At 40.6% G+C, this 70,518-nt stretch overlaps 2 protein-coding genes across 5 annotated transcripts; both read left to right on the top strand.

The window, feature by feature from the left end:
- The first annotated feature begins 11,676 nt into the window (after positions 1–11,676).
- TEX30 (testis expressed 30) lies at positions 11,677–18,981 on the top strand. 4 transcript variants are annotated; one of them, XM_047868465.1, is made up of 7 exons: positions 11,677–11,792; positions 12,513–12,820; positions 15,125–15,198; positions 15,671–15,901; positions 16,663–16,714; positions 17,705–17,910; positions 18,521–18,981. In XM_047868465.1, the coding sequence occupies exons 3-7, from the start codon at positions 15,184–15,186 to the stop codon at positions 18,692–18,694; spliced, it is 678 nt and encodes a 225-aa protein (XP_047724421.1). In that variant the 5' UTR covers positions 11,677–11,792; positions 12,513–12,820; positions 15,125–15,183; the 3' UTR covers positions 18,695–18,981. The 4 variants fall into 4 exon arrangements, with proteins under 4 accessions (XP_047724421.1, XP_047724428.1, XP_047724410.1 ...); XM_047868472.1 differs by lacking the exon at positions 12,513–12,820 and having other exon boundaries at positions 11,687–11,792; XM_047868454.1 differs by lacking the exon at positions 11,677–11,792 and having other exon boundaries at positions 12,171–12,820.
- A 4,670-nt stretch (positions 18,982–23,651) lies between these two features.
- CCDC168 (coiled-coil domain containing 168) lies at positions 23,652–53,047 on the top strand. The gene is made up of 8 exons (XM_047855896.1): positions 23,652–24,085; positions 24,213–24,246; positions 24,350–24,389; positions 31,311–35,689; positions 36,281–37,436; positions 39,930–46,168; positions 46,217–50,455; positions 50,570–53,047. Exons 1-8 carry the CDS (start codon positions 23,660–23,662, stop codon positions 52,972–52,974), a joined length of 18,918 nt encoding a protein of 6,305 aa, XP_047711852.1. The 5' UTR covers positions 23,652–23,659; the 3' UTR covers positions 52,975–53,047.
- Positions 53,048–70,518: the final 17,471 nt, after the last annotated feature.

The following is a 70,518-nucleotide window of genomic DNA, read 5'->3' as shown; positions in this document are numbered from 1 at the left end:
AGTAAAAACTTTAGTGGCTGAAATGGCTGAAGAATTATTATTCCTTCACTTTGTGGCTCTGATGAATAAAGCCTTAGGAGTTATTACTAAAAAATACCAACCCTAGAAGTTTCTGGAACATGTCTTTCTCATTGTACAAATCTTTTTTCCCCTCAGTCTGAGAAGATTGTCATTTCAATCTATCACAATGGCACTGCCACAGATGACCTGTGTGTGTTCCCTGGGCCTCCAATGACACATCAGCATAGCAGGGATTCCCCTTCTGAACACCATGTCTGGTTGTAAAAATAAGTGAGAAGTGGGTGCTGACAAGATGGCTTTCATAATATGCCTCTGCTTGCCTTATAAATCTTTTGTTTATGTGTACATGAGGAGAGTTGAGATTACAGTAAGGAATTCAGGAGGAATGACTTGGGTTGATGAACGTGGAATGTGTGACCCGTTGATAGATGGGAAACTTGGCAAGTCTCACGGGCCAGTTCTCTAAACCAGACTTTCAGAGGGAGCCTTTGAATTAGGGTATGAGAAAGTGAATTGAAAGCTTCATATGCTCATATAAATGTGTATACAGTTTTCCTTCTCCAAAAAACATTTTCTGCAACTTACTTTTTCACTCAACAATACAAGGATCATAGGAATATATGCCTGTAGTCATAATGCTTCGTGTAGTGTGAGAGGAGGGAAGTTTGGCGTGTCCCCAGAGTTACCCTGCCCATCAAGGGTTCATAGTAAAATGGCCCTACGGTTGACATCACAAAAAAAGAACAACAACAAAAGAAAGAAAAAGAAAGAAAGAAAGAAAGAAAGAAAGAAAGAAAGAAGAAAACCACAATACACCATGGATCTCTTTCTGAAAGAGGACTTTCGTTACTTCCATTTTGAACTCAAACTTTCTTTAAAAAAAAAAAAGGTTTATTTAGTTATTTTGAGAGAGGAAGAGAGAGAGTGCAAGCATGAATGAGGAGGGGCAGAGAGAGAATCTCAAGCAGGCTCCCCACTGCCAGCATGGAGCCCCATGTAGGGCTTGGATCCATGAACCATGAGATCATGACCTGAGCAGAAATCAAGAGTTGGATGCTCAGCTGATTGAGCCACCCAACCACCCCTGAACTCAAACTTTCTAATTGATTAAGTTCTTCTTTCCAGCTTTCTCTTCACTCTGGAAAAAGACCCTGAGGGCAAAGCACCCCCAGATGGGAACCGAAAGTACTCCCTCAGGCAATAAGGAGTTTCCTTAGCCAGCAAGACCTCATGTCATTGACTCCAAGACAAAGACCCACCAGACCTTCACTGCCCACCTGCATGTACCAGACCTTTGCCCCACATTTCCTCATATAAGCCTGGAAATATTTTTGGCACTTCGGTGACAGCCTTTGAGCCATTAGTCTGTGGTCTTCCAGGTGTCGGCCTCATGGAAATAAATTCCTCTCTTACTTCACCACCACTTGTCTCTGTGCCTTTGGGTTTTGCCGATGGTGAGTGGCTGCGCCTGGTCGGTTTGGGACTCCCCAGAGTCAGTTGCTCTTGCACCCCTGCATGCCAGCTACATTTCCACAGTCTTATGTTACATTTTTCTTAAAAAGGAATCCTGGATATGGAGAAAGGATGTGGCTATAAGAGGTGGTGTGAGGGATGCTTGTGATGCATCGGTCCTGTATCTTGATTATAGTGCTGTTACCCGAACATATCACGTGATCAAGCTACATAGAACTACACACACACAGGCACGCATACACAAACGAGTGACAGAAAAGAGGGCAGTTACCACCTGCCCTAGGCTTGGGGTAGATTTAGTCATTCAAGAAATATATGATCCCACACACAGGAGATTCGAGGCATAACAACAAAACACCCTGCCTTTATGGAGAGTTTACAGTTCTCTGAGGCGACAGCTACATTCACAGTATATTAGGTAATAAGGAGAGAAGGACAGGAAGTGTGGCTGAGGGGATGAGGGAAGGCCACAATGAGAGAATGACTTGTAAGTGAAGAAGCCACCGAGATGCTGGGTTAGCCACTGTGAGGTGGGGAACAAAGGCAAGAAGGAAATGGTAGATAAAGTTAAATTTCCTTATAACCTGCAGCCCATTACTTGACAGAGGCAAAGTAGACCGGTTCTCCAGGAACTCCCTGTGTCTTAATGTTAATGCTTTGCCAGAGGGAAAAGCAACTTTAGCTCAACAGTAGCTAGGCCTCCAGGATCCTGGATCCTATGAGTCTTCTTTAGCATATGAAAACCCTTTTGGAAACTTCCCTGGACTTTACCTCCCCCCATCTGCCCCATATTTAATCAGTCACTCCTCACAATCTGCGGGAAGCTCTTTTTACCCAGGGGTCCTGTCCCTGTGCTTTAATGAAACCACCCTTTTGCCCCAAAGACATGTCAAGAATTGTTTCTTGGCTGATGGCTCCGAACCCCAACACTTCAAACCTCATCAACTGGAGGATGAACAGCCAGGGCAAAAGCCCTATACGGGGGCCCCGTCTGGTGGGTTTGGGGGTGACGATACCAAAGAGGCCTGGGTGCAAGGAGTCAGGGAAGGTGACCAGTGGGAAATAGAAAGGTAAGAAATGATAGGACTGATCATACCGTTAAAAAGAAAACCACAGGCCCCAAATGGAGTCACTCATAATAAAACCCCACGTCAGCAAGCCAAGACTTAACACTAACTTAACTGCAGTTTCGATCCCCGATCACCACCAATGTAGCCTTTAACCAGTCAACATGGAACTTCTTGGTCAGCACTACAGCACTAGGGAGTTTACTGATAGACCCCGTCCATTCCCCTTAGGAGGAGGACCTTGCCTAAAATAATGCATTACTTGCTAATAATTGCCTTCCTCTCCACCCCACCCCCACCTTTAAAAGCCTTTCCTCTTCTGTAGCTTGATGGAGCTCTCTTTCATTTGCTCAATGGGATGCTGTCCAATTCATGAGTCATTCAGTAAGGCCAATTTGGCCTTTTAGGGGCCAAGGACAGACTGCCTTCAGACGTGCCACTTTGGCATATTGATTATTTTAAATAAATTTACTTAATGTGAGAAATAAGCCCACTGACCCAAAGGAGGGATGGGGAGACGCAGAGTGCAGTCAAGGGAGGCCTTAATCAATGCTTTCGCAAGAGCAGGTGTCTGATGGACAGGCACATGCGGGGCAGTTACAGCAGACAATTTGTCGCCTAGCGTGCAAGTCTCCCCGCCCCACCCCCCCCCCCCCCCCCCCCCGTCCCTCATTAGCGGAGCACTGCAGAGGTTACAGCCTTGCCCAGATGTCATCCATGCCCCGTAAGGCAAAAAGTATTCAGATTGGAACAAATGTACGTTCCTTGAGGTGCTGCAGAGACTTCAGTTCTTTGGCGCATGCTCATCGCAAAGCTCGCAAAAAAATAAGTCCCTGGAATGGAGAGGGGAAGGAGAACCTGGACGTGTCTAAGGGTGTGGGACTCCATTGTGGGGGGAGGGTTGGTAGGTATTTGCAATACGTTGTAAACCTATTGTTAACTAGACAGCACAGCTTTCATTTGGTATTTCTGAAAATGAATCATCTCATTTCTCATACTTAAGAGACAGCCAGTACAACCAGGACACTCAGACCCTCCTCTGCCCCCCTGAAAGCAAGAAATGAATTTCCCATGCGAGTGATACCCTCCCTGTACAAGGAGGTAATGAGTCATCCTTATCACCAGAAATGGGAAATTTAGAGCTGAGAAAGTTGTGTAAACAATCCTTGTTACTTTTTACTAACTTACTTCCACACCCAAATTCTGTTTAGAATTCCTTACTAATTGAAGCTCCCAAAGTTTTCTTTGTCCTGTCAGTTCTTCACAGATTTATTGTCTCTTTGTCTAAAAAGGAGACAAACTGGCTGCCTCAGTCACTTCTTCAGGTCTCAATTTCATAATTGAGCCTCTGTGCGTATGTAATAAAATTTGGGTTTTTTTTTTCTCCTGTTGATCTGCCTTATGTAAATTTAATTTTTAGGCCACCTAGAAGATCCTGAAAGACAATTTCTCCTTCACTTCAATCTGTTAAATTAGTCAGTTGAGTTCTTACTGTTTACAACATAAAACTGAGGAGCTAATGGCAGAGTAGTAGGAAGAGCCTAGGCTTGCCTTTTTCCTTGAACACAGCTAGATAAATACCTCATCGTTCTGAACAACCAAGAAATCAACCTGAGGACTGAAATAACAAACTGCACAACTACAGGGAGAGAAGAAGCCACATCGTGGAAGGTAGGAGGTGTGGAGATGTGGTTTGGGGGAGAAGTGGATTGAAGAGGCTGCAGAGGGGAGGGAGCCCTGTTCATGGAGAGAGAGAGAGAGAGAGAGACAGAGAGAGACAGAGAGAGACAGAGAGAGAGAAAGAGAGAGAGAGAGAGGAGCGCACAGGAGATTGCACAAGGAAAACACTTCCCCAAAGCCATTGACTGGGAAAATGAGAGGGGCTGATTTTTGTGAGATTCTACAACCAGCAGGGCTCAAAGACTAGAGTTTTAGAGGTCTGTGGTGTGGCCGGCATGGAGCCTGGAGGGCACTGCAGTGCTCCTGTGGAGAAGGAGGGCAGATAGCCTCATAGTGGACAGCCCGATCTGAGGGTTCCCTGGGATGCACTGGGAGAGATGGTCCCCTCTTCTGAGAGTGCATCTGGGAGAGGAAGCATCGGCTCTCCGGGAACAAAAGAGCCAGTGGGCACCATTTCGCTCCCCCACCCCTCAGGATAGGTGCAGAGACACCTGCTGAGGACAGCTAACCTGGACACTGGCTCTTTGCTGCACTTTACTCCAAACTCCATGCCCCTGTGCTTTGGTGGAAACTGCCCTTCTGGGATGAGCCTGCACCAGCCTCAGAGTGGTGAGATCCTCCCACAGAGGACCAGCATAGGTCTGCACCACATTGGGTCCCTAAAACTTGGAGTTTTAAAACTCAGCCAGCCTGCCTGGGATAGAACACAGGTGCACTGCATTACCGTGTGGGCAGAGGGCCCAGACACAGACAGGGTGGAAACAGGGATGTGAGGGACACCTGAGACACACAAGTGGCGGTTGTTCCCTCTTCCGGAAGGGCCTCCCAGGCAGTGATGGTCACAAACTCCCCTTTCTGGGGAGTGGAAGGGGGCTGGTGCCATTTCTCTCCCCCACCCTTCAGCATAAACTAACTTTAGTAAGCAGCACAATTGCCAATACTGGTGGCCTAAACTGCTTACACCAAACCCTGTCCCCTTGCATTCTGCAGGTGCTGCTTTTCTCTGGTAAGTGTGCCTGAGAACCAGTGCAACAGGCCCCTGCCTCAGAAGACCAGCACAAACACCTCCACATGCACCACATCTACTGACCATAGAGTTCTGCAAAGCTTCAGCTTTAGTGGAAACAGCATCAGGTTGCTTTTAACAAGCAGACCAGAGCACACCTAGTTGAAACTTGCCACACTCTGGCCAAGGTCCTAAAACACTCCCCACTTCAGGCAAGGAGAAGCTCTGCGGAGGACTGACCTGAGGGAAAGAGCAGCCAAAACACAGCAGCAGAGTGCACACAGCATACACCAGAGACACTTCCTGGAGTGCCAGGCCCCGGGGAATATATGACCTCTTCTTTATAAAGCCATTACTCTCAGGAACAGGAAACATAAACAGGCTTTCCTAACACAAAGAAGAAGACAGAGACCTAGACAAAATGCCAAGATGGAGAAATTCATCCCAGACAAGAAAAGGCCACAGCCAGGGATCTAATTGAAACAGAAATAAGTATATGCCTGATCCAGAATTAAAAGCAGTAATCATAAGGATACTAGCTGGGCTTCAGAAAAGCAAAGAAGACATTAGGGAGTCCCTTACTGCAGACTTCTGAGACGTAAAAACTAGGCAGGCCAAGATGAAAAATGCAACAACCAAGATTTGAAACTGACTGGTGTAATGACCACAAGGATGGAAATAGCAGAGGAATGAATAAGTGATGTAGAAGATAAAATTATGGAAAATAATGAAGCTGAAAAGAACAGGGAAAGAAAAATATTAGATCATGAATGTAGACCCAGGGTACTCAGTAACTCCATACATTCATACCATAGGAGCCCCAGAGGAGGAAGAGATGGAAAAGGGGGCAGAAGGTTTACTTGAGGAAATTATAGCTGAAAACTTCTCTAATCTGGGAAAGGAAACAGACATGCAAATCCTGTAGGCATAGAGAACTCCCATCAAAATCAACGAAAGTGGGCCAACACTAAGACATATTGTAGTTAAATTTGCAAAATATAAAAATAAAGAAAAATCCTAAAGAACCAAGACAAAAGTAGTCCTTAACTTACAAGAGAAGACAAATACGGTTAGTAGCAGATATCTCCACAGAAACTTGGCAGGCAAGAAGGGAGTGGCATGATATGTTTAATGTGCTGAATCAGAAAAATATACAGCCAAGCATACACTATCCAGTAAATCTATTCTTCAGAAAGAGAGATAAAGGGTTTCCCAGACAAACAAAAACTAAAGGAGTCCATGACCACTAAACCAGCCCTGCAAGAAATATTAAAGGGGACTCTTTGAGTGGGAAAGGAAGACCAAAAGTTACAAAGACTAGAAAGGAATAGAGAATATCTGCAGAAACAATGACAAACCAAGTAATAAAATGGCACCAAATACATATCTATCAATAATTACTCTGAATGTAAATGGACTAAATACTCCAATCAAAAGCCATAGGGTGCCAGAATGGATTAAAAAAAAAATCTATATGCTGCCTATAGGACACTTGGTTTAGACCTAAAGACACCTGCAGATTGAAAGTGAGGGGATGGAGAACAATCTTTCATGCAAATGGATGTCAAAAGAAAACCAGAGTAGCCATACTTATATCACACAAACTAGATTTTAAACCAAAGACCAGGGGCGCCTGGGTGGCGCAGTCGGTTAGGCGTCTGACTTCAGCCAGGTCACGATCTCGCGGTCCGTGAGTTCGAGCCCCGCGTCGGGCTCTGGGCTGATGGCTCAGAGCCTGGAGCCTGTTTCCGATTCTGTGTCTCCCTCTCTCTCTGACCCACCCCGTTCGTGCTCTGTCTCTCTCTGTCCCAAAAATAATAATAAAAAAAAAAAAAAATTTAAACCAAAGACCATACGAAGAGATGAAGAAAGGAACTATATCATAATAAAAGGGTCTATCCAACAAAAAGATCTAACAACTGTAAATATTTATGCACTCAACGTGAAAGCCCCCAAATATATAAAACAATTAAGAACAAACATAAAGGAATTCATTGATAATACAACAATAGTAGAGGACTTTAACACCCCACTTACATCAATGGACAGATCATCTAAGCAGAAAATCAACAAGGAAACAATGGCTTTGAATGGCATACTGGAACAGATGTACTTAACAGATATATTCAGAACATTTCGTCCTCAAGCAGCAGAGTACACATTCTTTTTGAACGCACATGGGACATTCTCCAGAACAGATCACATACCAGGTCACAACTCAGGCCTCAACAAATACAAAAAGACTGAGATCCTGCCATGCATATTTTCTGATGACAACACTATGAAATGTGAAGTCAACCACAAGAAAAAATTTGGAAAGACCAGAAATACATGGAGGTTAAAGAACATCCTACTAAAGAACGAATGGGTCAATGAGGAAATTAAAGAAGAAATTAAAAAAACACATGGAAACAAAAGGAAATGAAAACACAACAGTCCAAAACCTTTGTGATGCAGCAAAAGCAATCATAATAGGGAAGTATGTAGCAATACAGGCCTACATCAAGAAGCAATAAAAGTCTTGGGGGTGCCTGGGTGACTCAGTCAGTTAAGTGTTCAACTCACGATTTTGACTCAGGTCATGATCTCACCGTTCATGAGTTTGAGCCCCAAATTGAGCTCTACACTGACAGTGTAGAGTCTGCTTCAGATTCTCTCTCTTCCTCTCTCTCTCTGCCCCTCCCCTGCTCTCTCTCTCTCTGAAAAAATAAATTAAAAAAAAAAGAAAAATCTTAAATATACACCCTAACCTTTCACCTAATGAAGCTAGAAAAAGAACAACAAACGAATCCTAAAGCCAGCAGAAGAAGGGAAATAATAAAGATTAGAGCAGAAATAAATGATATGGAAACAACAACAGCAAGAAAAAAACAGCAGAACAGATCAATGAAATAAGGAGCTGGTTCTTGGAAAGAATAAATTGATAAACCCTTAGCCAGACTTATCAAAAGAAAAGAGAAAAAAACGCAAATAAATAAAATCATGAATGAGAAAGGAGAGATCACAGTCACCACTGCAGAAATACAAACACTTATAAGGAGACTATTATGAAAAATTATATGCCAACAAATTGGGCAATCTAGAAGACATGGATAAATTCCTATAAATATATAAGCTACCAGAACTGGAACAGGAAGAAATAGAACACTTGAATAGACAGATAACGAGCAAAGAAATTGAATCAGTAATCAAAAATATCCCAACAAACAAAAGTCCAGGGCCAGATGGCTTCACAGAGGAATTCTACCAAACATTTAAAGAAGAGTCAATACCTATTCTTCTCCAACTGTTCCAAAATATATATATAGAAGGGAAACTTTCAAATTCATGCTACAAGGCCAGCATTACCTTGATTGCAAAACCAAAGACCCAACCAAAAATGAGAATTACGGGTTAATATCCCTGATGAACATGGGTGCAAAAATTTTCAACAAAATACTAGCAAATTGAATCCAACACTACATTAAAAGAATTACTCACCACAATAAAGTGGGATTCATTCCTGGGATTTAAAGTGGTTCAATATTTGCAAATCAATCAACATGTATATGATATTAATAAAAGAAAGGATAAGAACCATACAATCCTCTCTACAGATGCAGATAAAGCATTTGGCAAAGTACAGCATCCATTCATAATAAAAATCCTCAACAAAGTAAGGATAGAGGGAACACACCTCAACCTCATAAAGGCCATATATGAAAGACCCACAGCTAATATCATCTTCAGTGAGAAAAAACTGAGAGCTTTTCCTCTATGGTCAGGAACAAGACAGGGATGTCTACTCTCACCACTGTTTTTTAACATAGTAGTGGAAGTCCTAGCCTCAGCAATCAGACAACAAAAAGAAATAAAAGGCATCCATAGTGGCAAGGAAGAAGTCAAACTTTCACTATTTGCAGACTACTATGTAGAAAACCCAAAAGACTCCACCAAAAAAAATTGCTATAACTGATACACGAATTCAGTAAAGTCACAGGATACAAAATCAACATATAGAAATGGTTGCATTTCCAAACATCAATAATCAAGCAGCAGAAAGAGAAATCAAGGAATAGATCCCATTTACAATTGCACCCCCCCCCCCAAGAAAAAGATAGATAGGAATAAGCCTAACCAAAGAGGTAAAAGATATGAACTCTGAAAACTATAGAACACTTCTGAAAGAAATAGAAGAGGACAAAAAGAAATGGAAAAGCATTCCAGGCTCATGGATTGAAAGAGCAAATATTATTAAAATGTCTATAATACCCAAGGCAATCTGCACATTTAATGCAATCCCTGTCAAAGTACCACCAGAATTTTTCACAGATCCAGAATAAGCTATCCTAAAATTTGTATGGAACCACAAAGACCCTGGATAGCCAAAACAAACTTGAAAAAGAAAAGCAAAGCTGGAGGCTTCACAATCCTAGACTTCAAGTTATATTACAAAGTCATAGCTATCAAGACACTATGGTACTGTCACAAAAAGATACACAGAGCAATGGAACAAGATAGAAAACCCAGAAATGGTCAACTAATATTCGACAAAGCAGGAAAGGATATACAATGGAAAAATGACAGTCTCTTCAATAAGTGGTGTTGGAAAAAATGGACAGCAACATGGAAAAGAATGAAACTGGACTACTTTCCTACACCACACACAAAATAAATTCAAAATGGATGAAAGATTTAAATGTGAGACAGGAAACGATCAAAATCCTAGAGAGTACAGGCAGCAACCTCTCTGACTTTGGTTGTACCAATTTTGTACTAGGCACGTCTCCAGAGGCAAGGGAAACAAAAGCAAATATGAATTAGTGGGACTTCATCAAGATAAAAAGCTTTTGCACAGCAAAAGAAACAATCAGCAAAACTAAAAGACAACCTTTGGAATGGGAGAAAATATTTACAAATGACATTTCGGATAAAGGGTTAGTATCCAAAGCTAATCAAACACAACACCCAAAAAATAAATAATCCAGTTAAGAAATGGGCAAAAGACACAGACAGACATTTTCCCAGAGAAGACAGACATACAGACATCTAACAGACACAGAAAAAGATGCCCAACATCACTCATTATCAGGGAAATACAAATCAAAACTACAATGAAATATCACCTCACACCTGTGAGAATTGCTAAAATTAACAACACAGAAAACAGCAGGTGTTGGCAAGGATATGGAAAAAGGGGAGCCCTCTTGCACTGTTGGTGAAAATACAAACTGATGCAGCCACTCTGGAAAATAGCATGGAGGTGCCTCAGAAAGTTAAAAATAGAACTACCCTTTGATCCAGCAATTGCACTACTAGGTATTTACCCAAAGGATACAAAGATACTGATTCAAAGGGATACATGCACCATGATGTTTATAGCATCATTATGAACAATAGCCAAATTATGGAAATATCCCAAATGTCCATCCACTGATGAATGGATAAAGAAGATGTGGTATGTGTATATACAATGGAATATTACTCAGCCATAAAAAAAATGAAATGTTGACAGTTGCAGTGTGTGGATGGAGCTAGAGTATATTATGCTAAGCGAAATAAGTCAGGACAGAGAAAGACAAATACCATATGGTTTCACTCATTTGTGGAATTTAAGAACAGATAAACATAGGGGGAAAGAGAGAGGCAAACCATAAAACACACTCTTAATTACAGTGCACAAACGGAGCGTTGCTGAAGAGGAAGCGGATGGAAGATGATCTAACGGGTGATGCTCATTAAGGAGGGCACTTGTTATGAATACTGGGTGTTAAGTGCAAGTTATGAATCACTAAATTCTATTTCCGAAACTAATACTACAGTATATGTTAGCTAACTGGAATTTAAATAAAAACTTGAAACAAAAAATATGTGTAAACAATATAAAACCTTAGTGGTCATTGTAAGGCTTTGGCTTTAGTTATGAGACAGATGGGAAGCCTCTGGAAGGTTTGGAGACGGTGTTTACATTTCAACAGGGTCTAGTTGGTTGCTGAATTGTTCAAGTAGCAAAGAGGTGGAAGTAAAGGTGGAAACAAGAGACCATTTAGTAGACTCTTTCTGTAATCCAGGCAGAGTTGATAGGCGTGGGGGGTGGGGGTTCCGACCAGTCTGGCAGAAGTATGAGCAGTGGTTGGATTTTGTATATATTTGCAAATAGAGTCAACAGCATTGGCCGATTGTTTGGTGTGAGAAAATGAATAATCAGAGTTGACTCCACGTTCATTGACCTGTGCCACTGTTGAAATGGAGCGGCTGGGACACGGGGAACGGTCCAGCGTGGAGGGAGTCATTGGGTGAGGCAGGGACTGAAAGTCACTCACCACCCACCACCAGCTTGCTAGCGAGCAACCCCCGCCCCAGTCACCCGGAAGCGGCTGGAAAACTCCCGCTCCCGGCGTGCCCTACGCGCCCGCCCGCGCGCCCGGGGGGGCGGGGTCTGCGCGCGCGTGCGCCGATGCGAAACGGGCTGGCGGGTGCGGCGAGGCGGTCGCTTCGAGCGTGGTAGTTTGTTCCGTGAAGGGAGTGCGGACGGCTAGGCGGTCTCGGCCACCTTCCCGGGCCCGGTAAGTGCGGCGGCGGCGGTTGGCGCCGCTGGGTGGGGGACGGGCTCCAGAGGAAGGTGCTGGCGCGCCTGGCGGCCCCGTCTGAAACATTAGGGCTCGCGGCCGGCGCCCCTCGACGGCTGCTGGTCGCCTCCGTGAGGCGTTGGGTGTAAGTGCGGTGCCCGCGGGCCCGACCGCCGGGGTTTCGCCCTCCTGGCCGCTGGGGAGGCCGCAGTGAGGGGACGGCTCGGGCGGGGAGAGCCAAAGCGGCCGGAGCTGTGAGGGGGTCGCGCCGGGCCCCGGGGGCGGGGGGCGGCCACCGCTCACCCCGCGCACGCGCGCCAGTTGAGTGCACGAGAGGGTTCTCACAGGTGCCTTGGAACCCTAAATTCTTGGCGGGGGGCGGGGGGGGGGTTGCTCCGAATTTCTGCCCTGGTCCCGCGTGCTGTCTGGTGTGCACCCACCCGGCCAGGTCATCGGCCTCCGGAAGACTTGAACTCTTCACGTGTTTGCTCGCCCGTGACCTCCAGCGCACCGCTGTGGACACACTGGACGATGGCCGCGCAGTTTTTCGGTTGGAAGTTGGGGTGGTCGTGGCGTGTCAGGTCCTTGAGCACGAGACGTGATCGCCTCTTGCGCCCCCGGTATTCGTGGTCGTCGTACAAGTCCCTCCGGAATGCTCGCCAAGTACGGAGACTGCAGATTCGTCCTCAGGGTATCCCTGTGGCTCTCCTTTTACAGTTGAAGACCGTGGGGCAGAGCCAGACTGCTGCCCTGCCCTGCCCTGTCCGAATGCGAAACCAGAGGTCGTAACCCAGACTGCGGAGACCGGGTTGCCCCGTATCCCGGAACGGTTTCGTTGGTAACCGAAGTAGCCGGTGGAGAACAAGGGCACCAGCTGTGAGGAGTGGACTGTTCATCCGGAAACCTGGCGGGCCGTAGAGTTTCTCCGAAAGAACCCAAACATCCAGGTGGTTTCGGGAGAGTAGAGCATTCTAGGCCAAGAAAGTGGATTGAATACTGGCTCCTGGAATCTCACTAAAATTACAGTAAAGGGTTTTTTTTTTTTTTTTTTTTAGAAGACTTAAATTCAAACGATGGAGAGAATGGGAAAGGAAACGATAGCAGTAAAGTAGTGGGGTCCGGAAGGCCAATGTTCTTAGCAAACAGTGTAATTCTAAACCTGCAGCAAGGAACAGTGTGGAACAATTGAATACAAGACACACAAACTGGCAGCTGCCAGCGAAGGAAGTGGTGTTGGGGGTGCCGCACCTAGGTGAAATCTGTTGCAGAGGTAATTAGATGTGCGCATCTCCTTCCCGGTTTCACACTGTTGGGTGACTGCCTTCTCCCACTAGAAGGCGGGAGGCTCTTGGGAGAACAGAGGACGGAGCTTTGAACCAGGGGACCTCAGGCACAGTTAACTAGGGGGCTGTGTTTTTGAAGGCAGGGACGCTGAAGCCTGAAGTCCTTTATTCTCCTTCTCCCACCAAAACCCCAGGATTTTTGTAGCCAGACCCATTCCCCTCAGGCTCAAGTCAGAAAACTTTTCTGCACACATAACACACACGTGTGGAAAGATAGTTAAGCGGGTCACAGTGGGGGCGCCTGGGAGGCTCAGTCAGTTAGGCACCTGACTCTTGATTTCGCCGCAGGTCCTGACCTCATGGGATCAGGGGTTGATCGAGCCCTCCCATCAGGCTGTATGCTGAGCATGGAGCCTGCTTGCGATTCTCTCCTCCTCTCTCTGCCCCCTTCCCCCCACCCCTGCAAACAAACCTTAAAAAAAAATAAGTTGGTCATAGTGGTTACTTCTGGGAAAGGAAACTCCATGGCTGGAGGAAAAGAATGTGAGGAGGGTTAACTATTTACATGTTTGTCCTTTAAAAATTTTGTAACATATGCAAATATTGCCTATTCAGAAATCGAATGTATTCCTTAAAAAATATAATTGCAAGTGAATATACCCTTTGATACAGCAGTTCCTCTCCCACAAAGTTATTAAAATTGGTCTACACACGTGAGAAAATAAGGTGCATACCATTCATTGCGGTATTTTAGCAAAAGATTAGAATCAGTGTCAGTGATGGTTGGTGAAATATGCACAACCTTCCCTTGGGATATTCTGCAGCCATAAAACACAATGAAAGAAGCTCATTGTATAGAGAAAAGAGTAAACAAAAGATGTATGTTAGGTGGTGGGGGATTCAGAAAAATATGAGTTTATTAAAAAAAGGAGGGGTGTGTGTGTATATATGTATAAAATATCTGGAAAGATACGGAAGAAGCAGGTAATATTGGTTGACTTTGGAGAAGGGATCTGGGTAGCAAGGCAAAAATGGAATGAGGGACACTTCACTGTATATTTTTGGTACCTTTTGAACTTTGAACTCTGTTATTATCTCTATTCCATGAATGAATGAATAAATGTTAACAGGAAAAAATAGATGGATAATGGAGATCATGGTGTTGGTTATACCTTGAATAATAAGAGATCTCTTCCATAGGAAGGAATGCTGTATAACAGTCCCCAGATCTCAGTGGCCTAACATTTCATGCTCTTGGGTTCTTCAGGCCAGCATTTTTGGTTCTTCAGTGGCTTAGATCTTGGCTGGATGAGGCTGGACTCCAGACTTTACTTTCGGGTTCATATCTGCTGCAGCGTGTTATCTTTGTTCTGGGACCCAGGCTGAAAAAGCAAAAATACCTGGAAGATGCTTTTCTCATGACTGGGGATGGGAGTTCAAGGGGGCTTCTGGAAATTTGCTATGTGCCAGCTCAGAAGTGGCACATTACAACTTTCGCATATATTTCATTAGTTAATGTAGTGTCTCATAGTCAAGGCCTAAATCATTAGGGTGGAGATGTATGTACAGTACATATTGGGACGCTCTGCAAAGTCACCTGACAAAAGGTGTGGATACATACTTCTCTTGCAGGGTAGGAAGAAGAACTGAATGATGATAAGGAAATAAGTTAATGGAAAGATACTGTGAAATTAAGTTAAAGATAGTTGGTTGAAAATAAAGATGCTTAGGGAAAAAATATGCATATATGCCAAGATACAACATTCTACTTTGGTATGAATTTTGTTAAGATTTCCATGTCAAGGTATCATATTGGCTTTTCTTAGATAACATCTGCCATTCCCACACCTGGCCCTGTAACCAATTCTGGGTGCCCATGGTTTTAGGAACCTTGGAAGTAATTGAGTAATGCATATGTAAAGGCACCAGTTCTTAGAGAAGTAGTTCTAAATGTGTTTATTTCAGCTGCTGAATGTGTTCATTCATACTTCTTATGTCATGTCCATGTCTGCCAACCCACCGTTCACAACAGAATCTTCTTTTCAGGGAGATGTCCTTTGCTTCTCAGATGTAATGCACTTTAAGTTTGTTACTCAACAGTGAAAATGAATCATACAGAGGTAATACATATTTTCATATGTTCTGCATCTTCAGGGTTCCTTTTTTTTTTTTTTTTTTTTAAAAGTCATGTGGCTCCAGAGTAATTTTCTTATTTTCAATTTGTACTGTGGTAGACAGTAACATTAGTGGTTAAGAGTAAGGACTTTTGGAGCAAACTACCTGAGTTTGAATCCTAGCTAGTAGCTATGTAACCTGGGCAAATTACTTAACCTGCTGTGCCTCCGTTTTCTCATCTATAAAATGGAGGTGATAATAGTACCTTATAGAATTATTAGGAAGGTTAAATAAGTTAATACATATAAAGCACTTACAGTACTTGACAATAAGTACTTAAATATTAGCTATTGTTAATAGTACTTTTTATTTAGAGGCCATGTGAATCATGGGTCTCACAAAACAAACATATAGTTGTTCAGTTGTCTGAATAGGCAAGGAAGTAATTTTTGATCCCTTTATTCTCTTGAATTCCAGGTTAAATTAAAAATACCTTTTGGAAATAAATTACTAGATGCTGTTTGTTTGGTACCTAACAAGAGCTTAACATATGGAATAATTCTTACACATGGAGCGTCAGGAGATATGAATCTTCCTCATTTGATGTCACTGGCATCCCATCTTGCATCTCATGGGTTTTTTTGCCTGAGATTTACCTGTAAAGGCCTTAATATTGTACATAGAATTAAGGCATATAAATCAGTTTTGGTAAGAAAATTTCTTTATATTTACTTATAACAATTCTGTTGTAAAATTCTTAATACATTTAAGATAAATTCTATTTATTTTAAAAAACTTTTAATGAATATTCTTAGAAACTCAACAGTATCTGAAAGCTGTATAATGGATTTCTCTTTTTTGCTGTCAGTTTCCACGGAGATGAATGCTCACATCATAAATATCTTATGGTACTGCCAAGGGAAGCCATTTGTGATATAATAATTTTCTTACTGGAATGACATAACTTCAGATTATATAGTTCTGAATATTTGCCTACCATACTATGAATGTACAAATAAATATAGCACAGTTTGAAACTAAAATCCCTGGATAAAACAAAGTTGAAATTTTTAAAATCCAGATTATTTGAAACTTGATAGATTTTTCAGGGCTTTAAATTAGACGTTAGTGTTATTACATTCTGTATCAGTTGGAAGCTTTTACTGGCTTTTTTAAATGTAATTCTTAAAAATATTTAAGTACCTGAATCTTGAATTTTTTAGACTGGTGAAGTGATTTTTTTTTTTCTCACTTACTTGCCTGTATTACCCAGGATATGATTTGATAGTGACAGCATGATTGGAAATTCAAAGAACTGGTTACCTCTTTCAAGAAGACTCCCTTAAGATTTTATGGTCGTCTTTACAAAGATTTTCATACATTTCAGTAATGATGGGAAATATATGTTGGTTTTCCAGTCGAATATTTTATAGGAGAAGAATTGATAATTTTTTGGTTGGTTTTTCTAGAATTACCTAAAGACCTTAGGAGAATACAAATTGACAGGTGTTTTCCTTGGCGGTAAGTTATAATACTTGCTTTTAAATTTACTAATATTATGTCCATCAACTGATGAATGGATAAAGAAATTGTGGTTTATATACACAATGGAATATTACGTGGCAATGAGAAAAAATGAAATATGGCCTTTTGTAGCAACGTGGATGGAACTGGAGAGTGTGATGCTAAGTGAAATAAGCCATACAGAGAAAGACAGATACCATATGGTTTCACTCTTATGTGGATCCTGAGAAACTTACCAGGAACCCATGGGGGAGGGGAAGGAAAAAAAAAAAAAAGAGGTTAGAGTGGGAGACAGCCAAAGCATAAGAGACTGTTAAAAACCGAGAACTGAGGGTTGATGGAGAGTGGGAGGGAGGGGAGGGTGGGTGATGGGTATTGAGGAGGGCACCTTTTGGGATGAGCACTGGGTGTTGTATGGAAACCAATTTGTCAATAAATTTCATAAAAAATAAAAAAATAAAAAATAAAAAAAAAATAAAATAATAAAAAAAAAAAATAAATAAATTTACTAATATTAATACAGGAACAGGCAATCAAGAATTAAAATTAATTGATGACAGGAAGCTAATTTAAGGATTTTTTGTTTTGTTTTGGTAAGTCACTTTCTTGTATAATACCAAGGTACTTTATATGTTTAAAGTAGATTTAAACCTCATAGATATGTATTGTAACCCAAAGATCTCTCCTTTTATTTATATCTCTGAGTCACCCTCTGTAAAATGATTCCTTCACAAGGATCTTTAAGTATTCTTCAGAAAAATAATTCCTTTTTTTTTTTTTTTTTGACTTAGGATCATTTTTAGCTCTATATAAGGAAGGTATAGATGTCCATTATGGGTATCACAGCTTGTTAATTGCCACCTTTTGGAGTTAAGTGATGCAGTTATGATGGATGAACAGTAAATGAAATCTAATTTGCCATATTATCACCACTTCTTTATATGAATGTTTATATATCAAACTGAACTTAATTTTAATTGATTTTAGGTCGTTCAATGGGCTCAAGAGCAGCTGCTTCTGTAATGTGCCATATTGAGCCAGATGATGCTGATGCTTTTGTTCGAGGTCTCATTTGTATTTCTTACCCACTGCACCATCCAAAGCAGCAACATAAACTTAGAGATGAAGATCTCTATCGTATAAAAGATCCTGTATTGTTTGTGTCAGGTTCAGCAGATGAAATGTGTGAAAAGGTGATTTACAACTTGATGTTTGTGTAAATGAGAGAGTGAATGAAAGACAGTTATCTTGGGAACAAGATCTTACCTGCAGCTTTCAGTCTCTTTAAAAGGTGCTGATTGGACTAATGCTAGTTTTGTGACTTAGTTACCTGTTGCTTTGGAGAACCGAGAAATATAAGCATACTGACAGAATTCATCTGCCTGGAAAGAGTTGCTAAATGGTTTGACTCTTATTTGGGAATGAAAGATTAATATCTGAATCTTGTGTTTTGGGGATTACTAGACTATACATTTGTTTTTATCATTTCAACATTCAAGCAGCCTCTTCAATTATAAAATTGACTCTTGAGAAAAAGTTAATAACTTGTACATGTTACTATATATTGCCAATAATGAGTACTTGATCTATTTGTGGTATTGCTGTAACTGAGACGTAGACTGCCACTTCTGTGGACATTTCTTTGCATATTCCATTGCCTCGAAAGTTGTCTGTAGAGTAAGTATTTAATAAATATTTAGTGAACGGATGCCAGTATAGGCGGTGCAGGAAAGAGAGAGAGAATCCTTATTAAACACTAAAAGAGCATTATTAGTCTAGTATCTTCTTCTTTTTTTCCTTTAGAACTTGTTGGAGAAAGTGGCACAGAAAATGCAAGCTCCCAATAAAATCCACTGGATTGAGAAGGCAAACCATTCCATGGCAGTGAAAGGACGTTCAACAAATGATGTTTTCAAAGAAATAAATACACAGATTTTGTTTTGGATCCAGGAAATCACTGAAATGGACAAGAAATAATTGTATTTAGCTAAAAGCCATGTTATTTTGGATACAAATACAGTTCATTTGATAAAGAACAGCATACCTCTTGCATTATGAGATATTTCAGATGAATTTAATGTTCCCCCATTTTTAAAACATGTTTTAATTGTGAAATTAATGTTCTCTACAAAATATCTTTTGAAAGCACTGTTATAGTTGTATAAAGATGATGTACAAATACTGAAGGTGGTCTACATATAATTTATTTTCATTAATATAGTTAAGTTTTGAAAAAAATTAAACATTTGAATTTTGTTACAGTAGAACTTTTGTCTTATTTTCTGTGCAACTGAGAAAGTAGTCTAATTTTGCAGAGCAGTGTCTTTAAAAAAGGAAAGTAAGCATTACATTACTGTGCTGAGTGTGGTCAGTTTTATAGAATGTATACACTCATTCACCTAATCTTTTAAATCTCAGTTAAGGGATAGGAGGGAAGATACATTTTCAAATATGGGGACCCTGAACATTGTTTTTGGAAAGAAGTAACAACTTTCATTCAAGAAAGGTTTACCGGGAGCACCTGGGTGGTTTAGTCGGTTAAGCGTCTGATTTCAGCTCGGGTCATGATCTTGTAGTTTGTGAGTTTGAGCCCTGCATTGGGCTCTGTGCTGGCAGCTCAGAGCCTGGAGCCTGCTTCAGAGTCTGTGTCTCCCTCTCTCTCTACCCCTCCACCCACGCTGTCTCTCCCCCTCAAAAATAAATAAACATTAAAAAAGTAAATGTTTACTGAAGGCCTATTACAGGCAAAGCTTGATTGGGTTTGCAAAGATGAGTAAATACTTAGAGCTTAACTATAACAGAGGAACTTGATGTCTCGACCTCTCCGAATAAGAGGAGAATGAAATAAGGACTAACATCTGTGCTGAAATCTAGGTAGACTAGGGCACTTCATTTTGTCTTAGGAAGTTCAGTCAATACCTGGACTGGACTTGGAATGGTGTTGAGTTATATATTAAAAACACAGTGTCCGTGTTTCCTACGACGGGCACAAAATGTGATGGGGCTGATGATGTGTAAGTTTGTAGTGAAGGGTGTTTTTCTACAGTAAGATACTGACTCTTTTTTTCCTGGCCTCTCTACTGCTCTAATATTAGGCCCTTCAGACAGCCTCAAGGTGGATTGGACAGCTTGCTGACTTTTGAGGTCCCTCATTCTCTGGTGGGGTCCATGGATTTTAATTATTTGTTAATTTTTCTTATAGTGCATAAAGAACAGAAACTTGGGTACCAGTGTCCAAATCGTTTATATTAGAGTGAAATTACGTACCACTATGAAATCAAAATGTCAGTGTCACTCAGGATATAATAGTTACTTTTTGACTAAATTTCTTAAACGAGACTTAAAATTTTTTTTTAACATTTATTATTGAAAGAGAGAGAGCATGAGGATGGGAGGAGGGGCAGAGAGAGGAGGAGACACAGAATCCAAAGCAGGCTCCAGGCTCTGAGCTGTCAGCACAGAGCCCGACGCAGGGCTTGAACTCACAAACTGCAAGATCATGACCTGAGCCAAAGTCAAACACTCAACCAACCAACTGAACAACCTAAGCACCCCTGACAAGGCTTAAATTTTAAAAAATAGTACATAGTACATAATCATTGCTTAACATTTGAAACTTTAAAACACTACTGATATCAAGGTATTAGAAACACATAAAACACATCCAGAGCTGACAAATATAATTATGGTCTACAAACAAATACAAATCAATTGGGAAATATTAATATTAAAAGAAATAAAACTAATGGGAAAATAAAAAGGAAAACGTACTATAGAGCAGACCATAACATAAAAAGGACAGTGAAGAAGGTTAAAAGGTTACTAACCAGGCTATGTAGTCATATTTGTTGGCAAATTAAACTATAGGGATAATATAGGTGACCAAAGATACTACATCAAACATAGAGATGACGTAGATGGTCTTTTAAAGTTGATTTTTCCGTGAGTTACTTGTAAGAAACTTCCTGATTGGTGAAATAGCTTGTCATTTGAGAGCTGTGTACCAGGGCAGGGCTGGGGAGTGTACAGCTCCCAGAGAGATGAATGGTATGTCTAGGGCTGGAATGAACACTTGTGAAAAGGGCCCAGCTGCTCCTCACAGATTTGCCATGTCTTGCAGGGAAAAGTTTGAGATTATGGTTAAAGAGCTGTCCTGGCACCACCTCTGGTGGGCACCCTCAATAGCACGACCACCACCTAGACCAGTAGTTCTCCACCAGGAGTGATCTGGCCCCCTAAGGGACGTTGGCAACGTCTGGGAACTTTTGGTGGTTATGGCTGGGGTGGCGGTGCTACTGACATCCCATAGGCGGAGGAAAGGGATTCGGCCAGCAGTCTAATGCGCATGGCAGCCAGCCGTAACAAAGCAGGATCTGATCCACAATGTCCGTGGTTTCCAGGTGGAGAACCTGGGGGTTATCTTGAAATCCTTTCTCCCTCACCATTAGCTTTTCTACCCCCTTCCAAATCCATTTGTTCCTTATAAATACGTTGCCAGATCATGAGTTTCAGTGTCTGATTCTGTCATCTCTCTTGTTTATGCTGCCATTACTCTTAATCCAGGCCTTCACCAGTTCTCTTCTGTGTAACAGCAGTCACCTAACTGATTTTCCTATTTTGTGGTCTCCTTGCTTCAACAAACCAATTGACACCCTCAAGTCAAAAACTATGTTGATGGATCTCCAAAAGTGACTACTAAGGTTGAAGTCCTTGGTTCAAAGCTCTTCACAATAGGCCCTATCAACATTGTAGCCCGATTTCCCCCATACTATGAACCTGGACAACACTGCACAGCCCTGCAGAGCGCTCCGGTTAACCTGGACAACACAAAGTTTTGGAACAAGGCTTTCTGCCTCGTCTTCCTGAAACTTTCTTGTTGGTCCTCACCTGTTATCAAATCCTCCTCATCCTTTAACATGCTTATATTCTCTTTCCCCCTTCACAGCTTTTTTTTGAATTACTCCAACCAAGTAGCCCTCCTTGGAACTCATGTAGTATCTTCCTCTCTGTTCACATGCTGCCTTTTCAGTAAATTATTGGCATATTTGCACATCACAAATACCCCATGTCAGGGAATGATTTTCACTGATCTTTGTATCCATAGAGCCCTTTTTAGTTGTTCAGTGCCTTACATATTCATTACTGAATATTTGTAATTGAACTAAGATATTTATAAAGGGAGAATTTCTAACCACTATGAGCAATCCCTGGTTTTATATTGCTGTTTTATACACCTATTATTGGGACTTTTTCCTGATACATAAAAAAGGAAAAGCCTAGGGGCACCTGGGTGGCTCAGTCGATTAAGTGTCCGACTTCGGCTCAGGTCATGATCTCACGGTTTGTCGGTTCAAGCCCCGCGTCAGGCTCTGTGCTGGCAGCTTGGAGCCTGGAGCCTGCTTCAGATTCTGTGTCTCCCTCCCTCTCTCTGCCCCTCCCCTGCTCATGCTCTGTCTCTCTCTCTCTCGAAAATGGATAATGTAAAAAAATTTTTTTTTAAAAAAGGAAAAGCTTAGTTTCACAATGTCCAAATAGTGTGAAGAATGTGACCTTGGTACATATAATAGATATTTTAAAACTTAAACAGAATTTTTTGGAGTGTTCTCTTGTGTCTATATTTCTATTAGTGATGGAATTTCTCTGGTGTTCATTATTTTTTTATTGTTTTCATAATTTTAAGAAATAAATCCAGTTTAGCACTTTACTTTTTATGCAGTTTACTTGAGATTAACACAGGAAGCGGTTTCTGGTGTAAAGGACATCAGTGTCTACACTCAGAATTAGGTGACTTTTTTTTTTAAGTTTATTTTTGAGAGCAAGTGTGTGAGTAGGAGAAGGGGCAGAGAGAGAGGGAGAGAGAGAATCCCAAGCAGGTTCTGTGCCATCAGTGCAGAGCCCGACACGGGGCTCGAATTCATGAACCCTGAGATCATGACCTGAGCTGAAACCAAGAGTCGGACGCTTAACTGACTGAACCACCCAGGCGCCCCTAGTAGGCAAGCCCATAGGAACAAACATGACAGAGCTCTAAAGGAGGATATTCTTTACCTCTTGCACATTCCCCATCAGCATGAGCGGTTCCTTGTCAGTTCTTACAGAGCTAGTCTGAGGCATACTAATCAGGGATTCACTGCCATAAAGCTCTGCAAGGTCTCAGGAACTATAAAGTGTTAAGACATTGAGTACTGTTTACAGTAGTTCACATTAAATGAGTTAGAGAATGCCTGCTGTCAGGCAAGAGAAATTGAGTATGCCTTCTAGACTTTGAGAGAAAGTGAGCAGTACTTAAACCTGGCTCTTAAATACATGCGAATTCTGACATCAGGAAGCCTCACAAGGAGCCGTTCTTTGGAATCACTAGAGATAGGGCAAAAAGGGAATTCACCACCAGACAATTCCAGAATGTACCTTTGGTTTTCAGCATGTAACAGTAGATTGTTGAGGAACATTGCTAACAGGCCCCTCTGGCAAAAAGAAGTATAAAATGAGATGTTCTATCTTAAGAAAACAAAATCAGGCAGGCCCATAAGAGACAGACAATAATATCTCACCCAGTGACAGTGAGACATACTAAAAAATGATTTGGTATCTGTCTGAAACTCAAACTGCAGCATTTCCTTTAGTTTTTTGTTCTGTTTTTTACTAACTCTGTCAACAGTACATTCATATTTTCCTAACCACAAGCACAAAATGCAGTATTCCTGGTGGTACTAGAAAATGGCTATGTCTAATTCAAGTTTGTTCTGCATTTTTTGAATTACAGGGTAGTAATCAACTGTACGAAGGGATTGTTTATAGAATTATATTTTCTTTTTGTGAAATTAATAAAGGATTATTTACAATTTTTAAATTTAAAAAACTACTAAAGCACCAAACATGTCTCACTAGTGAGCTTTCATTATTGCTAAGGTAAGTTGATATGAGCTCAGTTGAATACCCACTATGACACGTGCTGTGCGTAGGCCCAGACCCGTCACTGCTGCTGCACTTGATCAAGACACTGAGCAGCACTGGACATTTTTTTCTGGCAGAGCATTGCATGGGGTTATGAGATGGGCATACCACCTTTTTGTGTTTTGGAGCATCCAAAATCGAAGACTTCAGAATGAGACCTCAACCTATTTCACATTTTACATAAAAATGTCAATGGAATTTTTTTTCTTTAAAAGAGCGGTGCGGAATAGACTGGAAGATAATACATTTTTGCCATTGTGGGAACTTGTAGAGTCCTGGACTCAAAATGACTGGATGGCAATCTTTTTTATAATTTTCCTAGGAATTATTTTTGAGATAATACTCATAAAGATTTATACATCCTTTCATAAGAAACCTGTACTTCCAGAAAAAGGTAGTTCAGGGGCCCAGGAGGTAAGAACAAATGGTTGATTTCTTTCTCCCCTGTTCTTCAAAATCACACATGAGAATAAATTATAAATTTAACTTTGACATTTGGGTTACTCCTTTAACATTTATCTTATTGTCTCCCTTGAAATAGAAGGAAGACTGTTGCCTGAAAAGCATGAAATTTGGTAAATATTATATCATTTCATATTTTAATATAAAACTTGTTCAACCGGAGTTGCTTCTATTGGTGTCCTGACTTTTTTTTTTTTACTTCCCACTTATCTCTAGATAACTGGTCAATTCGTTCATCTTCACCTTCGGAAGAAAGGTAAGTGATACATTGTGAAATTAAATGAAACAGGTTGGGTTTGTTCTATTCAAAATTGCATTTACATCTGAATTACAGAAAAGCGTTTTCCCATATGTAAAAAAGACCACAGCTCTTCAAAGTCATAATTCAGTCTAACATTGATTTTAATGGTTGCTCTGTTCCAAGCTGTGTTAATGACTTTTCATATGCTATTAAAATTAACCTTCCAAGGAGGTGTATTATTACTGCTTATACAAATGAGGAAAAAGAACATTTACAGAGGTTTAGTAACTTGCTTCCCTATCCAATCTCTTTCCCCCCACACACACAAAGAAGCAGTAACACCAGTTCTGATCATTCAATTGAAAAAAATATCATTTAGCACCTACCGCAAGCCAAGAAACCCTAAGCTGGGTTCTGCAAAAGTGACACTCTGTTTATACAATCCCAAAGCATCCCAAAGGATGCTAGGGATTAAATATGACAGCACTAGTCTTAACTGCTATTAATATTTGAATTGCTCTTATCAAAACCAATTCGACAATTATTAGATATATCGTCTACAATGAACATTGTGTTTGATACTGGGTTACAAACAATGAGACAGTGTCTGTTCTCCACAAGCTCACTTTTTTCCTTTTAATGTTTTTCAATGTTTATTTTTGAGGGAGAGAGACAGAGCATGAGTGGGGGAAAGGCAGAGAGAGGGAGGCAGAGAATCTGAAGCAGGCTCCAGGCTCTGAGCTGTCAGCACAGAGACCAACATGGGGCTCAAACTCATGAACCTCAAGATCATGACCTAAGCCTAAGTCGGACGCTTAACTGACTGAGCCACCCATGCACCCCAAGAAGCTTACTTTCTTGTGGAGGAGACATATACATAAAGGATAATTGCATTGCAGTATGGTAGCATGATGATAGATACATTAAGAGAATATTGAGGAGATACTTAAGCCAGCAGGTGTGTTGGGGATGGCTTCATGAAGAAGGTTATGCTGGAGCTGAATTTTATTTATTTATTTTTGTAAAGTTTATTTATTTATGTTGAGAGAGAGAGAGAGAGAGAGAGAGAGAGAGAGAGAGATTGAGAGAGGCAGGGGCAGAGAGAGGGAGAGAGAATCCCAAGCAGGCTCTGCATTGTTAGTGCAGAGCTTGATGCGGGGCTTGAAGTCACAAACCACAAGATGATGACCTGAGCTGAAGCTGGTACTTTAGCCAACTCAGCCATCGAGGCACCCCTGGAGCTGAATTTTAAAGAATAAATAAAAATCAATCAAAAAAGGACAGCAGGGTGTGCCTGGGTGATTTCTGCTCAGGTTATGATCTCACAGTTCATGGGATCAAGCCATGTGTTGGGCTCTGTGCTGACAGCATGGAGCCTGCTTGGGATTCTTTCTCTCTCTCTCTCTCTCTCTCTCTCTCTCTCTCTCTCTCTGCATCTCTCTCTCTCCTTTGGAATAAATAAATAAATTAAAAAAATACAGCCATTTAGGAGGGTAAGGAGGGTATTCCAGGACACGAGTAGATGGAAGGAAATAAGAAACAGCAGGGCTTGTGCAATCAATTATGATTATTACAGGGAAAAGATATGGCTCCTATGGTGGTGGGCAGCATATTGTAGTGAAAAAACACACATTTTGAATTTTAAAAAGTCTGGGTTTAGATCATAGTTCCTCCTCTTAATGATACTATGATCTTGGTTTAAACTCACTGATACTCCATTTCCTTACTTTTCAAATAGCAGTTAGAAGAATTGCCTCTTAGTTAGAATGATATATGTAACAAAGCAAAAATACTTTGCCCTGGTACCAGAATTATTTTGGGGGGACAGAGCTATGTTTAGGAGAGCATCTTTAATTATTCTGAAGGGAAACTGCTTGAATATTGGTAGAAGCCCATGCATAACACTGGTCAAAGTGCATCGCATCAGAGACTGAGTGAATTCTGTCTTGCTTATGAGATGGGAGAGAAGAGAAGGGTGGAGGGGTGAGCATAGAGGAAGGAGGAGCAGGGGGAAAGAGGTGAGGCTCAGGACTGAATGGCATAATGGACATTGAAGGATGAGACCAGCACTCAGTATCTGAGATCAGGGAGAGCCCTGCTGGCCCAGCGTAGTCTCGCTTATCTTACATTGATCAGGTTTTGGGGGATGGTTTGTTTCGAGATTGACCACAGCCTCAGAAGTGTGTTCCTGGGAGAGTCTGCCACCATTATATGACTGTCACCGACAGGTTATTTTAGAAGTGTATCTCCTAAAGGGAGTTATCATTGATAAAAGGATTTAAAAACAGATTTCGTATTTATTTGTTACTATGACTAGAGGACTGTCCTAGGACTACAGTCCATTGAATGACTTAATGGATTTACAACTATGGATATTTACTTGTTATCATGGCTATAGACCTGTTAGTCTTTTCCTAGGAGTGTGGGGATTTCTTTTTAAAACTTTGAAGGCCAATTCAGATTGCTGGGGAGAGGCCAAAGGGCATTTCAAAAGTGGAGAGACATGTCTAATGTTTAAGTGGGTGCTATTTGTGTTGCTGTAACCAACTTCCCTCCATTTCTGCCTTCAATTCTGAGCCACATTTATGGGTGGTTTGTGTATGTGGATTTCCGTCCCCCACCCCCACTTACTAAACTAAAAGAAAGGGTTCGATTGTATGTCTGGGTCAGCTTGTTGTGGATGAGGGTTAATAATCAGAAACCTACAGGCTGTGAGTGGTCACTTAGCAAATGTTTACCGAGTTCCAACTATGTGCCAGGCATTGCTGTTGGCCCCTGAGATCTATTACTGAATACAAAAGCAATGATTCTTGCCTTACATTTTATTTTTTAGAGTTTATTTTATTTTATTTTTTAAAGTTTACTTATTTTTGAGAGAGAGAGTGAGCACACACAGGAGGGGCAGAGAGAGAGAGAGAGAGAGAGAGAAGGAGAGAGAGAGAATCCCAAGTAGGCTCCACATGCAGGTCTTCAACTAAGGAACCGTGAGATCAGGACCTGAGCAGAAATCATAAATCGGATGCTTGACTGACTTAGCCACCCAGACGCCCCTGTTCTGTCTTCTATGTTAAAAAAAAATTTTTTTTTAAGTTTATTCATTTATCTTGAGGGAGACAGAGACAGCATGAATAGGGGAGGGGCAGAGAGAGAGAGAGAGAGAGTGAGAGAGAATCGCAACCAGGATCTGCACCACCAGCACAGAGCCCAATGTGGGGCTCAAACTCAGGATACAATGAGGTCATCACTTGAGCCGAAACTGAGCGTCGGACGCCCAACTGGCTGAGCCACCCAGGCACCTCTGTCTATCTTTTATTTTTAAAGGATTATTCTGCCGGTTGAGAGTAGACTATATTTAGTCAAGGGTCTAAGCAGATGGGCGGGCTATTGAAAATAATCCAAGTGAGAGATAAAGGTGACTGATACCAGGGTGGCAGCAGTGGGACGTGGTGCAAAGTGGTTGGTTTCAGGATGTGCTTAGAAAAGTAGAGTCAACAGGGTGCGGGTGTGAGAGAGAGAGGGGACAAAAATGAGTCCTGACAGTTTTGGCCTGAGCATGTAGAAAGATGCAGTGGTCAAAAACCCAGATGAAGAAAACTGAGGGGAGCAGGTTTTGATGGGGAGATCAGGAATTTTGTTTTGCATTTGTTGAATTAGAGATACTGAGTTGATATCCAATGGAGATAGTGGATAAGTGTTTTGGAAGAGATGTTTGGTAGAGATACTAAGTCTGGTGGTTGTTGGCATATGGGCAATATTAAAAGTTACAAGAGAGGATGAGATTTCAGAGGGACTGTGTGAAGAGAAAAGGAACAAGGACTGAGCCCTGAGACACTTCAAGGTGATCGGGAAGAAGAGGAGGAGCCATCAAAGGACACTGAGAAGGAGACACCAGGGAGTTAATAGGAAACCAGAATACGATGGCCTGGGAGGTCATCAAATGGACAGTACGTACAGCTGGTGTGCAAGATAGGTATCAGACCCATATCCCTTATAAATATAGAAGCAAAATCCCCAAAAACATACTAGCGACCCAAATCCAGCGGCATATCAAAGGGATTATACACTGTGACCAAGTGAGATTGTTTCTAGGAATGCATGGTTGGCTCAACATATGAGAATTATCTACCATTGTCTTATTATGTTTAAAAACACAGTATTTTTGCTGAAATACATGTCTTGCATTTAAGCTTTCCTCTTTTTCCTGAAACATGCAGACATCAATTTTCTGTATTTCTTATATTCTCACTATTTGTTCAACCTTAAGTGAATAATCACATTCTTGCCCTGATGAAATTTTATCCTAATTATGTCTCGACACTGGTGTAACTTATTGGAGTCACTTGATTCCCCAGAATGCTTATGTATCCTTCCTGTATCTGTTAGGATATTTTCATTCCCAGGGAACAGAAAACCATGATGCACACTGTCATACTAAGAGAATTTATGATATTATATAATGGGAATCCTGAGGCAGAATAGGTTGCAGAATGGATTGATACAGTAGACCAACAAGTTCATTAAGGTCCTGTATCTCTCCCTTTGCCTTTCTCAGTGTTAGTTTTATCTTGGGGCGGGGGGGGGGGGGGGGGGGAAGGTGGCTATCAGAGTTTCAAAATCAGAGCAGCAATGTCCAGAGGAAGTAAAAGGCCATTTTTCTCTGTGTCTTTCTTAGGAACAAGGCAGCTTTCTCCATAAGTCCTTACAAATCTTTGTCTTATTCTAGGATCAGTTCATGTCCGCACCTAACCTAATCACTTGGAAGTGGAAACAAGATTACTATGTTAGACTTAGTCTAATCATTTGATGTAGAATAGATGTTAGAGAGTCCACTTCCATGATCATTATTCCAATCCAAAATTGTGCTGAGAAGCACTGACCTAACATGTAGGCTTTTCTCTCAATCAGAAATAAACAGCTGTTAAAATAATCTGGGTTTATATATAGAAAGCTACAGTTAGTTTATGGTATTGGACATTCTTCTGTTGTATCTAATAAATTTCCACAAGAATATTTAAAGAAATTTTTTTAATATGTATTTATTTTTGAGAGAGAGAGAGAGAGAGAGTGGGGGGGGGGGCAGAGGGGGACGGAGACACAGAATCCAAAGCAGACTCCAGGCTCTGAGCTGTCAGCACAGAGCCCGACGTGGGGCTTGAACTCACAAACTGTGAGATCATGACCTGAGCCAAAGTCAGATGCTTAACTGACTGAGCCACCCAGGCGCCCATCCATAAGAATATTTTTAACCTTTGGGTGCCTGGGTGGCTCAGTTGGTTAAATCCAACTCTTGATTTCAGCTCAGGTCATGATCTCACAGTTCGAGAGATCGAGCCCCACATCAGGCACCTCACTGACAGCATGGAGCCTGCTTGGGATTCTCTCTGTCCCTCACTCTCTGCCCTTCCCCTGCTGTCATGCACACATGCTTTCTGTCTGTTACTCTCTCTCAACATAAATAAATAAACTTAAAAAAAAGAATATTTTTATTCTTGTCAAATTTGCATACAGAGAACAGAAACAAACTGATATTTCTTGTAAAAGGATATGCAATAAAACCTTGGATTGTGAGTAACTTGGTCTGCAAGTGTTCTACAAGATAAGCAAACATTTGATACTTTTTAACTTGATAAATGAGTGATGTTTTGCAATGTGGGTAGTACATGACACCGAATGTCACATGATCACAATGGTTCTTCTCCCTCTCTCTCTCTCTCTTTTTCTCTGCGAGATTGTGGGTGATCATCTCCCATGCTCGGATGCTTGGTCTCAGGCTACAGTGTTTGGCAGAAAGCAGTGATTTTTCAGAACTTTGGAAGGTGCCCACAACTGGCACTAGTGTATTTTTTGTCACTTCAAAGTACCTATGGATAGTCCTTTGTTTTTCCACACAACAGTAAGCTTAGGAATACTTTGCTTCATTCTAGGTCAGGCTGCCTGCAGATACAGACCCTTTCCTCTGCTGTCTTATTTCCAGTTACATTAAATACAGTGTATGACAAGAATTTATTAATACTGTACTGTAGTCAACATCCATGCGAGTATATAAAATGGCCCCCATGCAGAAAAAGAGTCCATTGAGCCAATAGATAGCAGTGAGACTGTCAGTGATAGTGAAAGTTGTTCTACACAATAACCCTTCTCTTGTCTCCCTCATACCAGCCACGAGGGTTTTCAAAGGTAAGTGCAGGTTAATTTATTTTTTTTCATATTTTGTATTTCCTTTATTATTTTCTATTATATTACAGTATTGTAATCATTTTATATGAATATTTTTGGGTTGAAGAATGAATCACTTGAGTTTCCATTATTTCTTAGGGGAAAATTTGCTTTGATATACAAGTGCTTTGGATTACAAGCATGTTTCCAGAACAAATTATGCTCACAAACCAAAGTTTTACTGTAATTTTAACTTGCAACTTTGACTCTTTGCTGTCAAAAGTTGACTTTGAGGGGCACCTGGGTGGCTCAGTTCGTCCAGCTTCCAACTCTTTGTTTCAGTTCAGGTCATGATCTCACAGTTCATGGGATCGAGCCCTGAGTTGGGCTCTGTGTTGACAGTGGAAAGCCCACTTGTGATTCTCTGCCTCTCTCTCTCTCTCTCTCTGCCCCTCCCTCACTTGTTCTCTCTCTCTCTCTCTCTCTCAAAATAAATAAATAATTTTTTAAAATAGACTTTGGGATCGGTTTTTGAGGTAAAAATCCCTCATTCTCTGAGAAATGAGAATAATTTACTTCACTTTGTCAGTGGATTGATTTATTCAATGAGTGGAACTAGGTTATGAGTTATTCTGTAATGTGAATAATGACTTTTCAATTCATCTTTATATTGAGCTGTGTTCTTATACTCTATTGAGTTACCTTAAATCTAGAAGAGAGTTCTTGTTTGAAATATGTCTTAAATGACAACTCATTTACAAACTGTTTTCTTATATTCAGAGTTGATGAGTTTTCAGTAAGAACAATTACTTCATCACTTAAAACTGAAGACAAGGAAGGTAACTTTGAAGATAGAGTTTCACCAACAGATGAAGTAATATGGTCAGGTACTAGTGAAAGTAAATATCAAGTAAGTTACTCTAGTGAAAGTCGTATGCCATCTTCACATGGGACTAGCTCATCTTTGTCACTGTTTCATTCAGAAGTAAAGGAATTTTTTCTTAGCCATAGAGGATATGAAAATGAACATGAAACAGCACAATTTTCATCAAGGACATTATTTGCAATATTGAAAACCAACAAAAATAAAAATCCAGCATTTTCTTCTGACTTTAACTTTTCAAGACGCTCTAGCATCTCTAGAGAAAGTGAAGGTCTAGATATGGCACCATGTCCTCCTGCCCACTTATTTCTTTCCAGAGACCAAGTCAGACTTCTGGAAGAAACTGTGAGAAATCAAATTCCTTTAAAACCCAAAACTATATTAGAGAGTAAAACTACTTCTCCATACGCAAGACCTCAAGAGTCCTTGATTCAAAATCAACATTCTTTTGGAATGCATATTCCTACCCAAGCACAAGATTCTTTTCCAGTACAAAATGCTATTCAGAATCAAGGTTTTTATGAAGCCAGATTTACTAGTCAAGCCCAACAATTTGTTAACAACCAAGAATCAGTCAACAGCCAGCCTGATATCATGGCCAGATATTTTGCTCTGCCTCAAGATTTGATTAGGAAGCCATTTTCCAGCAGCACACAAGACTCCTTCCAGACCCAAGTTATGGGCAGAAGCCAACATTTGGTTAATGTCCCACATTCTGTTGAGACTCAACATTCAATCAAGGGCTTAGAGTCTGATAATAAACACTTACATGAGACCCAATATTCTTCTGTTTGGTTTGAAGATTCAAACCAGATTAAACATTTAACGCAGGGGCAAAATGCTATTTTTAAGAATGCCAGATTTCTAGTTTTAACTGTAAGTCCAAATTCATTTGCAGAAGGGATGCTCCAAATAAGGAGTGTAAAGCCAGAGGGCCAGAAACAAATTGTTTCTTCAGAATTAAACCAGTATTCTGTATATAGCTCAGTGCCTCTTTCACTTACCTTTAAAAGGCAGAAAAACTGGAGAAAAGCATTACACAGTAAAAGTAAACTTAGTCGCAAAGTTTCATCTCAAAAGTCGAAGAAACCACCAACTCCATGGGTATTTCAAATGACAGTATGCCACACTTCAAAACCTGGCAAGTTAGGATGCAAATATAATGCTAAGAAGAAAGAATTACATCCAAGGAAAGGTGTATCAGATATAGCTTTGCATCTTCTTTACTTTTCAAAGCTTGTTCCTCCTTATATTAAGAGGTATTCCAGAAAAAAACTAGTAGAAGTCATGCCAGGTGTAACAGGACATAGACATTCTCTGCTGAAGCAAAACAAGTCACTAGATGCAGAGAATGTCAGTTGTGTGGGGTCTGTTGAGAAAAGAGGAACCTCAGGCAATGCTAAAAATGTAAAGCAGCATGGCAGAGAAAATGAAGGACAAAAAAACATCTCAGCAAAACTTCCATCCTGGCTAGAAGAGTCTTTCATGGTCAATACTTTTCCATTAAAAGCACCTTGTTCTTTATTAATAGAAACAAACTGGAAGAATAAACTGTCTCTTAAAGACCCAATTACACAAGAAAAAGAAATTGGTATTGCAGAGTTCCATGCCCCCAATAGTAAAAAAACATCTGACCTGCATATTCCAAAGCATGAGGCACCTTTAGAAGAAGCTATATCAGAACCTTGGCAAAAATTTGCTTCCTCTCCTGAAATGGAATCAAACAGAAGAATGAAAACACAGGAAGACCTAAAAAGTACAGAGAATTCCCATCTTCCACTTTCAAATGGAGAGGAGTTACCAACTAATTCGCCAGAAACACAAAGGTGCTTTCCAAACAGAAATATACAAAAGGAAAGAGATTTTCTGGAAATTGTTCTGGAGACTTCAGAGGTCAATTTGCTCATTTCACTAGGAACTAAAGAGCATAAAAGCAGTGAGCAAGTAGCAAGTGTAAAAACTCAAGAGAGTACAGAAGATACAGTTATGAAGGAAAAGAAACCATTAATCCTTCATGTGACAGAATGTGATGACCCAAGTGAAAGTGAGAGACTGCAATGTAACACGAGAAGCAACATAAATATGCAAGATAAAAGAATATTTGCAACGTTTCACAATGCCACTGACACTACCATTTCTGGGCCGCCTGTTATGGAAATGCAGAGCAGATTAAAAGCCAAGACAGATACATCAACAACAGGGTTTAGTTATTCAGTGGTAGAGCAAGAGAAATTACCAGATGAAAAGAAAGCATCGGATGCAAAATACATTGAGGAGAGATGTATTAAAAAGCCACAAGAACATGACAGAGAGGAAGAGGAACCAACTTTACAAGAAGCAGTTCCACAGCTGAAACAAGATTTCAGGGTCAGCCTGCAACTAAAGCAGAAGCCTAAATATGTCAGATTTGAAATTAAACAGAGCAGTTCAGGTAGTAGAAAAAACCCAAATAAAGAGCAAGAGGTACAACCACAAACTCTTTCTACAGAAACAATTGTGGGGACTGGTTCATGCCCCACAATGGATCCATTTCAAGTTCAGGTAAAGCAAATCACGGACAGACCTACAGGCAGAGAGACTGCAGATGCGAAGAATCCTCTTACAGTGCTAGAGAACTCACCAGTGGGTGGTGTTTTAACTGATACAACAGAACGTGATGTCCCATTTGGTGGAAGCCCCAGGAAGATACCAGATGATCATATTGCGGAGGAAAAGGAAGACTTAAAACGAGTTTTCCCTGCAGCTGCCCTGGGGTTGTTCATCATCCGCACACTTCCTTTATCATGTTTCAAAAGGCAGAAAATCAGAAGAAAATGGTCAGGAGCAAAAACGGTACTCGGTCCCAAACTTGTCATTATGAAAGTAAAGAAGCCAGCAAATTTACTGATGCCTAATATCAGTAGGAATGGTATACCAAGTCTTAGGAGAAGATTGAGAGGCAATTTTAAGATCATAACTAAACAGATACCCCAAGATAAAATTGTGTCTGATGTGCTTGTGAATGTTACTTACCCCCACATGTCTACTGTGCCTCGTATTAGAACGCACAGCAGACTCAATGTGGAGAATCCCGGCCATACCAAGCCAAACCAAGAGGAATCAGAGGATAAAAGGGAAGAAAAGCATTCCAATTTTATTAACAAAGGAAATGACTCTGGAAACACACTAGAAGAAGCTAAATTGCAAGATGAAGTGAGAGGGGACGAAGCAGCTCGACCAGAAGCAGTCCTTCATGGTCCCTGGCACCTCAGATTGAATGCAAATCCCGAGAAGGAGTTCAAAACAGAGGAAGAAATGCCTCAACCAGTTACATCTGGAGAAAGTCTTGTGGAGTCTGTTGACAACCCAATAATGGATCTATTTCATGTTGAGGATATGAAGAAAAGCCTAGCAACACAAGCAGACTTAAAACGCACTGCAGATGCGGAGATACCTCTTCCAACATCAGGAAAATCAGTGATTGGAGACCCTTTAAACCAAACAAGAGAAAGTGATGTTTTAGATTATGGAAAGGATACAAAGGAAATGGGTTACTTTTTTGCAGACACAAAGGCAGAACTACCAAAAGATTTACCAGCAATGTATTCAGAGACTTTTAATTGCCACATGCCTGTTTTAACTCACTCAAAAGTGAATAAAAACAGAGTACGATTCTCACACACAGAATGTCCAGTGAAGCCCAAGTCTGTACCAACGAATACAGTGAAGCCGTCAGTTTCACAAGTATTTAATAGAACAGGTCATAGAAAGAAATTGGACTCCGAGGCGAAGGCCAAGTTGGAGAAGATCAACCAAGCTAATGGATTGGTATATGACTTTATAAGTAGCCTTTTTTCTCCTATGCATAGCAGATTACAAGGAGAGACAAACAGCTTCTGTCACGCTCAGTTAAAGCAAGGGCAATTAGCAGAGGAAGTGAGACCACGGTATGTTGATTTCTTTGATAAGTGTAGTGCATTCCATGAGCAAGAAGAAAAAGTGAAAGACGGAGAGGAAATGGAGCAGAAAACATTGCTAGAGGCAGCTTCGCAGCATACCCAGCATCTCTGGCCCGATGCATGTCAAGGGAAGGAGACCCACCTTGACGAACAGTACACAGCACTGGGCTGTTTAACAAAGGAGCAAGATGCTCAGCACCAAACATGGTTTGCACAAACTGCCTTGCAGACTAGCCTCCAGATGGCTCCTAGAGAAGGCGAGGAACTCGAGAAACCCAGCCAAACAGAACATGCCATAACAGCCCCTATGGGTGCCGAGAGTCCACCTCCCAAAGCAGAGAACTCATCATTTGATAACATTTTCAACACCATGACAGAGTGTGACTTACCATCTGGTAGAAACCCGAAAAGGGTACTAGATTCTTACTTTGTGGAAAACAATTCAGAGTTACCAAAAGATTTGCAAGTGACGTGCCTGCATTCTTCTGGTTCTGTTGAGCCCTTTGTTTCTAAATCTGAAAGAAAGGAAAACACATTAGAATTAGCAAGGAAGCAAATAACAGCAAATCACAGATATAGAACTATTAGGGGAAAAAAGCCATCAGCTTCACATATGCTTAATGGCACGCAGAGCAAGGGACTGCAGTGCAATTTTAAAACAAAAATGAAAAAGCCACAACAAAATAAAAACGCAGCAGATGCATTTCTCAATATCATTCAGTCCCGGGTGCCTATTTTGCCCAACACCAAAATGAGTAGCAGATTAAATGTAGAGACAGATATGCAGAGGGTAACAGGACTTGATTATATGCAGCTAATGCAAGAGAAATTGCTAAATGGAGGAAAAGTATGTTGCCCGGATCATATCGTGAGTACCTTATCTAACAGTATGAAAGATGGGAAAGAGGAGGAAGGAAAACATGAAGTGTCACCAGCTCCAGAGAATAGCCAAAGCTTCATATTCAATGTGTATCAGAAGGAGAATTTTGACCTTGTCCAATCAGATGAGGAGCTGAAACAACCACGAAGTCGAAATCTTCAGGTACAACCACAAATGCATGGTACACAAACTGTTTTAAGTTATGCTTCATGCCCCATACTGGATCAGCTTCAATTTGGAGAGCTAGAGAGTTACGCTGGGTTTTCACCTCCTAAGTCAGAGGAAGTGAAGAATGATGAGATCGTTTTTTCTGCAAGAGAACATGGTGTCCCATCTGACGCAAATCACCAAAAGGAACAGGCTGGTGGTGTTGAAAAGAAAGACACAGTGACTTTTGATTTCTGCCTACCTGCTTTATCTACACCCCAGAGAAACTTCAAATATTCAGACAAGAAAACCTCAGTGAATACCAAATATGGACTTTTAAAGGCAAAGAAACTGTCAGTTTCAAACATATTCAATATCAAGGGTGCTGTTAGCCCAAACCATAGAAAAGAATTGGGATGTAACCCTACAACCAAAATGAAAGAGGTGCATCACGGAGAAAAAATGGCAGCCAAAATGTATTCTTTCATGACTATTACCCCTGACATTAATACGTATAACAAGATAGAAAGAGAAAAAGATATGTTAGGGGAAAGAAGTCTCAGGGCTAAACAAGTAAAGCAAGCAACATCACCACTGGAAGGGAATAGTACTTCAGACGACACCAAAGAAAACAGTGTTCAAGATGAGGAGGAAGAAACCGGTGACCAGGAGATATTAAAAGTAATTTCACAGCACAGCACACATTTCAAATTCTGTTCAGGCCAGAGGGAGGAGCTTGACCTTCATCAATCAGAAAACCAAGGAAGTGGGAACATTCTCTTTGTTATAGAACAAGACATCCCACAACAAATGCAGCCTACAGATTCCATGCTGGGAGAGAAGCCAAAGAAAAGCCACCATCCACAAAATGGTGCAATATATATAGCAAGTTCAAAGCTTCCTCCTCTAAAGTCAAAGGACTCACTAATTGGTCAAGTTTTAGTGGATACAGTGAAGGTTGGTGTCCCAAGTGTTGGGAGCCATATGGGGGAACTGTACCATCATGGTAAAGAGGAAAATGCAGAGTTAAAAAAAAATCTAGAAGCAACTGTCCTGGAGTATTCGGAGGTCTCCACGCCTGATCTGTCTGAATCAAAAAGGCAGAGAAAGACATTTACATGTAGAGCCTTAAAAAATCAAATGAGTCCCAAATGTGTAATTATGAAGGCAAGGAAAACGCCAATTTCAACAATATTTAGTATCTCAGGGAATGGTTGTCTAAAAAACTTACCTCCAAAGACCCTGAAATCACAGAACATTGACTTTTTAATTCCTACAAAGCGCTCTGGGGTACCGGAAGATCTTATTGCAGAGAAAAAAGAAGGATTAGCACAAGAATTTCCAGCAACGATTCTGGAGTCTTTGGATTTATCCACACTTGCTTTACCTGCATTGAAAAGAAGGAGAAACCATTTAAAATATATAGAGAAGAGAAAGAAAATGAGTCTCAAATGGGTAACTTTGAAGACAAAAAAGCCACCAATTTCCCAGACACTTCGCATCACAAAACGTGGTATTCCAAGCCATAGAAGGCAATTCAAATGCAACTTCAGTATCATGATGAAACAAGGTAAACCCGTGGCAGACAAAACCCTAAATGCCGTCTCCTTTCCCATACCTGTTGCACTTGACATGAAAATGCATAGCAGAATAAAAGCAGAGTCAGATGTGTTGTGGACAATGAGATTTAGTCACGAACGGCAACAGCAAGAGCTGTCACCAGATGGAGAGAGAGCCAGCGGGGCCTTTTCCAGTGACAAGAGGGGCGGTGCCTCCAGGGGCATGAAGGAGGTCAAAGGCCAACGTGAAGAAGCAGCCCCACAGAGTTCTCAGCACTTCAGTTCCATCACTGGTAAAATGGAGGAGCCTCGCTGTGTGAGATCAGAACTAGAACTGGAGAATTCAGCAAGGAAAAAAATCCCAGAACCACTTAACACAGCTCAGGGGCAGCAGCAACAAACACTTTTCACACAAAGTGTGTTGCATTGTGTTTCCTGCACTATCTTGAATTCACTTCCAGTTGAGAATCTACCAAAAAGAACGAAAGCACAGAAAGGCTTGAAATATGCAAAGAGCCCAAAGCTTTTATCTCCGGAGCTAGGGAAATCTGTTCGTGAATCTTTAATTATTACAACACAGAGTGACATCCCATCTGAAAGAGGCCCTAGAAAGGAACTCGCTAGATCTACTCCAGAAGGGAAGAGAAGATTGCAAAAGGATTTACAAGGGAGAACCCTGAAGTTTTTGGATTTCTCCACTCCAGCTTCATCTGATTTTAGAGGGTGGAGAAAGACACCACAAATCCCCAAATCTAGAACGGGGAAAGCACAGATGGCATCAATTTTAAAGACGATCCACATCGCTAGGTCTGCAGCTCTTAGCCATGGAAAGGAACAGGACTGCGTCTTGGAAAACATGGCCCCAGAAATATCTCAAGGTATGTCAGATATATTTATGAATACCTACCTTTCACATACACCCGTTTCACCTGCCATCAAAACGCATCAAAAAATAAAAGCAAAGAAAGACCCATTAAGGAATAAAAGCAGCATTTCACAGCTAGAACAACATGAAGGGGAAAAACTGTGTCCATATTCCTCTAATAATGGGAGCAACTCAAGCAGCACATCAGAATCAAGATGGCAAAGTGGGAAAGAAAGAGAGGGTGTTGGAGTTTTATTCGAGGCAGGTCTACATTTCCTGTGTAGTACAGGAAGGAGAAAAGATCAAAATATGTTTATTACAGAGCAGGAAGTACAGCGACAGACAGTGGTTTCAGAAAATAAATTGGAGTCTACTTGTCCTCCTCTGATTCCACTTCACATTCAAGAGCTGAGGAAGAACATCCCACCACAAAAAGACATACCACATAGACTCGGTCAAAAGATTCCATGTCCAAAATCAGGGACAGCACTGTTGGACTACTTTTCAACTGATGGAGCAGAGTGTAGTGCCAAATCTGATGCGAGCCCTGCAAGGAAGCTGGATGTTCACATGGCAGTTTCCCTACGACCTGAAGACAAGGGGGAAGGCATAAAAACTCACAAAGTAGTGAAGCACAGAGTTGATCAAAATATTCCACCTACCAAATCGGGAAACTCAGTGCTTGGAGATCCTGGTGATGGAAGCTCTAGGAGGAAAATGAGTGGTCGCATTGCCAGAAAACATAGAGAGTTGCAAAGAGATTTACTAACAACGTCCACAACATCCGTTTTCTCTGACTCTATAAGGCAGGAAAAGGTATTAAAGTTTCCAGGAAGGAAAAATCTCACGGGTCCCAAATGTGTAACCATGAAGGCAAAGAAGCCGCTTTGTTCACAGATGCTTCATATCACTGAGCATGATAATCTCTACTGTAGAAAGGAACAGGACTGCAACTTAAAATCTTCAATAAAAGACAAGCAACAAAATAAAAGTATAGCTAATGCATTTTTGTCTCTCGCACCTGTTTCGGCTGATAACAAAATAGATATCGAAATGCAGAGCACATCAAAAGCAGAGACAGATCAACTAAGAGTAAATCTGCAGAGCCATATCCCTGCAAAGCGAAGGAAATCACCATGTGATAGGGAAGCATGGAACCAGGCCAGCTCAACTGATATGCAAAACAGATCAAGCAAGACAATGAAAATGAATGTGCAACATGAAAAGGAAGAGGAAAATATCCAAAGAATGTTATTGGATTCAGTTCCACACTGTGGGCAACACCACCGCTTCAGCGCCGATCAAATGAAAAATCCTGGTTCTTCCCAATCAACATCTGAACTGAATCATTCAGAAGTCAGAAGGACTTGGAATTTGCCTTGGACAGCACAAAAGATGAGACAAGAAGAATGCTTTAGAGAAACCGTTTCGGAGCCTGTTTCTAGACACATGATGACTTTTCTTCAAGTTGAAACAGAGAAAAAAGGTCTTTCTACTCAAGAAGGAATAAAATGTATGGAACGTGTAAAGACTCCATTGCCAAAAGCAAGGAAATCAGAGACCGCTTCAATACAATGTGGCACTCTATGGGATGGAAATCCTAGGAGACATTGGGATAGTCCTATCTCGGGGAAGAAGGCATGGAATCAAAATGACTTAGTGAGAACAGTCTTAAAACCTTCAGATTTTTCCAGCCTTGATTCATCTGTACCCAAAAGCCAGAGCTATGCATTGGAGTTTGTAAGCAAGAGAAGTATAGTAAGTTCCAAGCATGTAACTTTGAAGGCAAAGAAACGACCAAGTTCACAATTGCTTAATACCACAAGGTGTATTACAGGAAGCCATAGAAAGAAAAAGGGGTGCACATTTCAGTACAAGATGAAAGGGAGACAGTGGATTGAAAGTGTTGTAGAGGCGTCACTCCCTGCTGCTGAGGGAACTGAGATTCCACCATCCAAGATAGTGACTGATAAACAATCATTCGATACAATAGCAAGGAGCACCATATATAACAGAACACTTCACAAAAATCTGCGTGGTCATACTACAGAAGAAAAGGCAGAGTTAGGGGAAAACTCTGCCACAACTTTCTTGGGGCCTTTAGATTTCTTCACACCTATTTTATCTGACCCTGAAAGCCAGAAAAACACAGTACAGTTATCAGAAGAGAAAATCACCTTGAATATCAACTGTTCAATTATGAAGAAAAAAGAGCTGGCAATTTCACAAATACCTAAGATCAGAAGGCAGTTTACCACAAAATACAGGAATAAACCTGGATCCAATTTAAAAATGAAAATGAAACAGATGAGGCAGGATAAAAATGTGGCTAATACATTTCCAAATACCACTGACTTCACACCGGATACCCCTGACCTTAGAAGGCAGAGCAGATTGAAAACAGGGATTGACAGAGGATCACAGTTCTGTCACACACAGCCAACACATAGAGAGCTGCCAACCGAAGGGCTAGTGATTTCACAACCGCTTCATGCTACCAGTCATGCTGCTTTAAGCAATAATGAGCGACAGGAAAAGAAGATAGGCACGAAGAGAGAGAAAACTGTATTACGTGTGGACCTCAAATCCGTATATGATTCCATGCCTATTTTTTCACACATAAAAATGGAGTCATCACCTAGTACCTGGGGTATCTCTGAAGAGTCTTCTGAAAAGGGAAATGCCCTAAACAAAGCAAATGCTAGCTCTGCTTATGCCTGCACACCGGTGTATCTTCAAATCGTAAAACATAAAGCTATGGCAAAAACAGCAGATGTGAAAAACAGTATGCATACCAAACGGGTAAAATTGAAAGCAAAGAAGCTACCTGTTTCCCAGCTGTGTCATACTATAGGATGTAGGACCAGAAGAAACAAAAAGGAACAGACATGTAACATGAAGAAGCAGAAGAGGGAGTTCTGGCAAGATAAAACTGCAACAGATTTACTTCTGAGCACTATTTGTGATTCTGGATCTGGTCCATCTCAAATTAAACAGTTTACAGAAGTAAAAAGGGAGAAAGACAGGCCAAGAAAGCCCCTTTACACTCCTCCCCAGCGAAAGCTAGAGAAATCACTTAGCCAAAGAAAAATGTCATCTTCAGAGTCCACTGATATTAAGAATACTATATCAAGAAATATCAAAACACTGAAACAATGCATTAGAGCACAAAAAGAAAATCACCAAACTCTTTTACTAGACATTCTCCCTCAATGTAGAGATCAGTTAGTGATTGGCCAACAAGTGAAGAAGGAGCTTGACCCCGTGAAAATAGGAGTAACGTTGGAAAGAGAAGTATACCCTGGTCTATCTTCCCAGAAGAGAATCCCAGATATCGATTACCCTAGGTTCGATGCCCCAAGAGTTAAAAAACTTACAGGATGTGAATTCCTTGTTGCACAAAGAGTAAAGGAAGAAGACATAGACATGGTTGAACGTTCGGTTTCATTTCCATCGGGGAGACAAGTATCAGAGAAAACCGATGCTTCATTAAGTTCAAAAGGACAGAATATATTTCTTACAGAGTTGAATGCTTCTCAACAGAAGACTTGCAAGGAGCAAGAATTGCCAAAACAAGGAAGTGTTTCAGTGACAAATCTGGGGTCTGTTGCCTACCCCATTATGGAACCTTCTTGTTTGGAAAACACAGGAAAGGTAGCTGAGGAAGAGATGTACACTAGCAAAAAAAATATTTCACATCTATTGGGAAGAGAAGATATAGAAGAAACTGATATCTTCCAAGGCTCAAAAGGACAGAAGTTTCTTTACACCAATCTGGTGGCCCAGCAAAATATATCTGCAGTGCAGAAAGGAGAGATGGAGCCAGATGACATTCCTGAAAGTACTGTGGATTCTGTATCTTGCCCAAATAGGGATAATCATTTCCAGATAACACAGGTGGTAAATACAAGGAAGGAAGATGTAAGCATTCCTATAAATTTATATGTAAATCCATGGAGAAAAGATCAATCACAGGTAACTGATAGTCCATTGAGATTAAATGAAAAGAAAATGATTTTTTCTGAAAAACTGAAGGCGAAGCAACTACATAGGTCTAACCAGAATAAAGAAAATATTCTGGAATCCATTTCTTCACGCATAGTGCATCGACTCCATAATAATAAGCTAAAGAAAAATGTCTCAGCGAAAGGAAGGAGTTCAAAAGTTTTGAGTTCAGTGGTAGATGAAGCATCAAATAAAGCAGATACTCCAGTAGACCAACCTCCATGCTCAGAAGGAGTTGACTTGCACAACAGGAGAAGAAAAGAACCTCAAAAAGAAAGTACATGCAAGGCTTTTCCAACATCTGTTTCTTATTCCTTGACAGATGTCCTTCAGATGAAATTGCCGTGTGTAAAGGAAGTATTAAAGGCTCCAATGTACCACACTTCAAATACAGAAGGAATTGGCTTGCCTGTTGAGGGAAAAGAAGAAAAGCAACCAGAATGTATACACCAGATTTCTCCAAAACCTGCTTCTCACTCTTTGAGGGACATATTTCAGAGCAAGATGCCATGTAAAGAGAAGGCATCAAAAGAAGTAGTTAGCACCATGGATTACATTCCAAGCACAGAAAAAATTGGCTCGTTCATTACAAGACAAGACAGCAAGGTGCGGATAGGTAAAGGTAAACCATGTATGAAACTGACAAGCTTGTGTGCTTCCTTACCATCTCTACCACATACTGATGTGAATTCAAGAATAAAAGTAGGGCAAGGTAAGTCTGGAATACTAAAGAGCTGCCTTCTACCGCTAAAGTCCCAGGTATCATCAAGTGTCAGGAAAACACTATTTGCAAAGTCAAATAATAGAGATAGTTTAAGCCGTGTAATAGAATCAAAACATTTGCCACAGGGAAAAAAGGAAGATGGAGAAAATATAGTATATGTGAAAGACATCATGGGCCTCAAATGTGTCACTTTTAAAGGAAAGAAAACACCTTTTAAATATATACTGCATGGAAAAGAGCCACAGTGGAATAACAAAGAGCAAGAGGAAACGATGCAGAAAGATAAAAGTGATGTAGACATGGTTCAGAATACACACCATGCTTCCTTTCCTTCTTCACCGCACCTGGAATGGATGCCTGGAATAAAGGAGGTCCTCATGCGAGGAATCGCAGGATTTTGTCTTCCATCACTGACACTCAAGGAATTATCTGATGCAATGGGAGTACGTGAGGAGCCAACTGATGATATTTTAAGCAGTATAAAAAAAGCAAAATATATGCCACGGAGAGATAGAGTAGAAATGTCTTTGGAAGAAATAATGCAACCCAAAAGAATAGCTTTGAAAGTGAAACAGTCTCCAATCACACAGGAATTACAGTTGAACATCAAAGAGAATGAGAAAAACATGCAGGAACATAAAGATAATCAAGTTGGGATTCGGAACACATCTTGTATTTCCGTCTCTTTTCCATCTTACTCAGAAGTGGACATAAGAATAACAGGGGAAGAAACCAGGCTAATAAAAAGAAGGTCCTCTTTTCTACAACCAGAACTCCAGGAGTCATCAGATATAGAAAAAATAGCATACAAAGAGTCTGTTTATGGTGATATCTCAAGCAGCATAAATAAAGCCAAAGAACATATAATGCAGGAAGAAGAGGAGAGAGTAAAAAAGGAAGAAGTCACACCTTTCAGGGAAAAGAAACCACCAATTTCACAGGAAACCCAGCTGGATATTGAAGAGCAAGAGACAAAGGTACAAAAAATTAAAGATGAGCCAAATGTCCTTGTGAGCAATACCAGCCCTTGCATAATTGCTCCTTCTCATTTAAAGTTGGGTACAAGAATTAAAACAGCAGACTCTCTAACTGAAGTTGCAAGATACTGTATTCCAGAACTATCACACCAGAAATCATCAGATGCAGTGAAAAAAGCAAATAAAGAGTCCATTGATGACCATGCCGCAAGTGATGTACAAGAAGCAAAAGACTATGTGCCACAGAAAGAAGAGAGTGATGTAGAGATATCAGCTGAGAGAGACGTGATGCATCCAAAAGATAAAGATTTAAAAAGAAAGCAAGCATTTTCACAGGACATACCACCGGATCTTAAAGAGCAGGTGAACGTGGATCCGGGAAGTGAAGAGCAGGGGAGAATGGAGGGAGGAGGTAAAGGTGAACGGGAAGTGGTTCTGCCCACACACGGGGCTTCTGAATCTTCTCTAAGTCACCATGAATTGGACACAAGAATAGAAGGAGAGGAAGACAGCCAAGGAATAACAAGACCTGCTGTTTCACAACTACTGTTACAGAAATCATTTGAGGCAGGGAAAACAGCATATACAAAGTCAACTGGGGATGATATTTCAAAGGATCTAAGAGTAGTGCAAGAGTATGAGCCAGAGAAAGGAGAAGATGGAAGAAAAATAGTAAATATGAAATATCTAATGTATCCCAAAGGCACAACTTCCAAGGAAAAGGTATTACCACTCCCACATGTACTCTATACCTCTGGGAGCTGTGGCTCCCAAATTGTAGAAGTACAGACAAACATGAAGGAAAAATTAGGAAACCTACAGGAAAGAAGCAAACTAGATAAGCTTCTGACAAGAACTTCTCTACTTCCATTTAAGTTAAACAAAGGTATAGGAGGCAAGGAAGAGAAAGAAGGAGTAACAAGACCCTCTCTTCCACCCTCATGGCACAAGGAATCATCACATGCTGAGGAATTAAAATATACAGTACCACCTTTGAATGGCATCGCAAGCAGTTCAAAAAGAACAGAATACATGACACAGACAGAAGAGGAGAAAGCAAATACTTTTGAGGAAGACATAATGCACCCCAGGTACATAGCTTTGAAGGCAAAGAAATCACCCCTTTTCCTTATACTCAAAACAAAGAAACTGCAAGTCAACATCAAAGAACAAGGGGAAGTGGGGCAAGAAGATAACGAGGACACTGTTGTGCTTCTGAGCAAAATTCATCCTTTCATCACTTCTTCAACTCATCTTAAGTGGGACACAATAAAAGATGAGGAGGGTGAGCCAGGAATAATAAGAAATGATGTGCCACATCTTGAGCTCCAAGAATCATTGCCTTCAGTGCGAATGGCACCTACAGAGTCATCTGATAGCCATGTGATAAAAGAAGAACAACACCCACGACAGGAAGAAAGGAACAGAGTACAAACAGAAGCCACAGATGGCTCAATGTGGCCCAGTGGCACAGATTGTAAGGCAAAGATATCACCACCTCCTCCTGTGTTCAGGGCTACTGAGCACAGTGCTTTGAACAACAGAAAGGAACCACAGTGGAGCATGATGGAGAAAGTAGAACAAGAGCAGCAAAGAACAGGTGACCCTGATGTGGCTCAGACAAAAACTCCTCCTTCCACACCTTCCCTACCTCACCACAGTTTGGACACAAGAACCAAAGAAAACAAGGACTCGCTTGCAATGATAGGATGCTCTCCTTCACAATTGCTGTGCCCTGAGTCATCAGATGCAGGAAAAACCAGACATGCAGATTCCAATGAGGGCATTGGCTCATTCGATGTAACAATAAAAATTAATCAGCCTATGCCATATACAAAGGTAAAGAACAGAGTAAACATAAAAGATGGGGAAGGTAGAAGATTCCCAAAAATAATCACTTTGAGAGCAGAGATATCCTCACCTCTACATCTATCCAGTAGAAAGAGACTACCTTTGTATATTAAAGAGCAAGGGAAAGAAGTGCAAGAAGGCAAAAGTGAACCAGAAATGGTTCTGAAGGAAGCCTGTGCCTCCTTGCCTTCTCCATCTTGCCTGAAATGGGACGGGCAAATGAATGAAAAGGAAGACACATTAGAAAAAACACACTTTACTTTTCCACCATCAAAGATTCAGGATCCATCCAATTCAGGCAAAGAAGCATATACTAAGTCATTTTATGGTGAGTTAAAAGAGAAGGATAGACTCAAAATAGATATTGAAGACAAAATGGTCCCAAGATGTATGGCTCTGAAGGCAAAGGAAGTACCCCTTTCACATATACTAGATACCAAAAAATTGCAGTGGAAAATGAAAGAGCAAGAGAGAAAGATGCAGAAAAAGAAAAATGACCTCGTTGAAAATCTGGGAAACATCTGTACTTCTTTACTGACTCTACCATATCTTAAATTTGGCAAAACAGAAGGAGAGGGGTACATGATAAGAATTAAAAATGTGCCTCTCCCACAACTACAGTCCAAGGAATCACTAGATGCAGTGAAAACAGCATATGCAGAAACAACTGATGGAGAACTTTCAAATGATGTAAAAGAATTAAAAGAACACACGTTACAGAAAGAAGTGAGAGATGGAGAGAAAAACGTGGAGATGAATAGTACAGTGGCTCCCAGTGATAGGCATTTAAAAGAAAAGAGATCACCTATTTTACTTAGATACAATCTAAGTGACCATCCGTGGAAAACTAAAGACCAAGAGGGAATGGTTCAGGAAGGTCAGCGTGAGCCAGGTGGTACAATACCAACTAAGACTTGTACTTGTACTTGTAGATCTTCCCCACTTCACCTTTACAAGAATCCCAGATGTGAGAAAAAGAGAATGGCCATATTAACAAGATCCTCTCTTTCCCCAGTCAACTTCCAGGAATCATCAGATTCTGAAGATGTGGAAAGTGTAGAGCCAACTGCTAGACATATTTTAATCAGTCCACAAAAAGGAAAAGATCAGATGCCCCAGAACAAGGAGGGGGGTGGAGTAGAAACAGTAAACCTCATGTTCCCCAAACATCAAGAAAAGAAGATACAAGGAAGTAAAGATGAACCAGGTGTGGTTCTGGCCAACACTTCCTCTCCATCTTCGTCTCTCCCTCTCCTCCAATTGGATAAAGAAATACAAGTAGATGATGAAATGTTAGTAGCTACAAGGTCTGTTGTGCAGAGAGTATCAAATGCCAGAGAAATAGTACATACAGAAGCAATCGGTGGTGATGTCTTGCAAGATAGTCAAAATGCGAAACAATGTATGCCTCAGGAAGAGGAGCAGGACGGAGAAAAAACAAATATGAAAAGTATGGCGCATATCACAGATATAATCTTGAAGTCAAAGAAATCACCTCCTTCACATATGCTCCATAGAACAGAATTGCATCTAATCATTGGAGGGCAAGAACCAAAGAAACATGAAGGTCAAGGTAAACCACCCTGTACAGTGCTCAGAAAAATTTACGTTTCCAAACATTCAGCTAACCCTACATTAGATAAAGGTACACAAGTAAATGAAAAAATGCTTGGAACTAGAAGGCCCTCTCTACTTCCATGCATGCTTTCAGCATTATCAGGTGCAGGGGCAATTGGTGATGTAAGAGAAAGAAAACAACATATGTCACAGAAAGAAAAAAAGTATGAAGTGAAAACAGTTGATATGAGGATTAGGATGCATTGCAAAGAGGCCAGGATTTCATCAATTTCCCATATCTTTAACACAAAGGAATTTGTGTTGAATATTAAAGAACAAAAGGGAAATATGTGCAAAGGTGAAGATGAGCTACCTATAGTTCTGACAAGGACTTTTCTTTCCATCCCATCAGCACCTGCCCTTTATCTAGACTCAGGGAACAAAATAGACAAAGATGTACCAGGAGCTACAGGATCCTCTCCTCTCCAGCAAAATCTCCAGGAATCATCAGATACCCAGAAAACAGCAATTACAGAGGGAGTTGCTGGTGATAGTGAAATCATTGTGAAGAAAGTCAAACACTCTGTGCCACAAGAAGAGACAGTGCAACAGTGGACATCCAACTTCATGGTCAGTGTACAGCGAAGGAATGAACCTCCACGAGTCAAATCTGAAGGAGACTTGAGTCTATTAGTTTTAAATTCACAGCATGAGGACATTTATTTAACAGGATTTGGTACCATAAGTGGGAAAAGGCTGGAATATTTCTCTACCGGGCAAGAGGCTCGACCAGAAAAATACAAAACAGAAACTTTTACTACGTTTCTTTCGTACCCCACAATGGATCCAGCTAAGATGGCCAACCTGAAGAAAGAAACTGAAATAATGGATGATTTAAACCATAAAAGGAGTCCTAAGAGTTTAGTTTCACCACCAAGGAAAATATCCAAGGAAATATATGTCACATTTGGTACCCCTGTACGTGCAAAAGGATTTTCTGTTTCAGAGCAAGATGCCCCCCAACAAAAAACGTTATCCAAGGCATCTCCAGGATCTGGAAATTCATACACATCTGATAAGCCAGAGAAAGAGGTACAAAATCATGATAAAATGAGCAAAATGCCCTCTTCCAAAGCATTAGCCCTACAGACAAAGGGATCGCTTGAGAAAATGAATATCACAGAGTCAGATACTCTCCCAATTATAGAAGAACAAGAGATTGTTGTGAAAAAGCAAGTGGTGTTACAGTCTGGAAGGGGACATGAGACCTGCCTGGATTCCAGCCTTTCTCTTAAACTCCCACTTAAAGATGGAAGGCAGAAGACACAATTGGAAACAGATGTATGCAAGCAAACTATGGTGTACCCCAGAATACAAATACTAGCAGGAACACATGTGGATATTACAGTGTTTGATACCCTCGGAGGGAAAAAAGAGCAGGCATTGCTGGTGCCAGAACAAAAGGAATGCATTCTAGAATCATGTCAGAAGCCTCTTCCCTCCCACTGGACTTTTCCAGCTCAATCTGAAGATCTGGAAGGAAAACATAAAATGGACACCAGTACTATTATAAATCTGGAGCAAAAAACATTAGAACTGGAAGAAGGCGAATTAAAAATAGACACAAACATAGCTATCTGTCTGGAAAAGGACAAAACAGAAATGCACAAACACATCATTGTCAGTCTAGAGGAGAACTTAAAAAGGGACACAAATAATGTTGTAAATGGGAACACTCCATCTCCAAAGGCAGAGGAGTCTCAAATTAACACTTATAGTCTCAAATTAACTCATATAGGAAACAGCTGCCCAATCAAGCAAAAACATAAAAAGGACCTAGAAGTCCCTGGTGCAAAACAAAATATTCAGCCACGAAAAATGTTTCAAAAACATATTCTGGATTCATTTTATGCCTACATTCCTCTTTCTCTCAAGTTTGAAGGCTGGAAAGGCAGATTAACAATAGCAGATTTGAAGAGAGAACTGAGCCCCAAATATTTAACTATGAAAATCCAAAATCACCCAATTTCACAGATTCTTAATAACACAGGACGTGGTATTCCAAGCAATAGAAAGAAATTAGAGTATGACTTCAGCGGACCAAAGAAAACAGTTTTGTGGCGTGAAGATACTTCAGGAATATGTATCAGAAGTCTTTCTATTTCCACGGTGAATTCATCTCAGACTGAAGAAACAGCAGAATCTGAGACAAACCTAGAAAGAGAAAAGTTACTCTGTCTTTCTGAATTCCAACAGAAATCACCAAGCACTAGTGACGTTAAGAGGAACAGCTCAAGCATTGTAAAAGAAGGGTGTCCTCCCTTCCCCCCACTGTCAAAATCAGAAACAAATCTCAGCCATGAAGCAAAGGAAAACATTTTGACTCCACAAACAAAAGAAGAAAACGTTGTTCCAGGGCCTGATAGCTCAAGGATCATAAAGGAACCCTACTTGCTTATGACTGAGAAAGAAGAAAAGACACCAAAACCCATTCTGACGCCCACAGAGTGTCCACTCATGTCTGATGATCCAAAGGACAGTGTAGAAACCCACATGGAAAGTACCCTAAGCATGAATATTTCCCTCCCAGGAGTAGAAGAAACACAACATGGGGCTGAGCTACTCGATATCATGGGGTGTGCCTCGCCACCAGAGCAGGGGGATCAGAGTGAACCTATCCAGGACACAACGACACCAAAGGTCCAGCAACAAAAAACTTTTCCAGGAAGTGGGCCTGTACCATCCCAAGTTAAAAGTAATGAAATACAAGTAGTGGCAGAAAGGACAAGTGCTGAAAGTTTACTTCCTCTTTATGAAGCAGTTAAAAATATCTTGGAATCCCAGATAAAAAACATGATTCAGGACAAAATTTGTGAGGATATACTGGAAAAAATAAAAGCTCATAAGCCTGATGCTTGGAAGTCACCATCTTTTGCAGGAAGTTCAGATACAACATCCACAACAAAACCTCCCAAATTGCAGCCAAAACTCATTTTGGAACGTCTTCTTCCCAAAGAAAACAATAAGCTCACTAATCATTTAGGGTCAAAAGCATTTGAAATAAAACTGAATCTGATACCAGAGATAGCAAAAAAATCTTTCCACAAGTTCAACTTTTATCTAAAACAGTCTATTTCAGAACATAACAGTTGGAGGCTATACCCAAGACATAAAAAAATGTGCTTTTTGTCTCTAAAAGGGATTGATGCTACAGAACCTAATTTAAATCAGAAACACCCCAAGGATTCACCTCCTGTCCGCTGTATGAAGACACTGATTGTCAATGTTTCAAGTGACGGCAAAGAGATCATTGCAAACCGAAAGAGTATTAGAAAGCTAGAAAGTGGAGCATCTTCAGCGACTTCTGCTAATGAGATGCCATTGACTCCTATTCTTCCAAACTACTCAGCAGAAGAAAAAGACAAACTTTTTGTACACTTTTCTATAAAAACATTAGAGATTCAAATGACAGCCTTTCCCAGAATTGTAAGAGAATCCTACACAATGGCCAATGCTCAGAATACAAAGAAACCTTTATCTAAATTTGTTAATTCTGGTACCAAAGTACCAAAACGAAAAAACAAAAGTTTGTTACTTTTCGAGGAAAAATCTCTTCATCAAATAGATCTTGATTTGCAATACAAATACCTTCATTTTCTCCTGGGGCTTCCAGTCAAAAGTATGTTCCCTAAACCAAATGCACTTCCCAAACATATCCTGAAGTTAAACACAGTTGCAATTTGTAAAAACAGAGATTACAGGGGAGAAAGCGGTGGTGGTCTTTGCATTGACACAGAACCGTTAGTACAGCACATCTCTTCCAAAAAGCAAAGTCCCCATGAAAACTCATCATTGATGAAAAAACTCCTCAAGCCAACCCATGTGTGCGCTTCTAATGCTGATCAACAGGGCACAGCTCAGAAAGATAGTACAGTTCTTTCAGAGTTAAAGTCTCATGTGACTCCAGAAAAAGATAAACAATGTCATGGGTGGTTTCAAGAAACAAATACATATAAATATTTTGATCCAAAGACTCAGGAAAGTGCTCCCCATTTAGTTGATTCCCATTCAATTCCGATTTCTGAAGATTCTGCTGAGAGTCAGACAAATATTGAGAGTCTAGCCAACTTGGAGGCATGCTCAGCTCTTGAAGTATATGGGAGCAAAGAATGCATGTTCTTAGATGCAAACCCATATTTAAGTCAGGAATCCCAAAACATTCTGTTTGAATTACAGAAAGGCATTCCTTTGGAAAATCTCTACAAGATGAGAAAAAGCAAAACTAATTTGAAACCATTTTACAGGGAATATTCAGGTTCCCATCATGGTGTCAGAGGCTGTAGAAAACATTCCTCAATTGTGACACCTTCTTATGAGTCCCACAAAAGCAGGAAATACGGGTCATCTGACACAACACCATTTCCTGACTGGTTGTGCTATGGTTCATTAAATACTGTAGACGTTCCATCTAGCTCATCTTCTGTTCCATTCAGTGAAGGGAAGTCTTCATGGTCTGCAGGGCACAGAACCACCTACTCTTTAGCTCCCTTAACGGAATCAAATATCAAATTACATCTTGCAAAAAGCCAAGGCAAACCTTACAGTCATCTTGAAAGCAAAGAAAGAAAGAAGGCGAAGTTGGATTTATTTAGAAAGAACAACCTTCATTGGGACTGTGATTACAGTTATACACAGAATAAAGAGAAATGCACAAGAAAGAAAAAAGTATGTAATTATGAGTCAGAAAGATTGAATCATTACGCAAGCAAACCTAAGTTACCATCAAAGCCTCATCAAGAGGATGTCTACTTCCATTCTGAAAGCAAACAAAACCAGCCATTTTTTTATGCCTGTATACCAGCAGATTCGCTGGAGATTATGCCTCAAACCATTCGCTGGACTATTCCCCCAAGAACTTTAAAGAAGACAAACTTCAGAGTTCCTCTGGTGGCAAAGATTTCAAGTTCGTGCAATATATGGACTTCATCCAAAAAGCTCTTGGGGTCTCTCTTGGAGTCCTTCAGTCCGGTTCATCCAAATGGATATAACCATATCTAGATTCATCTGAAGTGGAAAGCTGGTTGTTATTGTGGTGTTCTGTGAAAAATAAAATCAGATAAAGTCAAACGGTCTTTTCATGAAGTGTCTTCTAAACCGATAATGTTTTATTTCTTTGGTAGATTTGCACAACTGTTCTGGACGGATGGGGTGGAAAAGCAGATGACTTTGGGCTTGATCCCACCATGCAGTGGGGTCTCCTTTTAGTTTACGCTGCCTTCCTCATAATCGCACAGGAGAGGACGCTCTCTTCCTATCCCACACCAGTGACTGAGGATGAGTTGAAGGACGTGGAGCCTATAAATGAGATTGGGAGAGAATGACCAGAAAGTTGGGACTGCACAGAGGGAGAGAGTTTTTTAAATAGCAGTGAGGGTTCAGTAATGTCAGATGTCACGAAATACGGGAGTAAATGCTGATTTTGCGAAGCCAGATTCCTGTGATGACTTTGTCCTCCTTCTGGACCTCGGCAGCAGCTCATTGACCTACATGTGATCACCATCTGCCATCACGAGGGGGGCGGGCATCAAATCATACTGGGCCCTCGCTCCGGAGCATTGCCACTGTGCAGGAACATCCTCCGGGAGGGGCAGGAAGCGATTCTGCAGCACTACCAGGGGAAGGGAGACTACCTCCCCGTGTACCTGTACTACCCGCCTTCCTACCACTGCCTGCACACACACTTCACCGCCCTGGGCTTCAGGTCCCCTGGCTCAGGGGCACAGCAGGCTCACCTGATGGTGGAGGTGACTGAGAACCTGGACTGTAATGCCAACAGCAGACCTTACCTTTGCCCTTGGGGCTGATGACCCCTGCTTGAACTCTTGCAGGAGGTCCAGAACACCCAGGTCAACCCAGGGGCTGGGGGGAGAACACTACAGATCGGTGGCATTGGGGTGGGGGTGGGGCAGCAAGAATTTTAGCAACAAGTGAATATTTTAAAAATGTATTTTGTACTCGCTTATTCCTAGTATGTGAATAAAGTACGGGTCTCATTCAGAAAATAAATTTGGGAGGGGGGCTCATAAATATTCCATAATGCCAATCACTTTATTATTAAATGACAAGACAGATGACAGTTTTTCATATCACCATTACATTAATGCCAGGAATAGCAATGCCTCCTTTATTATAAATGCTACTTGATCTTTTTAAAACATATATTTACTATACTTGGAATATTTGGGCATGATTAATAGAATAAACAATTAGAAAGCATTCCATTTTTTTTACTAAGCAAAGTACATAGTTTTATACAATTTACACACAAGTTTTAATGTTAGCAATAGAAATAATGAAATTATTTCACTTGTTGATATTTAACAATAAAAAGGACTTTAACTCTGAAGACATACCCTACAGTAGATTTTGTCACCAATATGAGAGTCTTGGTATCTGATATGAGTTATGTCCGTGGGGTTTGACAATCAGATGGAATATATCAGTACTTATTATAGAAAATTTTGAGCATGCACACACACACACAAGAAAACAAAATAGTATGATGTACTTCTAGGTACCCTTCACCTAGCCCTCAAACTTTAACCTGGAGCCAAACCTGCCTTATCTACTTCTCATCCACTTCTCCATGAGTATTTTGACACAAATCACAGACATATAATTTTATCTATGAATATTTTCTATATATCTACAAGGTAACTATTTTGTAACATAACCATCTCACATCTTAAAAGCTAACACTGATGTCTTCATATCAAATATTCAGTCAGAAGATTTTCAATTATTTCATGATGTCATTTCCTAAGTTGGTTTGAATTGGGATATAAAGAAAGTCACACTTTGTCTTGGTCTTTTAAGTCTTTTTTTTTCTTTAAAGCTTATTTATTTATTTTGAGAGAGAGGGAGAGAGAGAGAGACACAAGCAGGGGAGGGGAAGAGAGACAGGAAGAGACAGAATCCCAAGCAGGCTCTGCGCAACACAGGGCTTGATCTCATGAATCGTGAGATCATGACCTGGGGTCGAAATCAAGGGTCAGACGCTTAACCAACTGAGCCTGCCCAGGTGATTCTCTTTTATTTTTATTTATTTTTTAATTTAATTTTTTAATTTTTAAAAATTTATGTCCAAATTAGTTAGCATATATGCAACAATGATTTCAGGAGTAGATTCCTTAGTGCCTTAGGTTTTTGCTTGCTTTCCTCTCTAGGATTTTGATGGCTTCCTGTCTTACATTGAGGTCTTTCATCCATTTTGAGTTTATTTTTGTGTATGGTGTAAGAAAGTGATCCAGGTTCATTCTTCTGCATGTCACTGTCCAGTTTTCCCAACACCACTTGCTGAAGAGACTGTCTTTATTCCATTGGATATTCTTTCCTGCTTTGTCAAAGATTAGTTGGCCATACGTTTGTGGGCCCATTTCTGGGTTCTCTACTCTGTTCCATTGATCTGAGTGTCTGTTCTTGTGCCAGTACCATACTGTCTTGATGATTACAGCTTTGTAATACAGCTTGAAGTCCGGGATTGTGATACCTCCTGCTTTGGTTTTCTTTTTCAACATCGCTTTGGCTATTCAGGGTCTTTTCTGGTTCCATACAAATTTAGGATTCTTTGTTCTAGCTCTGTGAAGAATACTGGTGTTACTTTGATAGGAATTGCATTGAATATATAGATTGCTTTGGGTAGTATCAACATTTTAACAATATTTGTTCTTCTATCCAGGAGCATGGAATCTTTTCCATTTTTTTGTGTCTTCTTCAATTTCTTTCCTAAGCTTTCTATAGTTTTCAGTATATAAATTTTTCACCTCTTTGGTTAGATTTATTCCTGGGTATTTTATGGTTTTTGGTGCAACTGTAAATGGGATCGCTTCCTTGATTTCTCTGTCACTTCATTGTTGGTGTATAGGAATGCAACCGATTTCTGTGCATTGATTTTATATCCTGCAACTTTGCTGAATTCATGAATCAGTTCTACCAGTTTTTTGGTAGAATCTTTAGGGTTTTCCATATAGAGTATCATGTCATCTGCGAAGAGTGAAAGTTTGACCTCCTCCTGGCTGATTTGGATGTCTTTTATTTCTTTGTATTGTCTGATTGCAGAGGTTAAGACTTCCAATACTGTGTTAAATAACAGTGGTGAGAGTAGACATCCCCGTCTTGTTCCTGACCTTAGGGGGAAAGCTCTCAGTTTTTCCCCATTGAGGAGGATATTAGCGTGGGTTGTTCATATACGGCTTTTATGATCTCAAGGTATGCTCCTTCTATCCTTACTTTCTTGAGGGTTTTTATCAAGAAAAGATGCTGTATTTTGTCAAATGCTTTCTCTGCATCTATTGAGAGGATCATATGGTTCTTGTCCTTTCTTTTATTGATGTGATGAATCACGTTAATTGTTTTGTGGATACTGAACCAGCCCTGCATCCCAGGTATAAATGCCACTTGGTCATGGTGAATAATTTTTTTAATGTATTGTTGGATCCAGTTGGCTAATATCTTGTTGAGGATCTTTGCATCCATGTTCATCAGGGAAATTGGTCTATAGTTCTCCTTTCTAGTGGGGTCTCTGTCTGGTTTTGAAATCAAGGTAATGCTGGCTTCATAGAAAGAGTTTGGAAGTTTTCCTTCCTTTTCTATTTTTTGGAACAGTTTCAAGAGAATAGGTGTTAACTCTTCCTTAAATGTTTGGTAGAATTCCCCTCGAAAGCCATCTGGCCCTGCACTCTTGTTTTTTGGGAGGTTTTTGATTACTAATTCAATTTCCTTACTGGTTATGGGTCTGTTCAAATTTTTTATTTCTTCTTGTTTCAGTTTTGATAGTGTATATGTTTCTAGGAATTTGTCCATTTCTTCCAGATTACCCATTTTATTGGCTTATAATTGCTCATAATATTCTCTTATTATTGTTTTTATATCTGTTGTATTGGTTGTGATCTCTCCTCTTTCATTCTTGATTTTATTTATTTGTGTCCTTTCCTTTTTCTTTTTGATCAAATTGGCTAGTGGTTTATCAATTTTGTTAATTCTTTCAAAGAACCAGCTTCTGGTTTCATTGATCTGTTCTACTGTTTTTTTGGTTTCAATAGCATTAATTTCTGCTCTAATCTTTTTAATGTCCTGTATTCTTCTGGTTTTGGGTTTTATTTGCTGTTGTTTTTCCAGCTCCTTAAAGCATAAGGTTAGGTTGTGTATCTGAGATCTTTCTCCCTTCTTTAGGAAGGCCTGGATTGCTATATACTTTCCTCTTATGACTGCCTTTGCTGTGTCCCAGAGGTTTTGGGTTGTGGTTTTATCATGTTCATTGACTTCCATATACTTTTTAATTTCCTCTTTAACTGCTTGGTTAGCCCATTCATTCTTAAATAGGATGTTCTTCAGTCTCCAAGTATTTGTTACTTTTCCAAATTTTTTCTTGTGGTTGATTTCAAGTTTCATAGCGTTGTGGTCTGAAACTATGCACGGTATGATCTCGATCATTTTGTACTTACTTAGGGCTGATTTGTGTCCTAGTATATGGTATATTCTGGAGAACGTTCCATGTGCACTGGAGAAGAATGTATATTCTGCTGCTTTAGGATGAAATGTTCTGAATATATCTGTTAAGTCCATTTGATCCAGTGTGTCATTCAAAGCCATTGTTTTCTTGTTGATTTTTTGATTAGATGATCTGTCCATTGTTGTGAGTGGGGTGTTAAAGTCTCCTACTATTATGGTATTACTATCGATGAGTTTCTTTATGTTTGTGATTAATTGATTTATATATTTGGGTGTCCCACATTTGGTGCATAAATGTTTACAGTTGTTAGGTCTTCTTGGTGGGTAGACCCCTTGGTTATGATATAATGCCCTTCTGCATCTCTTGATACAGTCTTTATTTTAAAGTCTAGATTGTCTGATATAAGTAGAGCTATTCCGGCTTTCTTTTGTTGACCATTAGCATGATAGATGGTTCTCCATCCCCTTATTTTCAATCTGAAGATGTCTTTAGGTCTAAAGTGGGTCTCTTGTAAACAGCATATAGATGGATCTTGTTTTCTTATCCATTCTGTTACCCTCTGTCTTTTGATTGGAGCATTGAGTCCATTGACATTTAGAGTGAGTACTGAAAGATATGAATTTATTGCCATTATGATGCTTGTAGAGTTGGAGTTTCTGATGGTGTTCTCTGGTACTTTCTAATCCTTGTTGCTTTTGATATATATATATATATATATATTATATATATATTGATATAATATATATATATCCTTGTATTTTGAATGACAGCCTTGCTGAATAAAGAATTCTTGGCTGCATATTTTTCTGATTCAGCACATTGAATATATCATGTCACTCCTTTCTGGCCTGCCAAGTTTCTGTGGATAGGTCTGCTGCAAAGCTGATCTGTCTTCTCTTGTAGGTTAGGGACTTTTTTTCCCTTGCTGCTTTCATGATTCTCTCCTTGTCTGAGTATTTTGTGAATTTGACTATGATATGCCTTGCTGATGGTCGGTTTTTGTTGAATCTAATGGGGGTCCTCTGTGCTTCCTGGATTTTGATGTCTGTGTCTTTCCTCAGGTTAGGAAAGTTTTCCATTATGATTTGCTCACATAACCCTCTACCCCTATTTCTCTCTCTTCCTTTTCTGGGACCCCTATGATTCTGATGTTGTTCCTTTTTAATGAGTCACTGATTTCTCTAATTCTTAAATCATGCTTTTGTGCCTCAATCTCCCTCTTTTTTTCTGCTTCATTATTCTCTATAAGTTTGTCCTCTATATCGCTGGTTCTCTGTTCTGCCTCATCCATCCTTGCCGCCGCTGCATCCATCCGTGATTGCAGCTCAGTTACAACATTTTTAATTTCATTCTGGCTATTTTTTTACTTCTTTTATCTCTGAAGAAAGGGATTCTAATCTGTTTTCAACTCCAGCTAGTATTCTTATTATCGTGATTCTAAATTCTGGTTCAGACATCTTGCTTGTATCTCTGTTGGTTAACTCCCTGGCTGTCGTTTGCTCATGCTCTTTCTTTTTGGGTGAATTCCTTTGTTTTGTCATTTTGAACGGAGAAAAGGAATTAGTGAGGTAGAAAAATTGAAATTAAAAAAAATAAAATTAAAAATTAAACACACACACAAATCAAATAGATGATGCTAGATCCTAGGTGTGTTTGGTCTGGGTGTTGAAAGTGGTTTGACAGATTAGAGAAAAAAAGGGGGGGCAGAAAAAATAAAAGGGAATCGTTTGAGAATTTGAAAAAATGAATACACCGAAGTAGACTAAAATGAGATGATGGGGGTAAAATAGAATTTGAAAAAAATACAGAAAAGTAAAGAATATAGTAGAAAAAATGAAAGAAAAATATTTTTAATAAAAATTAAAAATAAATATGAATATTTTCTTTTTCTGTATTCAAGAAAAAACAAAAGCAATGAAAAAGAGAAAAAAGATAAAAAAAGAAAGAAAAAAGAAAAAAAGGAAATCATTTGAAAATTTGAAAAAGTGAATACACTGTAGTAGACTAAAATAAAATGATGGAAGTAAAATAGAATTTGAAAAAAATTACACAAAAGTAAAAAATATAGTAATAAAAATTAAAGAAAATATTTTTAATAAAAATTGAAAATAAAAATGATTTTTTTCTCTTTCTGTATTCAAGAAAAAGAAAAGTGTAAAAGAGAAAAAAAAGAAAGAAAATTGAATAGATGAACCTGCTAACAGATTGAAGTAGGACTGAAGTCACTTCGTTTTCCCCTAGAAGTCAGTCCATGTAGCGCTTTATAGTCCATAAACTGAGCCAGTGGTGAGACTTGTTCTTGAAGATCGAAGTTGGCCCAGTTGGGCAGGGCTCAGTGTAACGGTTCCGCTCTCCACTAGATGGCGCTGCTAGCCTCCTGGGGTGGATTATTGCGGTGCTCATAGGTGCGTATGCGCATGGGCGGGAGTGGTGAAAAATGGTGCCACCCAGACACGCAACTGTTCTCCCAGGTCAGCAATCTCACGCCCGTCCTCTGTCTTCAGCTCTCATCCACTCCCCGTTTTTTCACTCTCTGTGACCAAGCCCCAGGCAGTACCTCTCTCCCGAATTTGTCTCAGATGCGGCTGTTTTCCCCGTCCCCTTACTTCTGAAGGACTGCGGCTTTGGCCCGTTCTGCCCCTCTGCGGGAGGGTCTCACCGAGCAATGGCCGAATAAGCAATGGCCGAGTGTCGGCTGCACCCAGGAACACCCGCTGGACCCTGCTGTTGCCATTGCCCTGAGACTGCGGCCAGGTGCCAGCCAGCCCCAGAAAAAGTTCGCGAGATAGTGTAGCAGCAGCAGCATTTTGGGGATTATGGAAAATCGCAACACACATCTGGCACCAGGCTTCCCCCTCAACGACCTTGCCCCAGCACCAGCAAATGTGACCGCCTTCCGGGGTCTGCTGGGACCAGGTGGCTTCAACAGTCTCTACCAAACGTCCTTCCAGCAGTGGAACCGCTTTTCTCCGCGTGGCCCGAGAACCTCCCGGATCCCACTCTGCTCCTGGGGATTCACCCTTCCCAGCAGAACACCGCCAGGTATCGAGCTGTGGAGTTGCAGTCTTGTGCTCCCCTTGTTTATAGTCTTAATGCAATTTAAACCCTCTCCTTTCTCCCTTTTTAGTTTAGTCCCTGAGGCTGTTTCCAATTTTCCACTTTCCCTCCAGCTGCTTTTGGGGAGGGATGTTTTCCCATATGCTCCCCCCTCCCCAGTCTTGGTCCTCTCTCCGCCCACAAAAGCGGTTCCCTACCTTCTGCGGCTTCTTGCTCCCCAAATTCACCTCTCTGCGCCGTGTACCTGCTGAATTCTGTAGTTCAGGTTGTGCAGATTGTTGTGTTAATCCTCTAATCAGTTTTCTAGATGTGTACGATGGTTTAGTGTTAGTCTGGCTGTATTTCATGGACGCGAGACACACAAAAAACTTCCATGGTATTCCACCATCTTGTCTCCTCCCCCAGGTGTTTCTCTTTTAAATCTTTATTAATCCATAGGCTTTTCCTTCCATGGTTTTTTTTCCTTACAGTTTCTCAGATTGAAGAAACCAGGTTGTTTTTTAGTTTCCCATGATCTGTGTTTTGCAGATAGTGTCCCCGTTGGCAGATTGAAATGATTAGCTGGATTCCTAATTGTTCCTTAAAAAGGTCTTCAAATAAGACATCCAGATGGCCAACAGACACATGAAAACATGCTGAACGTCATTTCTCATCAGGGAAATACAAATCAAAACCACACTGAGATACCACCTCACGCCAGTCAGAGTGGCTAAAATGAACAAATCAGGAGACTATAGACTCTGGAGAGGATGTGGAGAAACGGGAACCCTCTTGCACTGTTGGTGGGAATGCAAACTGGTGCAGCCACTCTGGAAAACAGTGTGGAGGTTCCTCAAAAAATGAAAAATAGACCTACCTTATGACCCAGCAGTAGCACTGCTAGGAATTTACCCAAGGGATACAGGAGTACTAATGCATAGGGGCATTTGTACCCCAATGTTTATAGCAGCACTCTCAACAATAGCCAAATTATGGAAAGAGCCTAAATGTCCATCAACTGATGAATGGATAAAGAAATTGTGGTTTATATACACAATGGAATACTACTTGGCAATAAGAAAGAATGAAATATGGCCTTTGTAGCAACGTGGATGGAACTGGAGAGTGTTACGCTGAGTGAAATAAATCAGGCAGAGAAAGACAGATACCATGTTTTCACTCATATGTGGATCCTGAGAAACTTAACAGAAGACCAGGGGGGAGGGGAAGGGAAAAAAAAAAGTTACAGAGAGGGAATGAGGCAAACCATAAGAGACTCTTAAATATTGAGAACAAACTCAGGGTTGATGGGGGCTGGAGGAGAGGGGAAAGTGGGTGATGAGCATTGAGGAGGGCACCTGTTGGGAGGAGCATTGGGTGTTGTATGGAAACCAATTTGACAATAAATTATATATATATAAAAGTAAAATAATAGAATTATAAATTTTAAAAAAGGTCTTCAAATAGATTACACAGTGTGCAACATTTTATTTTTTAATTATTTTTTTCATGTTTATTCATTTTTTGAAAGAGAGCACAAGCAGGAAAGGGGCAGAGAGAGAGGGGGACACAGAATCTGAAGCAGGGTCCAGGCTCTGAGCTGTCAGCACAGAGCCCAACGTGGGGCTTGAACTCATGAACCGCGAGATCAGGACCTGAGCCGAAGTTGGATGCTTAACCGACTGAGCCACCCAGGCGCCCCCATGTGCAGCATTTTTAAATAAAGCATATCGTTTCAGAAGACTGGCTGTCACTTGTGGCAATTCAAATTTGAAGCTGTTAGAGCTAGCTACAGAGCTCTCTATAGTTAAATGTTACATAGACCCGTTATATAGTTAGAGCTATTAGAGCTGAAATGGTGAAATTTCCTACCATAAATGATAGGGACAGATTGAGTGACTAGTTCTTACATCATGAAAACATTTTACGTCCTGGGACATCAAATGTCTAATTGTTAATAGAGAAATATTGTAAATTTCTGAATGTAAAGGTAGGTAGAAAAGGGCGTATTTAGAGTAGGAGAAAAATCAGCACAAAGTTCAAATTTTGGAAAGCTGATCAAACCCAAACCATCATGAATCCCAAAAAGTGACCTTTTTGTTAACTGCCTAATATTTTCTTCCAATATTTTTTTTGGCTGCACACTGTTTGATCACATCTTCAAAAAAACCCCAATTTTGTAATAATTTTTCATATAGAGATCAAAAGTAAACCAATCTTCTAGTGGTTGATGAAGATTTATTATTTATTACTGACAATTAAAAAATGCTGGCACTTTTGCTGACTGAATGGCCATTTTGCATACCATTTCACCTGGAACCACAAGACTTCATTAGAACATGATACATCAAATCAGTAAGATGCAGGCCAACAAGCTAAGATACACAAAATCTGTTACTTTATACACACATGACCTTGCTGTCTGCTGGACTGGTATAGGTTTGTAACACAGCAACAAGTGGGTAAACTCTGTCATGTGATCGCCATCAAAAAAGTAAGTATACTAAATATATCCTGTGTGATCTGCTTTTTGAGTATATTCTTGCCAGAAAAGACTATCCTTTCTGATGAGGTGTTGTAGAGAAGGATTTATCAGCTTAGACTTGACACAGCTGATGGATGGAAAATTTTCTCCAGACCAGTTTTCTATACCTCCCTCCCAGGTCCTGTTTGTCCTCTGTCATGGACGTTCCTCCTGCCCTGGGTGCTGTAGGAAGTTTTCACATGATCTAGCCCCGGACCTTACCCCTGACCTCATGTCCCAACCTGGGATGTGTCCTCCACAGTGGGCAGAAGGATTCCTGGAACCAGTGGCAGGGCGCCTGGGTGGCTCCCGTTGGTTAAGCGTTCGACTCCTGGTTTCTGTTCAGGTCGTGATCTCACGGTTTGTGAGTTCAAGCCCCGAATCGGGCTCTGTATTAGTGGCCTGAAGCCTGTTTGGGATTCTCTCTCTCCCTCTCTGCCCCTCTTCCCCAAATAAATAAATTAATTAAAAAAAAAAAGTGAATGCCAATCACAAACATTTAGCCCACTGAACCCAAACTACAGGCAACCTAACTCCACTTCCCCTGAGATAGATCCCAAAAAATGTTTGCAGCCTCTCTGATCTCACCAAATATGAAGTCAAATATGACAGATGGTAAGTCAAACTAGAAAGATAATATTTCTAACTAATTACAATTAAAATATATCATTTATGAATCCTTGGGGGCCCTCCAGCTTAAACTTCTTTAGCTTTTATGGTACCTCTGCTTACGCAAATCAGACAACATTAATTTATTAATTTCCATATTCTAGCATCAAACATTTATTCAGTGTCTGCCGTGAGCCAGGCCCTGTCCTGGGTACTGAAACCTGGACTTTGGAAGGTCCCCGTTACAGATCGAGAAGAGACGTCTTTGCAGAGCCTTGTAACAGGCTCCCACATGCACACATACAGCTTAGTGGTGTCTCATTTCTCCAAGACACATGCATATGTTCCTGTATCTTTGCTGGAGAAAACAAAAGCAGTTCTGATATCACAGTTATTTGGCCTGAGCCATCTATCAAGAATTACCCATTTGGAGTGGATGTTGGCAAAACGATGAACACCCAAGCCAAGTCTTCTGGTGACCCACATGGCCTGGTTTCTTTTAAATTTTTTTTTTTCAACGTTTATTTATTTATTTGGGACAGAGAGAGACAGAGCATGAACGGGGGAGGGGCAGAGAGAGAGGGAGACACAGAATTGGAAACAGGCTCCAGGCTCTGAGCCATCAGCCCAGAGCCTGACGTGGGGCTCGAACTCCCGGACCGCGAGATCGTGACCTGGCTGAAGTCGGACGCTTAACCGACTGCGCCACCCAGGCGCCCCGGCCTGGTTTCTTTTAGATACACAAGACTCTGGGGGAGCTGAGATTCGTGTATTTCCTTTTGGCTTTAAATACCCGAGTTATAACAGATGCTGATGGTGCATTGACATGCCACTACAACTGGGGGGAAAAACTTAAGCTCAAGTTTTAAAGGGAATGAGGGATCTTGAGAGGACAGGGCGGAAGAAGGGTTTTTCATAAGCTATCCTGTGCAAGATTTAGACTTAGTTCTGAGAAGTTCCTAGTCCTACTGCACACCTACATCCCTCAAGGGCCTTGGCCCATTACTCGGAAGAACTAGAGGAAACAACAGGAATTCATCCTTAAGTCAGAGGTTCCCAAACTTTCTCAGTGCCCTCAGTGTCTCTGATTGTAAACCTAGACCAAAACAAATAGCCAATAATTCTTCATATTAAGTAGCTTAGGTTCAAACAACTTAATTATTATTCATATCTTAAAAACTTAGTTGTTTGAAAAAACAATATAAGTTTACATTTTTTTAATATTTATTTTTTGAGAGAGAGAGAGAGTGCACACAAGTGGGGGAGAGAGAGAGAGAGGGAGAGAGAGAGACAGAGAGAGAACGCCAAGCAGGTTCTGTGATGTCGGTGCAGAGCCTGATGCGGGGGTTCAAACCCGCTAACCGTGAGATCCCAACTTGAGCCAAAATCAAGAGTCGGACACTTAACAAACTCAGGCATCCATGTGCCCCAAAACAATATAAGTTTAAAAATGTTTTATTTTAGAGGTGCCCGGGTGGCTCAGGCTTCAGTTAAGTGTCCGGCTTCAGTTCAGATCATTATCTCATGGTTCCTGGGTTCCAGCCCCACATCAGACTCTGTGCTGACAGTACAGAGCCTGCTTGGGTTTCCCTCTCTTCCTCTCTCTCTACTCCTCTCCTACTCACGTTTGCTTGCTTTCTCTCTCTCTCTCTCTCTCTCTCTCCAAATAAATAAATAAACTTTAAAAAATGTTTTATTTTATTTTTAAATAACCACAATTACTTGCCAAGGGGATGTGTGCCTATTGGGCGCTGAACAACTTTTCAATCTTTAGAATCAGATTGGAAATGCCACACTGATTTTTGTGCAGTGTTTTCTTTTAAGTCAGCAAGAGCTAGACAATCAGCTTCACAATACATCGAGGAACGGAGAGGAATGTAGCACCATCTGATAATGTAACTGTGCACCACCTTGAGCTAGTAGTTCACACAGTGTCCAACAGGTGTCGCCATGTTTCCCTCAGGACAAAAATATTTCATGCGGCCACAGGGCACATGGTTGGAACTGCCACCTCAAGTTTGTTGCAAGGCTCTATTTTTCTAGTTTGTTCAAAAGCAGGTCTCCAAGAATAATAGGACAATGAGGGCAGTGTGAGTGGGGCGAAGGAACAGAGTCATGAGACACTAAAGCTGGATGGATTCATTTCTTTCTCCAAGCAGATAACCGTACATGCACATAGTGGCTCCAATTTGTGTCATCTTACTTTTTCGGCAAGAAAACTCTGGTGGGCCTTAGAACATTCCATAATCCATTCACTCCCACCTCTCCTAGCTATTTCATACCTTTACTTCTCTCCTCAAACCTCAAATACCTCCTACTCCATCCTCACAAGCAGATGACCTTGCTTCATACTTCACTGAGAAGAGAAGAGAGACCTTTCACTGACTCTCTTCCCATCTGTACCTGCCATGGATGGACGGTCCTCGCTGCCATTTCAAGCCAGTGCCTCTGCACATTAGATCCCAGTCCTCATCTACTCAAGGAATCATTTTAACATTCTCCCCTCTCTGTACTACATCATCACTTTTTCTCTCTCTACTGGATCATTCCCAATAGCATATATGCTATTATTTCTTCATCTAAAAACAAAATACTAACAGATAAAAGTCCCCAATTATCCTTTAACCTCTCTTCTGCTGCCAGCTACTTCCCCATCTAGTTTTTTCTCCTTGTAAGAAAAATTCTCAAAGAATTCTTCACTCGCTTTCCCATTCCTCTTTTCCATTGTCTTATAAATCCACACCAATCCTTTTCCCCACCACCCCCAACACCTAAACTTTTCTTACAAAAGCCATGAGTAACCTCTACACAGTGAAATGTAATATTTTAAATCTAAATCAAAAAACATCTTCAATTAGCAATATCTGACCCAGGTGAGCTCTCCCTGTTTCTTCAAGCAGTTTTCTTCTCTTGGCTTCCATGATACCACAGACTTTTGGTTTTCTCCTTGCCTCACTGGCTTCTACTTCTCAGTTGCATCTGCTGGTTCTTCCTCATTTCCCTGATCTCTTAACGTACTTGGTTTCCTTCCCACTCCCACCATGTCTTGGAAGAACATCTATATGTTTGATTACTCCAAACTTACATCACCAACTCAAATATCTCTCCTAAACTCTAGGCGTAGATCTCTAATTGCCCTCTCAGTTTCTCCACTTGTTTGAGTAGTAGATGTTTCAAACTCAATATAACCAAAACCGAAGTACTGATCTTCATGCACAAACTTGTTCTGTCCATAGCCTTCCCCATCTCAGTTGATGTCACTCTATTCTTCTACTTGTTCAGATAAAAACCTAGGGTTCATGTCTCTGGTTCCAGATAAGATGCTATAACACCTGCCACCCCGTTTCTTCCTTTGGCTATAGATAAAAACTCTGGGCTAAACATATAAAATAAATATGAGAAGGCTCTGAAAGGTAGACAAAATAATGCAAATCAGCCAAGGACTTCAGGACACAAAAAAGGGGGGGAGGTGAGTTCCCTGTTTTATATTTCTGCTTATATATCCTCTTCTGGGGACTAGAGAATGTCAGAACCCAGAAACAAGGAGCAGACAAAATAAAGACCTTAAGAAGAGACTTCTTCCTGTAACCAACGGACCAGGAGAGGGGAAGCTGAGCAGGACAGAACCCTTTGGATAGTACCCATCCTACTCCTCACAAATACCACAAAAACCCTATACCCACTCCACTCTCTGTTGAGTACGATGGTCAGCACAGTATGACTTCCTTTCTGTCCTCTGGTAATGGGGTGTCACACCTTCCCCTTCCTATCAGTTAGGGGTAAGTTTTCCATGGAGACTGGGTGGCATCTTGGCTTTCATTGCCACCTTGCAATAATGAGGTGGTGCTTCTCTCAAGCAGAAAGTGGGGAAATGATTATTTAGAGAAAGGAGCAAGAGAAAAGAATTCCTTACCTTTGCATATGAAGTACTGGGGAGACTCTCAAGCAACCTAGGCATGAAACAGACCAGAATCAAACAGCAAAGGTTTTAGAAGTGAATTACAGTGTGAAATGCTAACTAGGATGCAGATTGGCCTCTAAATAGTACAAAAATGGGGCAGACCAGTATAATGCAGCAAAAGCTTTGAAGACTAAGTTGACATTTCCACAAAAATGTAAGGGGGGGGGGAAGCAAAAATGGGCCAGGATGTATGTTCTAAAGCCAAATAGGGTAACTACCTGCCAACATAGAAGAGTTAAAGAACTGGGTTCTCACAATATCCAAAAAGTCCAGAGTGCAATCAAATACTATTCACCACATCAAGAACCAGAAACATCTCATCTCAGTGAAAAAAGAATCTGCCCAAGACTTTAAAGTATTCATCCCCAAAATGCTTCAATAAGCAATTAGAAACAAATGGAAAAAATGAAGTCTCAGAAAAGAAATAGAAGATATAAAGAGCCAATTGAAATTTTCTAAGCTGGAAAATTAAATGAAATTAGCAAATGCATTGAATGCCCTCAATAGCAGAATGGAAATGATATACAGAACAATCAGTGAACTTGAAGGTAGGTCAGAAATCTGAGAATTCCCAAAGGAATTCATGCCAAGATACATCACCATAAAAATTTTGAAAACGAAAGACAAAAACATTGAAAGCATTCAATTCAGAGAGAGATGAAACATTTCCTTTGGGGAAGAACAATTAGAATAGCAGTGTATTTCTCATCAGAAACCGTGGAGCCTGAAGGTAATGGCACCACATTGCTTAAGAAATGAAGAAAAAAGAGCTTTTAATAGAGAAGTCTATATTTAACAATGTTTTTTTTTTAGAAATGAAGGTGAAATACATTCTCAGGTAAAGGAAAATGAAAATAATTTGTCACCAGTAAACCTTCCCTAAAATAATTGCCAAAGGAAATTCTCCAAACAGAAAGGAAATGATAACAGAAGAGAACTTGGAACATTGGAATGAACAAAGAACAACAGAAGAGATGAGTATATGAGAAATCTAAGAGACTAGCCTTTGATGGTTGAAAGCAAGATGTGATTCTTACAAGTGGATTTTAAAAGGGGGATTTGTAAAGGGACCTAAATGGCAAGCATTCTATATTCCACTGTTAACTACTATTTAAATATGTTTGTGAAGTTCCAGGAAGACTCCGGAATGACCAATGCATGAAACCAACCAGCATGAGCACCAAAAATGTTTTAGAAGTGAACTATGATGTTGCAAACACCCAGAATCAGATCCTGAAGTCTGTGTGTGTGTGTGTTTAAAAATTATATATACAATAGTATATTTTTAAATTATATATGTGTCTATGCATACACAAACACACACATATATGATATATTCAAAGTCATCTTCAGAGAAATCAAAATTGATTACCAAATATCTTGCAGACAATTCCCCAGGGGAATGCAGGAAAAGGGAAACCGGAACAAAACACAGAGGGAATAAACATTTAAAAAATATAATAAAATGGTAGACTTCCATCCTAACATATTATTTCAGCCATAAAAAAGAATGAAATCGGGGCGCCTGGGCGGCGTAGTCGGTTAAGCGTCCGACTTCAGCCAGGTCACGATCTCGCGGTCCGTGAGTTCGAGCCCCGCGTCAGGCTCTGGGCTGATGGCTCAGAGCCTGGAGCCTGTTTCCGTTTCTGTGTCTCCCTCTCTCTCTGCCCCTCGCCCGTTCATGCTCTATCTCTCTCTGTCCCAAAAATAAATAAACGTTGAAAAAAAAAAATTTAAAAAAAAAAAAAAATGAAATCTTATCATTTGTTACAACACAAATGGATCTTGAGGGCATCATGCTAAGGAAATTAAGTCCAACAGAAAAAGACATTGAATGGTCTTACTTATATGTGGAATCTTTTTTTAAAGTGTTTTCATTTATTTTGAGAAAGACTGAGACAGAGCGAGTGGGTGGGTGGTGGGGAGAAGAGAGAGAGAGAGGCGGGGGTGGGGGAGAGAGAGACCCCCAAGCAGGCTCTGAGCCTCATGCGGGGCTTGAACTCATGAGATCATGACCTGACCTGAAACCAAGGGTCAGATGCTTAACCGACTGAGCCACCCAGGTGCCCCTATATGTAGAATCTAAAAACAAACCCCCATCCTCCACAAAAGGAGCTCACATTGGTGGTCGTCTGAGGCATGAGGCGGACATGGGCAACATGGGAGGAGGGAGTCAAATGAAATCCCACAGGGGGAGGGAGATGCCAGGACATGAACTGTGTCCTGCAACACCCAGTAATACGTCTATGCTATTTGCCATGCCATTTCTTCTAGAATTCACTACCACCAAAGGTACATCCCTATATTTTCCCCAATTTCATTTTAAGATGTGTATAAATTTCATAGTTAAGATATTTGCTGGTTTTCTTAAAACACTATCAAATATCTATTCCCAATCCCTCCTGCACAACATATAAACAATTCCATGGCTTTTCTAGCAACTCAGATACGCTCCCAAAACACCCAGAAAAGCATAACACCACAGCTCAGCCGGTTCATTAGTAGATTTAGAACAAGCACATCATCATAGGATTACAAGGATTATTACAAAATAAGCCATATCACCTCTCCCTGCTGACAAAAATAGACTGGAACTCTGGAAAGGAAAGCTTGCCCTTCGTCCAAGAGTCTCAACTGATTATGAACTAACGCATGGTGCATTTACTGGGCCTCAGCATTCCTCTGTGTTCATTCTAAGGTAACATGTCATGAATTCTTCAAAACTCAGCTGTTGCTGGCATATCGCTTTCCAAAGGGAGTAAATAAGTTGCAATATACATTCTAAACACCAAATAATACTGCCCTGATGGACAAAGCAAAGCCATGGACCATATCGTGAGTGGCCATTTCATTAGGGAAGTTCTGTCCGCACACAAGCCAGGGAGAGCTCAGCAGCCAACACTTACGAAGCACCAGGGACACTTGATACACATCGGATCATGTACTTTTCACACAGACCTC

The sequence above is a fragment of the Prionailurus viverrinus genome, chromosome A1, assembly GCF_022837055.1.
Source record: "Prionailurus viverrinus isolate Anna chromosome A1, UM_Priviv_1.0, whole genome shotgun sequence".
Classification (NCBI taxonomy): Eukaryota; Metazoa; Chordata; class Mammalia; order Carnivora; family Felidae; genus Prionailurus; species Prionailurus viverrinus.
This window is presented reverse-complemented; position numbering and strand designations above follow the sequence as displayed.

What these genes read in the sequence shown, in the direction of transcription:
- TEX30 (XM_047868465.1), top strand. An exon ending in AGGCATATAAATCAGTTTTG is followed by an intron (nt 15,902 to 16,662) that starts GTAAGAAAATTT and finishes TGGTTTTTCTAG; the next exon opens with AATTACCTAAAGACCTTAGG. An exon ending in CAGATGAAATGTGTGAAAAG is followed by an intron (nt 17,911 to 18,520) that starts GTGATTTACAAC and finishes TTTTTCCTTTAG; the next exon opens with AACTTGTTGGAGAAAGTGGC.
- CCDC168 (XM_047855896.1), top strand. Translation starts at nt 23,660, where the DNA reads ATGACACGTGCTGTGCGTAGGCCCAGACCCGTCACTGCTGCTGCACTT. An exon ending in CCTGAAAAGCATGAAATTTG is followed by an intron (nt 24,247 to 24,349) that starts GTAAATATTATA and finishes ACTTATCTCTAG; the next exon opens with ATAACTGGTCAATTCGTTCA. An exon ending in TCTTCACCTTCGGAAGAAAG is followed by an intron (nt 24,390 to 31,310) that starts GTAAGTGATACA and finishes TCTTATATTCAG; the next exon opens with AGTTGATGAGTTTTCAGTAA.